Below are 72,089 nucleotides of genomic sequence, written 5' to 3'. Positions count from 1 at the left end.
ACCGTGAACTGAGAGACGAACAGATAGAGGAGCAGGATTTCTTGCGGAAGAGGCTTAGAGAGGAGAGGTGGCTTCCCTAGGTGTTCTTTTATACTCTAGAATGCCTGTTCGCATTCGGGAGTCCATTCGAATTTCTTATTGGCCTTCAGAACATTGAAAAATGGCAAGCAGCGGTCTGTTAGCCTCGATATGAAGCGACTAAGTGCCGCTATTCGCCCATTTAGACTCATGACCTGTTTTTTGCTGGTCGGGCTCTCCATATCGAGCAGGGCTTGAATCTTCTCGAGGTTTATTTCTATCCCTCGCTGATTAACCATGTACCCCAGGAACTTTCCTGACGATACTCCGAATGAACACTTGAGAGGATTCAGCTTCATTCTGTACAGCCAAAGGATGTTAAACATCTCAGCGAGATGTGCGATGTGTTTTGAGGCGACCTGGGATTTGACTAGCATGTCATCCACATAGACCTCCATTGTTTTTCCGATCTGGTCGGAGAACATTCGGTTAACCAACCTCTGGTAGGTCGCGCCAGCATTCTTGAGGCCGAAAGGCATAACTTTGTAACAATAGAGCCCCCGGTCTGTAATGAAGGACGTATGCTCCTCGTCTGGCCCATACATCGGGATTTGATTGTATCATGAGTATGCATCCATGAAACTTAGTAGCTCGTGTCCCGAGATGGCATCCACGAGTTGGTCGATTCTCGGCAGAGGGAAGCTGTCTTTTGGGCAAGCCTTGTTGAGGTCGCTGAAATCAACGCAGGTCCACCACTTGCCATTTGGCTTCTTTACCAAGACTGGGTTGGCAACCCAGGTCGGGTAGAGTGCCTCTCGGATGGACCCATTTCGGAGGAGGTTTTCCACTTCTGATTTTAATGCAGCATACCGCTCTGGATCCATTGCTCTTCTTTTCTAGTGAACCAGTTTGGCCTCACTGTCGACATTTAATGCATGGCAAATAATGTCCAGGCTGATCCCGACCATATATGCATGCGACCAGGCAAACACGTCAATGTTTTCTCTTAAGAAGCTTATCAGTTCGGACGCGAGTTGAGGGTTGGGGCTACTCCCAACCCTTAGTATCCAGCTTGGCTCTTTCGGGTTGACTCACTTCAGACAAGTCCCCAACTGGGCCGCTGGAAGGGATCTCCTGAATTCGAGGATCCAAATTATCCTCTGCTGGGCCAGGCTGCGGCTTGATCCTGTTGATCGCCATAGCCTGTCAGGGCACACTTCGCGGAATGCCTTTTCCTTTACTTGCCATCTGCACCGCTCTTACATAGCAATCGCGAGATGCGCTTTACGATCCGCTCACTTTCCCTATCCCTGTTGGGGTGGGGAACTTCATATTGAGGTGGTATATGGAAGTGACTGCCTTGAAGCTTCTCAACAGAGGTCGCCCCAAGATTCCATTGAAGGCCGATGGGCAATCCACGACTAAGAATTCAGTAAGCCTAGTTACCTCGTCGTAGTCACTGAGCATGACTGGGAGCTGGATCATTCCTTTGGGGATCAGGTGGTCTCCTATAAAGCCATAGAGGGGGATCGAGGCGGGCTTCAGGTCGGCCTCGTTCAGGTTCATTCTTTCGAAAGCGGTTTGGAACAGGATGTTCACAGCGCTTCCGTTGTCCACAAGCATTCTGCAGACGTTATGGCGCCCTATGAGGGGCGTGATCACCAGGGCGTCATTGTGAGGATGGTGCAGGCGAGCTACTTCCTTTTCACAGAAGGTGATCGGCTCCTCCTTTCAAGCCTTTTGTGGTCGCTGCGATGTGTTCATTACCCTGATCGGGTCGTGATATGCTTCGCGAGCGTACCTTTCCTGCGTACCTCACGTGTTTCCCGCAAGGTGCAAGCCTCCAAAGATTATGTTAACACTACTGTATCTACTGCGATCACGACGCTTTTTCTTTCGCTCCTCTTGGTTCTCTTTTGGAGCAGAGTCATCAATATACTCCTTGAAGTGCCCTTTCTTGATGAGCTCTTCGATTGCCTGCTTTAGAGCTCGGCATTCATTGGTGTGATGCCCGTTGTCCCAATGGAAACGACAGTACTTTTTACTGTTTCTGGCCATAGCAGGGGTTTTCATGGGTTCCGGCTCACCAAGCAGGCTGGCCTCCTCGGATTTGTCAAGAATTGCAGATATGGACACATTCAGCGGAGTGTATTGAATTCTATCGCGGTAGCAATGAGGAACAGGAGCATAGGACTTTTTGTGCTCGTAGCCGGGTTTCTTCCCTTTTTGCTGATCATCAATGTCTCCTTTGCGATTAGCTCTCCTACTTTCTCCTCGACCGGACATACTGCTCGAAGTGCCATGATCGCGACGGCGGAGTGCCGCCAATGAATTCTCTATTCGGAGATATTTTTCTGCAAGGTTGTAAAATCTGGTGAGGGAAACATTATCCTTGGCCTGTAATTCTTTCCACATGTCGGTTTGCGGGCGAACTCCAGCTATTATGAGCATTCGGATGGACTCTTCGGGGGCATGAGCCACCTTGTTGAGTTCCCTGTGGAAACGGTTGATGTAGGATTGTAGGGATTCGTCCCTTTCTTGCCTTATGTTGCTGAGATAGCTCAAAGGCATCGAAAACTTCTGATTTGCTTGGAAATGCCGTAGGAACGTCATCCTCATCTAAGGCCATGAACTGATCGATCCCGCTGGGAGCGACCTTAACCACCTCTTGGCATGAGAAGTCAGCGTCACGGCCAAACAATGGCATTTTGCAAGATTCGAAACCTGGTGGAGCTCCATCAGGTCGTTGAACTCATACAAATGATCCTGCGGGTCATGGTTCCCATCAAACGGCCGCATGTCGGGCATTCTGAACCCTGGTGGGAGTGGAGCAGCTAGCACTTCGGGAGAGAAGGGGGATGCAGAGGCGACCTGGGCTTGCTCATTTTGCTGCTCTCTCAGCCTGTCCAGAGCTCGCTGTAGCTCTTTAATTTGTGGTAACGGAGCCAATTGGGGATTGCTTTCACCCATGCGAGTCCGGCCTTCGCGATTACGGTTTAGGAAAGTCCAGAGGTCGGACTCCTCTTCGCCTCGGCCGGCATTTCCGGCCGCTCTCCGCACATGCTGACTAGAGGCGTGTGAAGGCGATGGATGGTGCGGGGTATTTTCACAACCCTCGCGATGGCATGAACCGCCCCGCGGCTATGGGGACCACCCGCATGATAGCAATCGGGATCGCTTTGCTGGCGGTGATAAGAATCATCCCGCTCAGCACTTTTGCTTGGGTTCATCTGCGACGTGGCGTGGGACAGCTCGGGATTCACTTTTTCGCCAAGTCTCAGCTTTGCCGGCACCCTGTTTAGGGCATGGTATGTGTTCGCTGGCCCTTTGGAGCCCGTAGGCTTGCTTTTTGCCACTTGCTTACCCTTACGTCTACGCGCTGCAGTGCTCGCAACACGGGCTATTTCCCTTTGTCGCGCTTTTGCGCGACCTGCAGGCGTTTTTGGCGGTTGCACCTCCCCAACTATTCTGGATGGCACGCCTTGGTCCAAACGGTCCAGCCTTTGGTTGACCGTCTGGAGGGTGTTGTCGAACCTCTCCAGGTAGCTTCTGATGGCGGGGTCAAGCTGCGGAGCTGTTGGGATATCTACTGCAGCATTTTGCAGAACTGGAAGTATTCTGGAAGAGGTATCCCCTTGGGTCAAGGGGACTCCCTCAACGCGCTGGTTGGCTTGCTCAGGTTCAGATTGGCGGGCCATTTGCTGCTGTAGGACCAGTAGGTTAGAGATTCTCCTGATGAAGGATGAACACTAAATTTGGGCCCTCCTTCTAGCGCCAAACTGTTGATGCTTGATTTTAACACCAACTAATCGACACATGCGTAACGTTGATTGGTCAAGAGACACACGTGATTATTGATAGAATGTAGAATAAATGAAATGAGAGCTTTTTAAAATGGTTCGGATGCTAAGGTAGCAAGTCCTACGTCCACTGATTTGTATTAGTATTGTGGGTTAGGTCGCAACAGCGGATTGACTTACAAATGATTAGGGAAAAATAAATACAAAGTTTGCAAGAGAGAGAGAGAGAGAGAGTTAGTTCCCAGTGCAAAAATAGCCGAATCCCCCTAATGAAGGGGTCTTCCTCTTCTTATAGCGAGATGAATGCAAGTAATCATCATTAAATCCATGGGTTGGTGTGAATGTTAGGACTAAATCCGGCTTTATGTCACATTACCCTCCTTCCAAGCTGATTTCACGCGATTTGGAGCAGGGAGTGGACACGTGGGAGCTCCACGGCGTCTTGCAGGTCTAACGTGCGCTTACAGTTCTGACGGGAGCATGTCATACTTCATCACGTGATTTCCCACGTCAGCCCTTGATTTCCCAGGCATAACAATGTTGTTGCTCAACATCATCCAGGGATGGGTAATATTCCCAAAGCTACAGAAGGTGAGCAGGTGGCAGTAGGGTGGCTGGCTTGGTTGCACGACGTGCAGATTCTTTTGAGAAGCTGGACAAAGTAAGCTTCTTCTTCTTTGATCCATTAATAGCTTCTTCATTTTTTTATTTTTTTGTTTTTTTTTTTTTTTTTAGATAACTAATCCAAAACTTACTTCTTCTCGGTTCCTTCTTCACCTTCTTTCGTGTTCCTTCTTCACCTTCTTTCGTAACTCGAGCTTGGAGAAGGAAGAGATAAGAGAGCCTTACGGAGAATGTGGTCAGAAATCCATAATAGAGTCTGACCATGACAACCCAATTGATTAACTCCATGCACAAGGTAGTAGCAGAAATGACCACATCATTTTTTACTGTTGACTGATTCAGAAAGTTATATCGCATAAGTTATTCAACTCAGATTCTAAAACAGTATAAAAATGAGTACGAAACTAGCTAAAAACTAGAATTCTTATGATTGTAATTACAACAAAAAGGCTGGCAATAAAAGTAATAATAGACCAATTATTATCATATGGACAATAGAACATTACTGGCAAAACAAATAAACAGGCAGACGGTTAAAAGATTTGAAAAGCAAAATTACTAATTAAAGCTAATACTAAATTAAGGAAACTCTAAAATCTATATAACCAATAATGATATGACAATGAAAGGCAAAAGTGAAGCATGTCAATCTTGGAAAGGAAGTTGGGGCTGTTGATGTTAGGTGTGGTACTAATATTTAGCATGGTGGCGACTAAGCATGTAAAGGGTGAAGAAGCTGNATTTATTTTAAGTTGTTTTATTGTTTTTAACAATCAATAAGACCTTGATCCCTTGTAGAATTGACACGGTACAAGATTGATCGCCATAATTAAATGATTTATATGAAACCATCAAAATAACCACCTCCATACCCCTTTATTGACCCCAAATTCATTCTACAAGTGTTGCTTAGTCACTATTCCATTGACACAATTAATATTTTAGTTTTGTGGATATGGTAGCATATGCAGTATGCTAACTACCATAAAAGTAATTAATAATCTTTTAAAAAATATATAAAAAAGACTAATGTAACATATTAGTAATATTTTTAAACTTTATAAATTTACTTTTAATAAATGTTTACTAATTCATCCATTTTTTATGCCACATTAATTTGGCGTATCTTAATTTTTAATCAGCTACCTTGTTAACTTAAGTATAAAGTTTCAATTTATGAATTTTAGTTGAATACATTTCTCTTTGATCTCTTTAGAGAATATAGAATATGCATGATGTGGAAAACTGAATTGGAAAATTTTGTCACCTTCTGATAATTAAACAACATTAGCCTCCACCACCTTTCCCTTATTTCTCACTACCATGACCAAACCACATCCACAAATTGACAGAACCACCACCACTACTGCCGCCATCGGCAAGAAACACCAGAGCCGCACCATCTCCCCATTCTCATGCTACTCCCCACAACTCTCCCTTCTCATTTTAGCTACTTGTGTTACACTCTTCATTCTCTGTCAAATCCAAATTCTTCACGTTCCACCAATATCTTCTCCCTCTCCCTCTCCTTCACGGTCTTTCATCAGCCATCAATGGCAGACTGTCACCAACTGCACCCAGGACAACCTCAACTCCATGGCCTAAAGGCTTCGACACTCATTCACGTTTCTCCCGCTGAAAGACTTACGTTACACAGACAAAGCCGTCCAGGGACACACGTGGTTCATGAGCTCCATGTATGATTCTCACGAAGAAGGCGAGGTGCAATACCAACAGTTTCCTTCAAAATCATCAGACGACCGGCTACTGTGTCTAAAAGGACGCGACACCCACGACGGCTCGTGGAATTACTATGCCCTTGCGTGGCCTGAAACACTTCCTGTGAACGCCACTCTCATGAAAGGCTTAACGTTTGTTTCGTATAATCATTACAATTACGATAACATATGGCATGGACTATCCGCGGTCGTCCCATTTGTCGCTTGGCATAGAAAAAATGGCTGTGAATCGCCGACAAGGTGGATTTTGTATCACTGGGGAGAGCTGAGACTGAGAATGGGGTCGTGGCTGACGACTCTGATGGAAGCGACGTTCAATGGGGAGCCGGTGATTGAAGGATTTGATGAGGGAGATGAAGATGGAGTTTACTGCTTTGAAAAGGCTGTGGTGATGAGACACAACGAGGGAGGGATGTCGAGAGAAAAGAGGATGGAGGTTTATGATTTGATGAGATATAAAGCTAGGATGTATTGTCACATGAGCCGGAGAGAAGAGATGCGAATAACATTGGGATGACTTTGTTTATGAGGACTGGGCCGAGGTCATTCAAGAATGAGTCGATTGTTACTGGGATCTTTCGGAAAGAATGTGGTAAAGTTGATGGCTGCAAGTTAATGGTGGCTTACTCGAATAACCTCACCTTCTGTGAACAGGTCAGTGTGTTTCTCACTTTGATAATTTTCAATTCTACAAATTTAGAATATATTTGTTTACTTTTTACTAGCTATATCATCAATGTTATAATCAATTTATGGCATATTTATCTTGGTCTTAAAATCTAAAAAATGGATTTACAGATCTACACAGAGCTTAAAGTTGGATCAGCTGAATCTACATCTAATATATTAATTAGTACAAGTTAATCGATGATTAGTTATCTTAAAAGGGATCAAATATAAATTTCAAACGCATTGAGTTTTTGGGAGTAGGGAATGCATAACTGACAAGCAATATGTAAATCCATCTCAATTTAAGGAAATGTTGCGTAGAATGATAGGCTTTAATGGACCACTAATGCATATTGTACATCTCCTATATTTAGGCATATTAATAAAACTTTGGGGGTTTCACACCAATTGATTTGAAGAGCTGAAGGTGTCTGAGAGGAAGTTCTACAGGCTCACGAATTTGAGCCATTTGCTTCCTAACATCGCCGACATCATCATAGCCTATTTCATTTAACCTCTCCTCATCCTCATGTTTGATGGGTTCCCCTTCACAGAATTTCGATCAGAAGAAGGAGAAAATGGAATATGTTGTTGCTCAACATCATCCAGGGATGGGTAATATTCCCAAAGCTACAGAAGGTGAGCAGGTGGCAGTAGGGTGGCTGGCCTGGTTGGCCACAGTGGCCGGAGAGGTGATCAAGGGATGGGTTCCACGACGTGCAGATTCTTTTGAGAAGCTGGACAAAGTAAGCTTCTTCTTCTTTGATCCATTAATAGCTTCTTCTTCTTTTTTTTTAAAGTATGGACGCCCGTCCAAACATAAGGGACCAAAGTTTTTATTTTTTTTTTTATTTTCATATTTCGGTTAAGGACGGCCGTCCAAAATTTATGAACGGTCGTCCCTAATTTTTTTTAAAAAAAAATTATTCCATTTTATTTATCGACGGGCGTCCTTTAAATGGGGACGTCCGTCTGTAGTAAATGGATCCCGGTCTATATAATATGGACGGGAGTCCATGTGAGTGAACGGCCGTCCATATTTGATGGACGGCCGTTCACTAGAAAAATAATTATAGAAAAATCAAGCGTAGTGTGAGTCAGGGGTATACGTAGGCCGATACATATTTTCGGTGTAAAATTTTCAGTGTCTGTAGCTTTGTTGTTTATATAATAAATAACCTTTTGCCTAAACTTGAAAAGTATATGGACGAGATCCGGAAACAGAGCATAGAAGTTTGAGTAAGCATTAATTAACTTGATTTAGCGCACCTTTACGCAACCACACTTAAATTATTTTCAATTTGTGATAAATCAAAGCAATACTAGTTCCTTATTATTATTGAAAACTTTACGGTGACGCTTTTGACTTTACAGGACATATATCAAGGCTCGAGGTTGAAAGAGTAAGAGGTTTCGTATATTATTATTCACCCCTTCTTAAAAATAAATAGTAAATTCTTTCATTATCAGGATTCATTTGAGATTATAAACGTATAGTTAGCATTTATTTTAAGTTGTTTTATTGTTTTTAACAATCAATAAGACCTTGATCCCTTGTAGAATTGACACGGTACAAGATTGATCGCCATAATTAAATGATTTATATGAAACCATCAAAATAACCACCTCCATACCCCTTTATTGACTCCAAATTCATTCTACAAGTGTTGCTTAGTCACTATTCCATTGACACAATTAATATTTTAGTTTTGTGGATATGGTAGCATATGCAGTATGCTAACTACCATAAAAGTAATTAATAATCTTNTTCAAGGGGATGAGGATATGTTATTTCATTTGTAGAGTCATTTTTACATTGAGTCCATTTTGCCGAACGACCGGCATGAGATGTTAATTTGTTGATTCTGTTGATTTCATTTTTAGGTTATAGGGAAAAAGTTAACGTGTTCATACAATGGTCAGCGTGTTCTGTATCAAGTTGTGTTTAGTAAGTCTTCGGTGAGGTTATTGATTTGGTATGTCTGTGGTTGCAGTTGAATTGTGTGAATTACATGAAATAACATGAATCGATCGGCTTATAGTTTCGGCCGAATAGTGACTATTTGTTGTCGGTATATTCATACTATGGGCAACTAGCTTTTCCCTATATTGTTGACGTTGAGTAATATTAAACGTTGATAGTTTGTATTTTGTTTTAACATTTTTTCTATCATGCTATCTATTTGTTCTAGTCAATATGTGAGTATTTGTTTTGGGACTGAACGTTTTATGTTAACAAGGCTTGTATGAGTATTGTTTTTGCTGGCTCTGTTTTTAGGTGACACAATCGGCCCTCAACTATTATCGATTTGTGTTGCTTGGTGCACCGTTGTCACAAAGTAGCATTATCCGATAGTAGTTGAGGTTCGATTTTGTGATTTATGAATTGAATCTTGTTGTATCGGAGTTGGTCATTGTGGATGTCAACGATTCATTCAAGTCAATGGGAAAGTCCACAACATAAGATTTGGTTATTTGGGTTCAGTATTGCTAGATTGTGATAGTTGCTTTTGTGCAAGTTATTTTATCTGCATGAACATTTGCGGTTTGAAATTTAATGATGTAAAGATTTGTTGGTTGTATTTAATATAAGGTGATTTTGAGATATTCAATTGTGTGTCCCAATCATCTATGTATTTATTAATACTCAGGCAATATATCAAAGGTGTGCTTTTTGGATCATGATATTGTATGGGAATGAATTATAACAAACAAATCGAGTTTTTCAAACAAATTATAAATGCAATTAATTACATCATGGTTATGGTTCGACAATGCAATGTAGACCTCAATGATACCTTCATTTGTTGAAATTTCAAGCATTCTTAAATGATGGATGAATTATATATCGGTGTTTGCCTTATTGCCATTATATAGCCAAGTTGATGGTTTGACAGTGAAGTTATTGACCACAACAAGCTTTGAGGAATCATAATTATGGATGATGGTTGGGCAACAAATTCCATACAATTTGTTAGACAATTTTTTAAAGGTGTCAAACTATAATATTAATAAAAAAAATTGAAATGACTCAAAGTCTCTTTCAGTTGAAAATTTCAATATATGTATATAAATGATAAAGTTTATGATTTGCATTGTAATGAACCATTTGTTGTTGTTAGAATAGATGCCCTAGAGCCAATCAATTATTGTAGAATTGACTTTTTGTAATAATGTTCATTAATCAATAAAAGGAATTTTATACTATATCGTGTAAATCATCATTGTATGTATTGATATATGTCCTTAGAATGGTAGAACCGTGATGAGGGTATCAAGTGTTTCAAATCTTGATAGTGAGAACCCTATGAGCACATAAGGTGGACATTCTAGAAACGTCCATAGCCCTAGTATTATTCTGAAGTAAGGGCACAGATAATACGGTAAGGATATCATAGTGTTGAACGACCCTATCGAAAAGCAGTGACTGATCTCACTTGTCAAGGTTGTTTGGTGACAACCTGGTGCAACACGTGGGTGCTTGCTGTAGGCAAGTTCACTGGACTGACTCACTAGAGGATTCCATATGGATGGTAACCCTAGTGTCTATAGAACAAATCCTCTAACGAATGGTGGTGCATGTGATCCTTAGACTTGAGATCACCGGAGTGCCTTGTGCACCGATTGGTGTAGTTTGACACTAGCCTAACGCAGTTCTATTCAGAATTGTCAATACGGTGGTGATTGGCAGCATCAAGGAGTGTATCAAGACTATGGTGGATAGACAGAGGATTCATTACTCCCGGGTATGGGAGAAGTTATCTCACGGCGCAATTCAGTAAATGGCAATGACACTAAAACTGTGGCCACAGTGGGATTGAGTTGTTGTTCTATCCAGTTTATTATACAGGTCATTGGTCCAATAACTGAATATATAATATCGAAAGTAACCAAAGGTTGACACTATTTCTATTGTAATGCTTTCTTTCTAGCTAGTATACTCGTAAAATAATCACTAAAACTCATTAAAAATATATATAAGAAAATACACATATATATACGAGTAATAAAGTATGGGCCCATGTTTAATTTTTCTTTATATACAAATATTTACAAAATGTTCTCAAAAATAGAAACCTGACAGTGTAGCCCAATCCTTCCACTGCGTGACGTTCCGAGCAATCGCAACTCACCTATTACCTGGCAAACATTAAAAACAACGGAGTGAACACTAATGGCTCAGTAAGTAAACCCGCTATGCTACCCTTCTCTCTCCGTTGCTTAAATCCTGAATTTTCTTTCCTTACAACTCATTTCNTTACTAGCTATATCATCAATGTTATAATCAATTTATGGCATATTTATCTTGGTCTTAAAATCTAAAAAATGGATTTACAGATCTACACAGAGCTTAAAGTTGGATCAGCTGAATCTACATCTAATATATTAATTAGTACAAGTTAATCGATGATTAGTTATCTTAAATAGGGATCAAATATAAATTTCAAACGCATTGAGTTTTTGGGAGTAGGGAATGCATAACTTACAAGCAATATGTAAATCCATCTCAATTTAAGGAAATGTTGCGTAGAATGATAGGCTTTAATGGACCACTAATGCATATTGTACATCTCCTATATTTATGCATATTGATAAGTCATCAAATTAAAAATTATGGTTTCTGATTGTAGACGTCCTCGAAGCCGCTGCAGCTGATATAAATTATTGATTGAATCTATTCTTTAGAAAGCGTTATTCCCCTGTTAGAGCGCTCTTCATTTTTATTTTGAAGAGCATCTTACATATAAATAGAAAATATCTTCATTAATTTTTAAATATAAAGAACATAATTTTTATTCAAATCTTTAAATTTAACGAAGATGCTTTTTATTTTTAAGAAAGTGACTTAATGGGAAAGAGAATTAATAAGTAAAATACACAGGAACTTATAGTTTATTAATTAAAATTAGGATAGAAAATAAAATTTGACTCTCTAACTGTGGAGAGTCAAATTCATTCTCTAATTTATATTTTAAGGATAAAGAGTATTGGTCTGTTGTTTTTATGGATAGACTCTTTATAATAAAGAGTTTGAATCATATAAAAAGTCATTTAGAGATGCTCTTAGTCAAGTAAAATAGCTATTCCTTTATTTCTTTCAATATTCATAGAATGTTTTTAATCTTCTCTAATAACACTATATTTTTTACTCACAAACATCGAAGAGATGAATGGAGAAGAAATAATGACAAAAAAGAATATACAGAGGAAAAGCGAAATAATTAATTTATGGAAAGACAAAAAAAAAACGTAGTCAATCATTAGAATCATTAATTAATTCAGAAGGCATCAGCATTGGAAGATTTTCAAACCTAATACTGGACCTTTGAATTTATATACCGCTTTATAACCATATATATGAATGGTTCTTGTTTTCAAACAAATCCCTTGAAATTTATAAAATATTTATCACAAACTTTCTGTCTAATATTTAATCTCTAATGTGTTATAATTGATTGCTTGATACAGGTAAAGTTGATGAGCATGACGGACATTCTGGTGTCTCCTCATGGAGCTCAGCTAACCAACATGTTCCTTATGGACAGAAATAGCAGTGTAATGGAATTCTTCCCTAAAGGATGGCTAAAGCTCGCCGGCGTTGGCCAGTATGTTTATCATTGGATCGCTAGCTGGTCCGGGATGAGGCACCAAGGTGCCTGGCGAGATCCTGATGGGGAAAAATGTTCTTTCCCTAAGTATGATCGTCGTTGCATGTCAATTTACAAGAGTGGTAGAATTGGATACAATGAAACTTATTTTGCTGAATGGGCCCGAAATGTTCTAAATGAGGTGAAGGCAAGGAAAGAACTAGAAAAAGCATCACAAAGTGCTTCTTCTTATGAATGTGCTTGTGGGTAGCTCAATTTTCTTTCATGAGCATACTTTTCAAGTACACACTGAGTACTTTGTGAAATTATAGCTGTTGAAAGTCAAGCTGTTGATTGTTTTAGTTTGTTGTTTTATTTTCTTGTTAAGACTTAAGAGTCTATGTATTAGCTAATGTATCTTGTTTTTAGGAGTTTTTATTATTTTAGGATTTTTTTTCTTAATTATTATTTTCCTTTTAGAAGAAGATTGAATTTCTAATTGCCAAATCTTCTTGATTTCTTTTTATTTTCTCCTTTAAGAGAGATTATTTCCCGGAATTGTCTCACCATCGTAGCCTATTTATTTTTGTCTTCTTTATTCAATAAAAGAAATCATAGAAGAAATTGAGCTTGTGTTTCTTCATTCTTCAAGTCTTTATTTTCTTCATGGTATCAAAGCAGGTTTAATCCTATTTCATTTTCATCGAGTTTTTCCTACTCGTTATCTCTGGGTCTTCTAAATCTTCATGCCAAATACGGACTAGGCTCTAGTATGGCTACAGAAGGTAATGGACACAATTATGTTCCTTCATCTCCTTTTGTTCACAATATGGAAGCCACCCATGATCCTATTACCTCTTATAAATTGAATGGACACAATTATGTTCCATGGTCTCAATCCATCTTAATGTTCATTCGAGGGAAAAAAATATGACTACCTTACCAGTGCTTCAGCAGCCCTAGAACCAACGGCTCCTACCTACAAGAGTGGTTGGCAGAAAACAACATGGTGATGTCATGGCTCATCAACTCAATGAACATGAACATCAGCGAGAATTTCTAGCGTTCGCAACTGCTAAGGAGATCTGGGATACTGCCAAGGAAACTTACTCCAACATCAAGATTCAGAGGTGGTAGAGATTGAAGGGATTCTCCATGATCTACGACAAGGTGATCTCATGGTAACTCAATATTTTAATATAGTTACGCACAACTGGCATCAACTTGATATTTATAAGGTTCATAACTGGTCATGTGCTACTGATGGATCACTGTACAAAAAGATTGCAGAGAAAAAACGTGTTTACAAGTTTTTGCTAGGTTTGAAAATCTTGATGAGGTTCATGGGAGACTGTTAGGATGTTAGAAAGTTTGCTAAAACAGATAACTAATTCTATTACTCTGTTAATCACGTGTTAGAGTTTGTTAATATGGTTTTAAGTTTGTTAAACAGTTGGTTATTAGCTAGTTAGTATAGCTTGTATAAATACAAAACTGTAGCTATCATTCATAGTCAATAAAAAACGCAAAACCAAATTACACTTTCTCTCTCATACTTTCCCTTTTTCTTCTCTGCACTTTATCAGTTTACTTTTCGTTCCTCTGCATTTTACCAACTGCTTTAACAAAGTTTAGCTGATTTTCACCTCTAATTTGGTATCAGAGCCATCGACTAACGTCACAATGGCCGATTCCTCTTCGTTTTCTTCTCCTGTTAACAAAACTGACAGAAACACGAATTTCAGATCTACATCTAAAACAATCAGTCTCGGTAGCTCATCGTAAATATCCTCTTCAACCTTGCCAATCATTTCTCCAAAATTGACTCGTGATAATCATCGCTTTTGGAAATCCCAGGTGTTATTTTCTGTTGGAGCTCACGATCTTGAAGAACACTTGACTGGTTTGATAACTTGTCCTGCTCCTTTTATAAGAACACAGTCAGAAAATCTGAATTCAGTGGTAACCAAGAAATCTAACCCTGAGTATTTGCTTTGGAAGAAAACTGATAAATTACTGGTTAGTTGGTTGCTATCATCTATCTCAGAGCCAATGTTTACTGTAATCTCCAAATGCTTGTATGCTGCTGATATTTGGCTCACCTTAGAAAAGGAATTTATCACTGAATCAAGAGCCAAAACTCTCCATGTTAAAAGCCTTTTACAGAACACAAAAAAGGAGAATATGAGTATGCACAATTACTTTCTAAAAATGAAAGGTTTTGCCGAAAATTTAACTGCAAGTGGAGTTATTATAACAGATGAAGAACTCCTCAATTACATCCTAGATGGCCTAGACTCGGAGTATGATGTTGCGATTGTAAACATTACCACTAGATTAGAGTCAAAACTTGACCCAATTTCTGTCTAAGAAGCACAAATTGTGCTACAAAAACTGGAGCTTAGGCTAGAAAGAGCAAATACTGCAATGAGTTCAGCTATTCATAATGAGTTTCATGGTGGTCTAGCCAATGTAACAACTCTTTCCATTGATAATGATACAAAAAAATCACAGACCATTCAATCTTCGTTTCTTACGGACATTTCTCAATTCCACATAACATCATCTACTAGACACCAAATCCCCACCTTTAATCCTACCCCTTTATTTAACCCCTCTACTTTCAATCAAATGCCTTACCTTACCACTAATCCAAATCAAGTCTCATACTCCACTCCTCAAAATCAGTTCCAAAATCAACAATTTTCTAGAGGATTTCTTGGTGGCAGGGGAAGAGGTAGAGGAAGTGGCAGAGGGAAACCCATTTGTCAAGTATGTGGTAAAACAGGACACTTGGCCCTAAATTGTTATCATTGGTTTGATGTGAATTTCACAGGAAATAGCTCATTGCTTAGGGGCAACTTTACTTCTCCTGGATATCTGAGATCAACCACTTTTAATCCTGGATAGCAGTACTCTAATTCCGGAAATCAGTACTCCAATTCTGGAAATCAATATTCTGCAACAACAACTCATTCTTATGGACCAGGTTTACAGTTAGGTTCATCAATTTCTACAGATCATGGAACCTCAGCTGGGAACATTGATAATCAGTCCAACTCATCAGCATCTGCTCATGTGCACAATCAAGCATTAGTTGTACAGTCTCAGCAGTTTAAACAATCACCAGCAGCTATCAACTATATTGCTACACCTTACATGGTTCAAGACAGTGCTTGGTACATGGACTCTGGAGCTACAGACCATGTTACCTCAGATTTTTCACAACTAATGGGCAACACCAACTATGCTGGCAGTGAGCAACTCCAGGTTGGAAATGGTGAGCTTCTATCTATTACTCATACTGGCTTTGTTACTTTATTTTGTCTAAATAGAGTCTTAAACCTTAGAAATGTTTTGTGTGTTCCACATATTACCAAGAATCTTCTTAGTCTGTCTAAACTAACTAAAGAAAATGATGTTTCGGTTGAATTTTTTACTGATTCATGTGTGGTAAAGGACAAGATCTCCCAAGCCATTCTTCTTCAAGGAATGCTTAAAGATGGTATATATCTACTACAAGTTCCAGCTCACCCCAACCTCAAGTCTAAAAACAGTTGTCCTATCTCATCTCTCCATAAAACAGTACCTGCATCTGCATCATCTGCTAAACACTCACAGCTTCCTATTTCAATTCCCTTTAATGCTTGTACTCCCATATGTAATATTCCTTTCAATAAAACTACTATACAGCATTCTAACTCTTTTGTTTAGGATGTTATGCACTTTGTAATTGATCCCAATTCTATCAATAAATTGCATAAATTTGAGTCTTTTCTAGCACAGAAAACAAATATTCTACTTTGGCATAAGAGGCTTGGTCATCCACACATGGCAATCCTTACAAAAATTCTCAATGCCCTAAAAATTCCTTATTACACTAAAAATGATATTACATTTTGTCAAGCATGTAAGTATGGGAAGTTACATCAGTCAACTTTTCCTATGTCCTCATTCCATGCATCTAAACCTCTAGAATTAAGATACTCTGATCTTTGGGGGCCTTCTCTAGTCCCATCACCTGAAGGATTCAAGTATTACATCCAATTTTTGGATGATCACAGTAGATTCACTTGGATTTTCCCTTTAAAAGCTAAATCTGAAACTCATACTGTTTTTAAGCAATTTCATGTCTTGGTTGAAAAACAATTTAACACCACAATAAAATGTGTTCAAGCCGATTGGGGTGGAGAATATAGAAGCTTAGTTCCCTATCTTCAAGAACATGGGATTCTTTTTAGGCACCCTTGTCCTCACACTCACCAACAAAACGGTAGAGTGGAGAGAAAACATAGACAAATAGTAGAACAAGGCCTTACCTTGCTTGCCCAAGCCTGCATGCCACTAAAATACTGGTGGTTTGCATTTCAAACTACAGCCTATCTCACCAATAGACATCAGTCCTATCACATTTATCTCCATTTCAGATTATGTTTCACACTTTACCAAACTATTCAGCCTTTAAAGTTTTTTGATGTGCTGTTTACCCATTTCTTAGACCATACAGCAGTCATAAATTCAACTTTCATACTACTAAATGTACTTTTGTTGGTTATAGTTTACAGCACAAGGGTTATAAGTGTTTGGATCCCACTGGTCGTATTTATGTTTGTCAAAGAGTGAGTTTTGATGAAACTGAATTTCCATTTGCATCTGCTCAAACATCTGTTTCTTTGTCTTCTAATGATTCATTTTCATGTGACTCTCATTCACATTCTTTTAATCATTCTGTTTGGCATTTACCTCAGCATTCCCATATACATTTCATACCTCCTAATGGTCCTACCACAATGAATTAGTCTAAAATGTTGGATACATCAGGTTCTCATCCTACCACTTTACATCAGTCTAACACTTCAGACACGTCACATTCTACCCCAGTTCTCCAGCCAACTCCTCCTTTTAATAAGTCTCCCACATTTGATCCTATCACACATGACAATACTCCTTATCCTGTCCCAGAAACGAACCTGTTAGATCAACTTCAAACCTCCACATTATCACCCCAAACTAATACATCTAATCAGTCCCAAACGTCCATACTATCACCTCAAACTTTAGACTCCAATGAATCTTATGATTCTATTCCATTATATGTCTCTTTACCTCTAGCCAAACCCTGCCCTCAACCATTAAACACATATCCTATGCTCACTAGGTCTAAGACTAGAGCTCATAATACTATCTTAGTTTCTTCCCTTGACACCAAAGAGCCAATAACAGTATTAGAAGCTCTCTCTCATCCATCCTAGAAGGTTGCCATGCAAACTGAATTTGATGCCCTGTTGAATAATAACACTTGGGAGCTGGTTCCTCTCACCTCTGAAATGCATCTAGTTGGTAGTAAATGGGTGTTTAGAATCAAGTATAACTCTGATGGATCTATTCAGAGGTTCAAAGCCAGGTTAGTGGCTAAAAGATTTCAGCAAACTCCGGGTGTAGATTACTTGGAAACCTTCAGCCCTATAGTAAAGTCACCAACTGTTCGTGTAATCCTCAGCTTGGTAGTGAATAATGGGTGGGATATACAACAGATTGACATTAACAATGCGTTCCTAAATGGTGAACTTACTGAGACAGTATACATGACTTAGCCTGAAGGGTTTGTTAACCATGCACAACCTCATCATGTGTGTAAATTAATTAAGGCTCTTTATGGCTTAAAACAAGCACCAAGAGCCTGGTTTGAGAAGCTAAAACAAGCCTTTTTGCAGTGGCGTTTTACGCATTCTGTGGCAGATTCAACTCTTTTTATTTACAAAAAGGATGAGAAAATCATGTATGTCCTAGTTTATGTGGATGACGTATTACTCACCGGAAATGATCCTACTTTAGTACAAGCTACTGTTCAAGACTTAAACACTAAATTTGCCTTAAAAGTCTTGGGATATTTAAAGTATTTTCTTGGTTTTGAAGTTTCCAGAACTGCATCAGGTCTTCATATGAATCAAGCAAAGTATGCTAAAGATCTTTTGGAAAGAACTAACATGGGAGAATGCAAGCCTTGTACTACCCCTATGGCTCTCGGCACCAAGTTAACTCTGAATGACAGTGAGCCTTATGAAAATCCAACCCTTTATAGAAGCACAATAGGAGCTTTCCAATATCTGACCTTATCTAGACCTGATATTACTTATTGTGTTAACAAGTTAAGTTAGTTTCTTAAAGCTCCCACACAGCTACATTGTCAGGCTTGCAAAAGGTTACTTCGGTACATTAAAGGCACAACTCACTTTGGCTTACAATTCACTAAAAGTCACAGATTAAACCTGGAGTGTTACACAAATTCTGACTAGGTAAGCAGCCCTGAAGACCGCAGGTCCACTAGTGGCTGTTGTGTCTTTCTTGGCTCAAATCTACTTCAATGGACCTCTAGAAAACTGAAGGTAGTAGCCCTATCATCCAATGAAGCAGAGTATAGAGCTCTAGCTCAAGGTGCTACAGAATTGACTTGGTTTTCCAGCCTTTTTTCTGAGATTGGCCTTCCTCTGTCAGAACTTCCAATCATCTGGTATGACAACCAGAGTGTTGGTTCATTAGTATCTAATCCTGTCTTCCATGGCAGGACTAAACACATTGAGCTTGATGCTCATTATGTGAGAGAACAAGTCACTGCCCACAAGCTCAAAGTTCAATATGTTCCCACTGAATTTCAAAAAGCTGATATTTTTACTAAAGCTCTTCCAGCTTCCAGATTTGAATTTTTAAGGAACAACCTCACAATTCAAGCTCCTTCTAGCTGCTGCATTTCTTGATGAATTCACTATGTTCTATTCTTCTACTGAAGTTAAACTCTTTCCAACTGCTGAAATTCTTGAAGAATTCACTATGTTCCATTCTTTTGCTGAAGTTACTACTACCTGCTAAGCAGTATCTTGATATGTTCTACTCACTGCTGAGGAATTTCCTCTGTTACTAATTGACTTTGCTGGTTAATTTTTTTTTTGCTGATATGGTTGATGCTGATTGATGTTGCTGTTGAATTTTGCTGAAGTACTGCTGGTTGATTTTGTTAAGTTGATAATGGTTGATTTTTTTTTGGTTGATGTGGTTGATGCTGATTGATTCTGCTATTGAATGTTGCTGGAGTAATGCCTTTGTTAAGTTGATGATGGCTGATTTTTTTTGCTGACATGATTGATGCTGATTGATGTTGCTGTTGAATTTTGCTGAAGTAATGTTGATTGATGCTAGTTGATTTTGTTAAGTTGATAATGTTTTTTTTTTTTTTTTTTTTGGTTGATATGGTTAATGCTGATTGATTCTGCTGTTGAATGTTGCTGGAGTAATGCCTTTGTTAAGTTGATGATGGCTGATTTTTTTGCTGACATGATTGATGCTGATTGATGTTGCTGTTGAATTTTGCTGAAGTAATGTTGATTGATGCTAGTTGATTTTGTTAAGTTGATGATGGTTGATTGTTACTGGAGTGCGTTGATGTTAGAATGAGAAAATGTTGAAGCTTAGGATGAGAAAATGCTGAAGCTTGGAGTTTCAACTGGAGTGCTACTGGTTGATGATGTTGTTGATGCTAGAATGAGAAAATGATGAAGCTTGGAGGTTCAACTTATGAATGGATGTTAGAATGTTGAAAATGCTGAAGAAGTTGATGCTAGGATGAGAAAATGCTGCAGCTTGGAGGTTCAACTTACGGATAGATGTTAGGATGTTAGAAAGTTTGTTAAAACAGATAACTAATTATGTTACTCTGTTAATCACATGTTAGAGTTTGTTAATATGGTTTTAAGTTTGTTAAACAGTTGGTTATTAGCTAGTTAGTACAGCTTGTATAAATACAAAACTGTAGCTATCATTCATAGTCAATAAAAAACGCAAAAACAGATTACACTTTCTCTCTCATACTTTCCCTTTTTCTTCTTTGCACTTTATTAGTTTACTTTTCGTTCCTCTGCATTTTACTAGCTGCTTTAACAAAGTTCAACTAATTTTCACCTCTAATTGAGACTCATGGGAGTAAAGACATCACCTAGTCTTAGAAAAGCTTTCTCTGAAGTCCAACGGAAAGAAAGTAGGAAGAAAGTCATGATGGGGTCACCTCAACATCTAAATGTAGTTGAAAACTCTGCTTTTTTCACTTGGGGAACTCAACTTGCCCCTTCAGATAACCACAGTATACATCTATGAAGCTGAGTAGTGTGTTTCCAATTGTCGCATCTACTAACTGGTCAATTCGGGTCAGCGGAAAGCTGTCTTTGGGCCAGACTTTATTTAAATCCGTGAAGTCGATACAAGTCCGCCACTTGCCATTCGTCTTCTTAACCAAGACTGGGTTGGCAAGCCAATGCAGGCACTTCACTTTTCTAATGAATTTGATGTTCAGGAGTTTGTCAACTTCATCATTAAGCGCTTTAGAGCGTTTTGCATCCATATGCCTTCTCTTCTGTCTTATTGGTCTCGCTGTTGGGTCGATATTCAATCTGTGGCACATTATCTTGGGGCTGATCCTTACCATATTCGCATGCACCCATGTGAACACGTTGAGGTTCCCACCAGATTATCAGTAATTTCTTTGCTCATATTGCTACTGACCTTTAATATGCGAGTTGAATCTTCCTCGCTGACGGATATTTCTTACAGCTCTTCCGTTAGCCTTATCGTGGGCTATTCTCTATGGATGTGAGGATCTGTGGTTCTTCAAGAGGTCCGAGGTGCGACTCAGATTCTATAATGACCATTGTCCTTGGAAGCGATCATTTTAGTGCAACATTGATGACCCAGTTGTAACATTGCCGAGATTCATTTCTACATCTTCTGATTGTGCTAATTCCCTAGGGGAACCTCATTGCTTGGCAGCATACTGAAGTGATTACGCTCAAATCATCCAAAGATTGGTCTTCGGAGGATGACATTACATGTCATCGGGCAGTTTACCACTAAGAATTCTGCCATCATCGTCCTGATTTTGGGTTTTGCCCCTAAGGTCATGGGAATGTCGATCGTTCCCTTGGGTACTAAGCTGTCCCCAGTAAACCCATAGAGTGGCGATGGGCACTCCCTCAAGTTTTTCTCCGTAAACCTAATTTCTTGGAAAGCTCCCAAGAAAATGATGTTCGCTACACTTCCATTATCGACCATCACCCTTAGTACCCTAGCATTGCCAATTCTGGTTGCAATTACAATCGCATCATGATTATGGTGAGAAGATTCTTCACATTCTTTGCTGTGAATCCTACAACCTCGCTTTCTTGTTTGGGCCGCTTCGACAGCCTCTTTTCACTGCTCATTACCCGGGAGATTGAGTCTGTTGTGGCCTCTCGAGCATATTACTTGCAAGCACCCCTTGAGCTCCTTGCTATGTCGGGCTCTATGTAGATCATGCCTACCAGGATTTTATTGTTGGTGTTGGCTGGGGTTTGTTGGACCTAGTTATTTTGCTCATTGGCATTTTCGTGAGCTGGTGCCTCTTAACAAACTCCTTTAGGTGGTCCATCACTTGTTGGTATTTTGTCTGATATCCTGTGGTATCGGTAATATGTTTGTTGATCTCTTCTGCTCAGAGGCACCCTTACTCTTTCTAGGGTGGGCAGTCTCTTTGCCTCGCGAGAGACTTCGTATATATGGGCTATGCCTTGCGTGAGGGGGGTGTATTCTGCATATTATGAGAAAGGTTGTATGTCCCCGTGGTTATCTATTCTCTGTCTTTTTTGAGACCTGTTCCAGTCCCTATCATTATAGTCGTGGCCTATCCACTTGTCTGATGGGCGATATTGTCGCTTGTCCGAGGCTCTTTATGGCGAGCTTCTAGCTAGGGTTGCTAGCGAGCTTTCTACCCGTTGGTATTTTGCAGCCATTTGGTAAAACTTTGCTAGGCTTACGTGATCTTCATTTTGGAGCTCTTTCCATAGCTTCGTTTGCGGCCTAATGCTTGCAATCAACAAAGCTTAGATTGACTCTTCCGGTGCATCCGCAACCTTTGCTTGCTCATCTGGAACTTTGTTAAATATGACGTCAGTGTTTCATCTCTTTTCTGATGAATGTTGCTCAAGTAACTGAGAGGCATTGCGAATTGTCTCCACACTTGGAATTGCTACAAGTACAGCGAGGAGAATTGTTGCCAAGAACTAATGGAGTTCGCCTTAAGTCTTTTGTACCACCTCTTAGCATCCCCTACCAATGTGACCGTGAAGCAACGACACTTTGCCAAGTCACAGACCTGGTGCAGCTCCATCAGGTCATTGAAAGTGTCGAGGTGGTGATGAACAATTTTATAACGTCGCAAGTGCACAAATCGCTCTCATAGTCTAGTGTGCAAAAGCAAGGGTCAATCCTACAAAGATTTGTAAGCAATTTACTAATCCTAATAACTATGCTTCAATTAAAACTAAAAACAAGACTTAATAATGAAGAATTAAGGAAGATCAATTTAAAAGCAACAACTGAATAAAACTAAAATTAAACAACTATTAAAATTATCTAAAACCTAATTGACCAGAACCTAGGGCTCCAATTTCACTATAATTATCCAGCTCTATGTCAAACATCTCTCTATTTTTTATCAATTTAGTCTCTAGGGTTCGCATTCACTAAATCAAGGTATTACTGTAAGGTGTTTGGGATTAACCTAGTATTTTTAACACAAGACTAGCTAAGACGTATAGTCTAGCCTGTGAATTAAAAACCCATTAAACACAAGAATACTTGAAATCAAGAACAAAGACGCATTTGTCAGGGCGTATGCACAGATGCTAATTATTCAAGAAATCATGAAACAACTAATATTTTGTTAGGGCGTATGCACAAAATACTAATCATTCATTCAATAATCTCAACACAAACAACGTACTAATTCACACTAAGTGTCATCACACAATAATGAAAATTAAAGGCAGAATAGAATCCAGATTTCCATTGAATTGATAATAATAAATATATGTTTAAACATAGAGCCTCCCAATTAGGCTACATTGGATCCCTAAATAAGAAATTAGTTACACATTGTCATCAAGAAAACAAACCTCAATTCCCCCAAAAGCATGAAAATCAAAAACCCTAGGAAGAATCTCCTTCTCTTTCTTGCTACAAAGTGGCTCTCAATTTAGGTCAAAGAGTATCCCTAAAATAAATTACAAAGTCCTATTTATACTTTTCCTTTACTAGGGGTGTTTTTGGGAAAATACAAGTTCAAGTCGGAGTTGGAAAAGGTGAGGTTTGTATTTTTCTTGCGATCCATGTTGCGGCGTGGTTTTTTGGCGCCGCGGTGCCAAATTCTTCCGCAAACATAAAACTATGTCACGCCGCGACGCCAACTTCTTCATGTTGCAGTATGAACTTTCCGTCCAAATTCAGCTTCTCGTGCCGCGGCGTAGAAAACTTATGCCGTGGCGCAGAAAAATCATGTCGCGGCGCATAAAAACCATGCTATGGCACAATCTAGCAATTTCACATTCTTTCTTTTGCTTGACGATCCAACTTCTCTCTTTAGCACGTTCAAAGCCTCCAACCACTGTGTGAGCATAAATTCATCACTTTTTCTGCCTAAAAACCTGAAACTCATACACATACCTGTGATTTTGGAAAATAGAAATATACAAAGAAACTTGCATAAAAATAATCCATGAAAGTCACGAGTTCCCTACAATCTACTCATAAAATCATGGAATATATATATTATTTCATCACTCATTAGGTAGTCTCTAGGATCTCCTTTCCTATCGAACTTACTTTCTGACGCCTTGAATCCTTCTGGAAGTGGGGCTTGGCGAACTTCCTCTGTGAAGGGAGAGCTCACTACTTTTTTTGCCGCATTGTTCTAGTGGGCTATTAGATCGTCAAGCATTTTCTGCACCCAATCTAAGTCTTCGTTGTGATTGGCTTAGCTGGCTCTGTTTAGCCTTACCTAGAACAAGTGAGTTCTTAAGTCTATTGCTTGTGGGGCCCCTCCGTTATGCGCATTGATGTGCGAAGTTGAGTCATGATGGCTACTCTGGTAGGTGCTATCATGCTTGTCAGTGCGTTGCTCAAACGTTGGGCATAATCGGACGTCGGTTATTGCCAGATTGGAGCACATGACTCGTCTCGCCAGCTTGCCTTGGGCGTGGGTTAAAAACATGGGGATACTGCCGATTAGGTCGAGTGCCTCATGGGTGACCATTACCTTCGCTTTCCCCTATTGGATGTTTCCCTGGTCGTCTTTTGGGGTTTGTTTGCCCACAGGATTCGCGCTCATGAGCGGAGTGTGCTTTGTGATGTTGGGGGTGCCAGTCGCCCCTTGGTGCTGATGAGCCAAACTGGTTGCTGGCTGAATTTTGACTTGTTGGGGTGATATCGGTGAAGCGTTGCTGGTCAAGGTTTTGTGTGATTGGTTGCTAATTTCTCAACTCAGCCACGTTTTGTTGCACTGCCTGTGCAACCATTTTTTGATCATTTCCACCAGTTGGCCGTTCTTGGGGTTTGACGTCCCTACTCCCTAGTTATTCGTGGTTTGTTGAGTTGGCAGCACTAGTGGTTGACGCCCAACGACGTCCTGTTGGACCTCCTAGTGGGTGATCTCCGCATTATCGTGGTTTCTGATGGTGGTTTTCGATCTTGTACGCACCATTGTGTGCCTGGAGTGATTAAATCGCTGTGGCTATTTGCCGGAATTTCTGATATTTTGGTGGAGGCCCTCATTCTAGCACTAAAATGTTGATATAGGTTTTTTGCACCAACTAGAGTGATCCGATTGACCTAGTCGGGATTAGAACTGATGTGTGCTTGATTACGAGTAACTAGTAGTGAGTAAATAATAATTGCAGTAAAGTAAATGACAAAGATATTTTTAAAGTGGGTCGACGAGTTGAACTCTTGAGCCTACGTCCACTGTTATTGTATTTGCTGTGAGAGCTTACAGTGACAATCCTAAAAATGTTTTCTCACCCCTTTCTCATCGTTGGAAGGGGTTTATATACATATTATGTACAAAAGAAAGGGCAAAAATGAAGGGATTACAATTAAAATTGAAAATGCAACTCCAATATTCTCGCAATTGAGTGTTGAGATTGGGCCAAAATTGTTGTCGATCTGATCCCTTTTGAGATATCTAGGATCTAGAGTTATCTATGAGTTGGTTGGACAACTATAAGGATTGGTTGCGACTAGCTTGTGCTAGGTCGAGCTACAACTTGATGAGTTTATGTTGAGTCGGACAGTCAATTGAGTCGGACTGATTTTGGATCGAGCTATTACCTCGCAACTCTTCGAGCTTGATGGAAAAATCACACACAACATCATCCATTTTCATTGATTTAATTATATCAGTCTAAAATCTAAATTTATTTGCTTGTTCTTTAGTTTCCATCTTTATTTATTTATATTATTGTAGTATTGGCATTAATTTCTAATTTGTGAATTTCGTTTTTTTTTAAGAGATAATGTAAAATCAATGAAGCCCAACCCACCAAACGGTCCAAACCAAACCAAAATCCGAACAAAACCTCTATCCGTATCCGTGCCCGTTTCCCTAGAATCGAATCCCGAAAAATACTTCAGGTTTCAGCAACTCCATCTCCGATTCTCCATGGACAAGTCGAAGTACAGACGTGACACATGTTCATGCACACGTATCACATAAATCTAGCCCAAAACCACCAAACCACTATTATCAAATTTTTCAACTTAACCTCCATTTTTGGTAGAAGAGTTTTACAAAAAGGAAACTCCTTAGGGTTACTGTCTGTTTTTTCTGCTTTCCAACTCTGTCTAAACCAAGGTATAAGCAATTTCATTTCCGCTCTCTCATTACTGTAGTGTTTTCTTGAGAAAGTGACAGAAAATGACTTGGATTTATTCCCAAGATTTTTTTGGATATGTTGCATATTGTGGTGTTGGTATGTTGGCTTTGAACGTTTTTAGCTTCTCTGAGTAAATATTTTGTTTATTGATGTGAATTTGTGAAATGGGTTATCTGTACTTTCTAATATAATGAAGTAATCAATCATTGAATGTGGGACGTGCTTTTCTTTTATTTGAAAAGTAATACTTATTGATTGCTGCGGTTAGGAATTTTCCTGGGATGATGGCTTAATATGTTTAAATTTTGGGTGTGTGTGTGAGAAGTGCTATATATATATATATATATGTGTGTGTGTGTGTGTGTGTGTGTGTGTGTGTGTGTGTGTGTTCTTTAGAGTACTGCAAACACAAGTTATGTAAAATAATCATCTGATATGTGGGTTAGTTTTGTGTTTGAAGTTGGGTTGTGGTAATAAATGGACGGTTGTAGATAGATAATTCATTATTGGTGAAGGAGATTGTTATTTTGGGAAGAGTTGGTTTCATGATTGCTTGGACTCAGTTTTCTTATATTTACTAACATAATTGCTGTTTTTGGAAAACAAGTGGGCCCATTTGATGTGGGAAATGGGATTCTTGTTTGGTTAATCAAGGTTGACCAATGGAAAATCTTTAGAAGGATAATGTACAAAAATATATTGATTCACTGAGTGTTTATTATTGCATGTGTAGTTTTGGAGTTTGGAACATTGCGAAGTATTAAATTCTGAAATACGGTAATGTAGGAGTGGGTTCAATTTGTGTGGGCATTTTCTCTGTCTCTGAGTGGGTTTTGTTAAGGGATATCAGAGTAATATATCTATTGGAGAATTAGATTGTATGCTGATTTAGACCAGCACAGATAGTGTTATCCATATCTACCTCGCATGGACAAATTTCTGGAGAATACTCCTTTTAGTATGCTTGCGGAAACTGAAACTGGCTGTTAGATCTTCTAATAGCGAATAAGATTTTTCTTTATTAATCTAATTGCACACTTGTTTAAATAATAGGCTTTGGAAATATTTAATGGATGTGGACTATATACAAACTTTTAAAACTTTTCTGCCCCTTCTGGGCTTGTATGTCATTGAATCTTTGTTAGTCCGGGTAAGGACTCTGCTTGTTGAACTTGATTCTGCAAACTTCTCAAAGCTGTGATGTTTTAGCGGCGCTTTTTATGCGGTGTTCTACTAAGTTTAGTTTACAATTGATCATCATGAAAAAGGAAGATAGAATGGAAAATGAAAAAAAAAAAAAAAAAAAGATAGAAAGTTCCATTTACTGTATAACTCTCCATCTCTCAGTTCTATTTTTTTTTTTTCCCTCTTTCATAACTTATGCTAACTTTTCTTTTTTAACTTTCAGGTCTTCAGTACACCACTGAAAAGGATACTGATATGGACAGGGAAACAAATGTCTCTGTTGTTGTCAATGTTGGTGATCCAGAGGCAGAATCAAATAGAATTGACTTACTTGAAGGGATGTCATCTAATGGTGAGGTGGTCAGTGAACTAGGAAGTGCCGGCGAGGTTTTAAGTAGAGTGGAATTAGATATAGCTTGTTCTTCAGAGAAGTTAGTGAACTTAGAAATACTTATGATGCATGTAGCAAACAGGGAAAATGACTTTGAAGTGTTTGCTTCAGACAGAGAGCATATCCTGGCTGATTCCCCTGAGAAGGCTCTGGAATTTGATCTCTTATCTGGACTACTAGATTCAGAGGTTAGAGAACTTGACAAGTTCATGACTACTCTTGAAGTAGATATTATCAATGCCCGTGAGCTCATATCTTTATACAGACACTTGGGAAGAACTTCCATGGAAATGGAAGAGAAGTTATTAGATTCTGAAAATTCATTGAAGCAATCACGGGAACAGATTTCAGAAATTAAAAAGCAATCTGCCAAGTTTCATAGGACTTTGTCATGTCTAGATGAAGAAGGAAACTGTAAGCCATTGAATTTATTTAACTATATTTTATTGATTTTATTTTTATCTATTGAGGATTGTGTTAAAATGAGCTAATTTAGATATTCAGAAAAATGAGACTGCTATGCATGTCCTGAAACATCAGGCCGCTAAATCGAATGTGAAATTGGATTATGCATGGCTGAGAAAATGCTCTCTTTTCAGCTTTTCCTTAATCCCTAATGACACTACAGGCTTTAGGGCTTGGTTATATAAGAGAAATGAAACACAGGCTGTATGTATTGACATAACACTTGCACAGCATCACCATGTTTGATTGGCCAAATTCTGCCACTTCTTGATAAAGATGTGTGGAACATAAAGAAGTTGTTGTTTCTTACTTATCAGAAAAAAAAGAAGAAATATGATTTTCTGATCATTTGCCTTTTTTATGTGGAAAAAGATGTGCAATACTGAAGTAGAAAGAAATTGAAATCATTGTCTCACCTTTTTAATGCATGGCTATTGACAGGGACTGGTGAACAGGGTACAGAATTTTCTGAAGGTGTTCAACTGCTGAATGTGAATGCAAAAATAAAAATGCAAACTGCCGAACAACAAAGACATTTTTTGAGGATGCTAGAAAAATCTTTGGCAAGAGAGATGGATCTTGAGAAAAAGTTAGCTGAATCAAGACAAACTGACAAGGAGCTGAAATTTAGGTTAATCTCTTTTGAACAAGAAGTATTCTACACGGAAGAAGAAGCTACGAACACTTGTGAAAGGTTGTTTGAGGCAGAGAATGCTGCTGAGGTCCTGAAGGGAGTTTCTAAAGAATTACTTGGTCGACTCCAGCTTGTTCAGTTCAATATGAATGGTTCAATTCAGCGAGAAAATGAGCTAAGGTCAAAGCTTAATAGTTCCATGAAACAGTTGGAAGTAAAAGAAAATGCCTTGCAGAAGCTAGAAAACAGCAATGCAAAACTCAATGACTTGCTTCTTACACAGACTGACTGCACTATGGAAGCTGAAGATAAATTAAGTCTTGCCAATTCTGAGAACTTCACTTTGAGGCAGCAGGTGGATTCACTTGAGAAGCAGCTAAAAGAAGGGCAGCATAAGGTGGATTCTCTTGAGAGGCAGCTGAGGGAAAGTGATATTCAGCTACAGCATGCCGTTGCATCTGCTGAAGCTAGCCTGGAGAAGGAAAATATGTTGTATTCTACAATCGGAGATATGGAGAACTTAATTGAGGATCTGAAGTTGAAAGTTTCAAAAGCTGACAATCGGGCTGATACCGCAGAGGACAAGTTAATCATATTATCTGAAGCTAATGCTAGACTAACCGAGGAATTAACCTTTTTGAGGGATAGACTTGAATGCGTGGAGGCATCTTTGCATCAAGTTGAGGAAACCAAGTTGGCAACTGCAAAGGACATTGGTATACAAACAAAAGTAATAACAAATCTGTTAATGCGACTGGCCATAGAAAGAGAGCGGCTTCATATGCAGGTGTGGAACTTCTCTCACAATAGATTTGTTTTCATGCGCAAACTTGGTCTTAATATTTTTGTTGCATCTATTGTCACCTGACTTGGTGCTCGACTGCTCGTTGGGGGGTGGGTGTGTTGGTTTAGCAGTTGGGTAATAGAAAAAAAGGTCTGAAGTATTCTATAACCAGCAATGATTTATATTGACAATGGAAAATCTGACGAGAAATTGGATTTCACAGCACAGCAAAGCCTAGATAACCTTTCGTATTACAGTGTACCTGTCATCTTTCACCTTCACTCTCTTTTTTAGATTTCACAAATCAGAAATTCTTTATACTTGTGAATCATTTAAGATTTGAATTGCGATTTTACCTGAGTTTGAAGTGTCTGTTTTATTCACTTTGTATGTTTTCATGTTTCATATAGTATAAGATGCAGATATTGCTGTCCTATATTTGCACTGACTTAATTTTTCTTCTAAGATTTTCTACTACAGCTTAAGAGGAACAAAATTTTAGGATCTAGTTGTGGAAAGTTTCAATTGTCATTGGAAATAACAAAGGTTTTACTCCAATCTCAATTATTTAGATCAACTTCTTCTGATTGAAAAGTTTTTTTATATGGTATATGCAGATCTCTTCATTAACATCAGAGAATAAAGCCATGGCAGTGAAATTGCAGCAGACTAACAAAGATCATGGTATGCATGATTTGACTGCTGCTTCTTCTGTGAGAGAAAGTAAGGAAGAAGTAACTGAATTGTCAGCTGCCGTTTCTGAGGTATTTAGTTACTAATTTGTTACTTTTCTTAATTAGTTATCTATCACGTTTAATGATTAGAAGTAGATGATTTACGTTTATTCTTTCATCTTTCGTCTCACTTAAAATAAGTATATGCAAACATCAACTGTGTTTCTGATAATTTGGTAATTTATTTCGGCCTTGCTTGAACATAGATGGTGTGCTGTTAGGCAATCTCAATTATATTCTCGTTTTCTCTCTCTCTCTCTCTCTCTCCTGCTGTTAATAATTGTAGTTAAATGGAAATATGGTTATACTAGTTGGGGGTCTAAACTAATTGGAAGTAAGGAGTTTTAGCTGATGGAAAATTGGTTTCAGCTTTCTGGCAGCAAAACAAAGGATATGTGGTTTGTGTATGCTCATAGGTTGTGTCTTCTATTAAATTAAAGACTATGATTTTGAATCACTCTCCGTATGGCTTTCCTATGTCCTTTTATGATTTAACTTGAGGTAGTATTGGTCTTTACCTCTAATTTTGCATTTTCTTCATTTTGTACAAATTGAGATGGGAAAGAAAATCACCATTACTTTACTAGAAACTCCTATCAACTGAAAAAGATTCTCTTGTCTACAATGTTATGTGTATTAGGTTCCCATTCTATGTAGAAGGCAATAACTTTTTAGCATATTTTCATAAACTCTTAGTTGATGGGAGTAGAAGGCTTCAAATGCTAGTCGTAGACTTTATCTTTTCTATTCCAATCTTTTCATTGTTTCTTTGTGTTCTCAAATTGTTGTATCTGGAAATTGTCTGAATTTTGTGTGTTTTGTCTGTTTCCAGCCTGAAAATACTCCAAAAAATGCATCTATTGGTAAGACTGAAGTGGCACCAGTAGATTTAACATCTGAGTGTGGAACTGTCCGGACGATAGATGCAGGGCTTCTTAACTACAAACACCTTTTTGTGGCATTTCTTATTTTACTAGTTTCTGCAGCAGCTTATTTCTTCATAAAACAGAACTCCCAATTTTGATGGTGCCCAGAGTTTGTCATTCCCTGATTACAATGAAAGGAATTTAAGTGAAACATTATGTAAGCTTCATTTTGAGGTTGATCAGCGACAAGTCGATAAAAACAAAACGGTAGAAAAGAAGAGAAACAGAGTTGATGAGTGATTTTAACCAGTTTCTTTCTACACATATATCTCTAGTCGAAACTTAAATTCAGAGGCATGGAAATCTACATGAGAAATATTCTTGTATTCTCAAATGTCATCTTTTGTGCAGCACTGTAAGTTTTGATCATAAGTGTTTTGAGGAATCAGCCGGTAGGGAGAGGATAGATTCAGGGTAGAGTTATCTGTCCACATGTTCAGGAAGGAAAACTTGACCCAAGTCATTTGGGTTATATTACTGAGATGCTTGCATGGAAAGCCCCTTTTTTAACTAGAGCTGGCCTCATTCACAAAGAGGTCATTACTGGGAAGTTGTTTGCTTGTGTTGTTTTGTCCTTGGTAAAATCAGAGAATTTTGAGTTTTTGTTTCATGTTTTAACTATAACAACGCAATTGCAATGTGATTTTACTAAAAATTGCCAATGCAAAATTGATGTAATCTTATAGAGTAATATTGAATTTCGTAAACCACCACAGGAAGAGCAAAGAGGTTCAACATGGGTTCCTTAGTTTGAGTCTCCACAAGCATTAATAGTGGTGGCCTTTAAGAAGATTTATCCGATTGTCAACTTTAGAGTCTCGGAGGATTAGTTGAGATACGTGTAAACTGGTCCAGACATCTTCAGTTAACAAAAAAAACAAAAAATATTGAATTCCATATCTACTATTGTTTGCAAGCTTAAAACATATCATGACCTACCACTTATTCGTCATAACTATCTTTGTATCTATATGGCTGATTCAGATTTTTTGCCGTTTCTTCTGTCAAATCCTACTTTTAATTCCCATTTCTGAATTTCACAAGGAGCCACTGTGGGTGCAGCTGCTAACCAAACCCAAAGCATCAGCCATCGGGTTTAGAGGTGAAGATGGTGCAGCGGCTTCATCCTCCGTTATTTGTTTCCAGAAACATAGCTCATTGTACACCACAGCATGTGTCAAGTACAATGATCAACAAGAGAGTCGGCTGATCTTGGAACTTGGGATTCAACTATGAAGCCAGAGCGATTGTTGGAGTTACTTGAATAAAGTCCTCAGCCATGGAAGGGCTGACTCGGTCCAATTATTTTCTTAAATACAACTGGGATTTTTGTTGTAAACACTATAGATTGCACATCCCGGTTCTGGTCTCTTCTTGCAGCTCATGTTCGTCTGCCTTCTGATTAAGCAAAAAGGCAGCATCCGGCACATATCCGGCCCACTTCATTTCACCAATTAGTACACTAAGATTCTCATATATCTCTTCACATTTCGGGTGAGCTTTGTCCCCAACAAGGAATGTATGCACCTCATCTTTTACCTCAATCCAGCTACAACCTGGCTCTTTTTTCAGCTTATTCTGCCTCATCATCTTCCTCATGTACGAAACTTTGTCCCACATTCCAGCATTAGCATAAATATTTGATAGTAGAATATGAGCAGAAGAGTCCTGTGGGTGCATTCGCAAAATAGAATTGGCCGCCTCCTCTGCCACATCTACATCCCCGTGGATCTTACAAATGCTAAGCAGAGTTCTCCATATAACATCATCGGCTCCAAAAGGCATCTCTTGAATTAGTTTCAAAGCCTTGCTAACTTGGCCTGACCTTCCTAATATATCAACCATGCATGAATAATGCTCCAACTGAGGATATAAACCATAGTTACTCAGCATTATCTTGAAGTAATGCAGCCCTTTTTCAACGAGTCCCATGTGAGCACAGGCTCGAAGCACTGAGACAAAAGTTGCATGGTTTGGCATCACTTTCACATGTTCCATTTTCTCAAAAACCTTAAGGGCATCAACTCCATAGCCATGCTGAGCATAGCCACAAATCATGGCATTCCATGTCATGAAGTCCTGCTTTGGTGCTTTCTCAAATATCATCTGTGAATCTTGCATGTTTCCACACTTTGAGTACATATCAATTAGAGCTCTGGCTATATAAACATCTGATTGCAGTTCTTGCTTAATTATTTGTGCATGAATTTGCTTGCCAAGTCCAACAGTAACCAAATTAGCACAAGTATCAAGAACTATTGCATAAGTGATGTTATCCGGCTTTACACCCATTTCCAACATCTGAGAAAAATATCTCTGTGCATTTTCACTTTGTTTTTGCCCTGAGAATCCAGAAATTATTGCATTCCATGAAACCATATTTTTTTCTCTCATTCTGTCATGGATCTTTTCTGCTTCCTCCATCATTCCACACTTGCAGTACATATCAACAAGTGTGCTTCCAACAAACCAGTTCAACCCCATTCCTGATTTGAGAACTCTGTTATGGATCTCCATGCCATAATTCAAAGCTTGCTGACTGGCACAAGCTTTTAATATACTGCCATAAGTGAACTCATCAGGTTCAATCCTTGCACGGAGCATTGAAACAAAATAGGATAGCGGTTTCTCTTCATTCCCATTCTGCTCATGAGCGGCAATAATTGCATTCCAAGATACAGCATCCCTTCTCTCCATTTCATCAAAGACATGACAAGCTTCGGTCAGAGCTCTGCATTTACCATACATGTCTATAATCGCATTAGCTACACAAATAATTGATGTAAGAGTACTTTTAATAGCTAGCCCATGTAGTTGAAGCCCCTCCGAATACCCTTTAATCATTGCACACCCACTAAATGCCCCCGATAAACTTATTTCATTGAAACCAAGATCAGACTTTCGCAAGAGCGAAAATAACTGCAAAGCTTCACAGCCTTGACTATTTCGTGCATAACCAACAATAATGGCATTGTAACATTGCAGATCATGATTGGGTAATGAATTAAACAGCTTTCGTGCATCTGGCATATCACAACATTTTGCATACATATCCAAAGTGGCAGTTCCAATGATTACATCCGATCCAAAACTGTTCTTCAAAGCATGGGCGTGCAACTGAGAACCAAACCTGAATGCCGATAATCCTGCACACAACCTGAAGAGACTAGCATAAGTAGACTGACTAACCTCAATTCCTTCCTTCAGCATCTCCTTGAATAATTCCAAACCCTTGACAAACTCATCATTTTGAGCACAGCCTGTGATTACAGAACTCCACGCAACCCTGTTCTTCTCAGACATTTTACGGAATAGCAAAAGTGAATCATCCAATTTCTCACACTTCGCATACATATCTACCAAGGCACTCCCAATATCCACATCCCTATCCAAACCCATTTTTATTGCAATGCTGTGAAACTGAATCCCCACATCACAGTCCCCCAATATTGAGCATGCTCTCAAAACAAAAGCAAGACTTCTCCAATTATACACCACACCTGATCTTCCCATAGTCATAAACAAATAAATCACCTTAAGACAATCCCCCGCATGCAGATACCCTGAAATCAACGAATTCCACGAAACTACATCTCTTTCGGGCATTGCTTCAAACAATGAACTCGCAATCTCCATTTTCCCACACGCAACATACCCAAAAACCAATGCATTCCAAGAAACAATATCCCTCTGCGGCATTTGATCAAACACCTTATATGCAAGCTCCAAATTGGAGCATTTTATATACATCTGGATTAAACAATTGGTGACAAAGATTCTGGGTTTGTACCCAGATACAATTATGCGAGCATGGGCTTGTTTTCCCGGGTTTTGCACTCGTTGATATGTACATTCTTGGAAAATATGAGAGAAGGTTTTTGTTTCCCATTTTGTGGGTGTTTTCGTTTGCTTTTTGGGTGTAGATGTAGAGAACGATGAGATTCGTATTGTTTTGTATAAGGATTCTGATAAGAATGTTGTTACACGAAGATAATTTCCCATGAATTTTGGAAGTCATGCTTTGGCGGGGTTTTAACCGTCACTGATGAGTATAGGATAATCTTAAACGCACCGTATTTCACCTATTCTTCATAATTCTTGTATAAATTGTTTGAGGCCTTTTCACTTGAAGGACACATTTTAAGAAACTCACAGTTAAAGACCAAAAGTTTTAACAATGACAAATAAGAGACAATTCCAAAATAAATAAGTCTAAACGAGTCCAACCAAATAGAAACTCTACCTCATAGATTACTTCTATACATAGCTAAACATAATTTGTAATATGATAAAATTAAAAAAACATCCTCCATTTTTGGAGCTTCAGATTGGCTTGTTATTCCAACAGTTTATGCAGGTCTATTGCTGACTCAAATTTAGGCTGTTTCCTGTGTCAAATATTCTAACAAATCCCTACATTTCTGGGAACTCAGCTGAATACTAGGTCCAGTTGGTAACTAAAGCAAAAGGCGTCGGCTATAGAGCTGAAGGTGGTTGCAGAGGACAGAAAGTTGTGCCTTAAGCAGTTGACTAACAGTCCTACCTCCTCTCTATTTGTTTCCAAAAACATACATAGCCCGCTGTATAAACATTGCTAGCCGTACACATTAGCTGCACGAGCAGAACTTTAGCTTGGAATGAGTTGAAACTTGGGATACAGAGATCAAGCCAGAGACTTCCGGACATTTTCAGAGTGAGAGTGTTCGTGTGCGCTAATCCCTCTGTGATGATGATGTGGCTTGTGTGTGCCATGGTGGAGTCAGCATCAGTCAAAGAAGTCAGCTTCAAATTAAACCAATACGGCAGCGTCTCAACTATCAGACTTAAGTGCCTTATCTGGCACACGAATTTCATTCTGTTGCAACAGAATGCACAGCTCTTTTCAAGCCTTCTCCTCTGTTTTAAAAACCGGACCGGACCGATCGGTCGGACCGGTTGGACCGGGAACCGGAAGCTTCTCCGGTCCGGTTTAGGTCTTAGGGGGGTTTTTGAAATATTTTAAAATTATGAGGGTTACTTTGTAATTTTATAAGGGTATTTTGAAGATATATCAAAAGCTTAGGGATTAATTGGTAATTTTAGTGGGCATTTTTGGAATAAATAAAAATTTTAGGGACCAATTTGAACTTTTTAAGGGGAATTTTTGTAGTATATTGAGATTTAAGGGGTTAATATGTAATTTTTTTAAAAATAAAATATTGCTGACGTCATCGGTCCAACCGACCGGTCCAACCGGTTGGACCGATTGAACCGTGACCCGGACAGCAAAACGGTTTGTCCTCCGGTCCGGGTTTTAAAACAATGGCCTTCTCTGGTTCCTTCTTAGCCCTAACACAGAAGATTCTAGTGCTCCTCTGCTCTAACAAACTGCAGATTTTTCTGGACAGCTGGAAGATGATCAATGGGGTCTTGATGTGTATAAATTTCTGACCATTTTGTGCGAATACAGAGGGTGTAGAGAGAGGGCTGAAACATGTGTGTTCTTTCTTGTTATTCTTTGATTGTTTACTCTTTGTAACATTTGGTTCTCTTGATTAATGAAATATCCTATAGTATGCCTTGAAGAGTGGATGTAGGCTTCCTTAGCCGAACTATTATAAATCCCCTGTGTCAATTGTTTTTCTGATTTGTTTCATGCTTTAATTAATCTCTGATTTTATTGCTTGATAAGATTGTGTTTGCTCACTGATTGATTTGATTAGCATAGTTGAGAGCCCTAATTAGTCACTACACCCTCTTTACTACCCCCGCCAGACTGGAGGGACTGTAAATATAAGATACAAAATTGTTGCCAAGCTTTAATTTTTTCTCGTTTTCCTGAGTGCGATTTAGGAGTACTAAACATTTGTTTTAAAACTATGGATTGCACATCCAGGTTCTGGACTCGTCTTGCTGCTCATGTTCTTCTGCCTCCTCATTGAGTAAAAAATCTGAATCAGGCACATATCCAGCCCACTTCATTTCGCCAATTAGTATACCAAGCTTCTCATAAATTTCTTTACATTTCGGATGAGCTTTGTCCCCAACAAGAAATGTATGTACCTCGTCTTTTACCTCAATCCAGCTGCAACCTGGCTCTTTTTTCAGCTTATTCTGCCTCATCATCTTCCTCATACATGAAACTTTGTCCCACATTCCAGCATTAGCGTAAATATTTGATAGAAGAATACAAGCAGAGGAGTCTTGTGGGTCCATTTGCAAAAGAGAATTGGCTGCCTTTTCTGCCACATCTATATTCGCATGGATGTTGCAAATGCTAAGCAGAGTTCTCCATATAACATCATCGGCTTCAAAGGGCATCTCTTGAATAAGTTTCAAAGCCTCATTAACCTGGCCTGACCTTCCTAGTATATCCACCATGCATGAATAATGCTCCAACTGAGGATCTAAACCATAGTCACTCAGCATTATATTGAAGTAGTGCAGCCCTTTTTCAACAAGTCCCATGTGAGCACAAGCTCGGAGAACTGAGACAAAAGTTGCATGATTTGGCTTCACATTCTCATGTTCCATTTTCTCAAAAACCTTAAGGGCATCATCTCCATAGCCATGCTGAGCATAGCCACAAATCATGGCATTCCATGTTACAAAGTCCCGCTTTGATGCTTTCTCAAATATTATCCGTGACTCTTGCATGTTTCCACACTTTGAGTACATATCAACAAGAGTGCTGGATATATAAACATCTGATTGTAATTCTTGTTTAATAATTTGTGCATGTATTTGCTTACCAAGTCCAACAGTAGCTAAATTTGCACAAGTATCAAGAACTGTTGCATAAGTGAAGTTGTCTGGCTTTACACCCATTTCCATCATCCTAGAAAAATATTTTTGAGCATTCTCACTTTGTTTTTGCCCTGAGAACCCAGAGATTATTGCATTCCATGAAACCATAGCTTGTTCTTGTGTTCTGTCATGGATCTTCTCTGCTTCCTCCATCATTCCACACTTGCAGTACATATCAACAAGTGTGCTTCCAACAAACCAGTTCAACCCCATTCCTGATTTGATAACTCTATTGTGGATCTCCATACCATAATTTAAAGCTTGCTGACCTGCACAAGCTTTTAAGACACTGCCATAAGTGAACTCATCAGGTTCCATCCTTGCATGGAGCATTAAAACAAAATAGGATAGTGTTTCCTCTTCTTTCCCATTCTGTTCATGAGCGGCAATTATTGCATTCCAAGATACAGCATCCCTTCTTTGCATTTCATCAAAGACAAGACAAGCTTCAGCCAGAGCTCCACATTTGCCATACATGTCTAGAATGGCATTTGCTACACAAATATTTGATGTAAGAGTACTCTTAATTGCTAGCCCATGTACTTGAAGCCCTTCCACATGGCCTTTAATAACTGCACATGCACTAAATGCTCCTGATAAACTTATTTCGTTGAAACCAAGACCAGATCTCTGCAAAAGTGAAAATAACTGCAAAGCTTCACAGCCTTGTCTTTTTCGTGTGTAACCAACAATAATGGCATTGTAAGATTGCAAATTATAATTGGGCAATGAGTTAAACAACTTTCGAGCATCTTGTATATTGTTACATTTTGCATACATATCCAAAGTGGCAGTTCCAACGATTGCATCCAAAGACAAATCGTTTTTTAAAGCATGGGCATGCAACTGAGTACCTAATCTAAATGCAGATAATCCTGCACACAACCTGAAGAGACTAGCATAAATGGACTGACTAACCCCAATTCCTTCCTTTAGCATTGCCTTGAACAATTCCAAACCCTTAACAAAGGCTTCATTTTGAACACAACCTGCAATCACAGCACTCCAAGAAACCCAATTCTTCTGAGAAATTTCTCTAAATAGCAAAAGCGCCTCATCCAAATTCCTACACTTTGCATACATGTCTACCAAAGCACTGCCCGTAACCACATCCTTATGAAAACCAATTTTCATTGCAATGCTATGAACCTGAACCCCTACATTACCGTCCTCCAAAATCGAACACGCTTTCAAAACAACAGCAAAACTCCTCCTATCATATACTACATCCAACCTTCCCATCTTCATAAACACCTGAATCACCTTCAGACATTCCCCCGTCTGCAGATACCCTGAAATCAATGAATTCCATGAAACTACATCTCTTTCAGGCATTGCCTCAAACAATGACTTCGCAACCCCCATTTCACCACACGCAGCATACCCAAAAATCAACGCATTCCACGAAACAACATCTCTTTCCGGCATCTTATCAAACACCTGATAAGCGAAGCCCAAATCAGAACATCTTATGTACGTTTGGATCAAACAGTTGGTGACAAAGATTGTGGGCTGGAACCCAGATACAATCATGCGGGCATGAGCTTGTTTTCCAGGGTTTTGCGCTCGGTGAACGGCGCATTCTTGGAAAATGTGAGAGAAGGTTTTTGTTTTCTGGTTGGTGGGTGTTTTTGTTTGCTTTTGTAGGGTAGATGTAGAGAAGGAACAGATGGGTATTGGTTTGTATAGATTTTGCAATAAGAGTGTTGCTAGACGAAGATGATTTCCCATGAAATTTGGAATTCATGCCTTGGCGGGGTTTTTGACCGTTACTTCTGAGTTTAAGATCATTTAAGAGAAATCGTATTGCGCCAGTTTAATGTAAATGTTTAATCTGGATTCTAAATCCAAACTGAAATTCCAAAATGATGTAGAACTAGCTTTTATGAAAGCTTTCATATTTCAGAGTCAATCACAAAACACCTTCTTTCTTACACGTTGAGAGATAAGAGAATCAAAGAAATAAAATGTTTGTATTTTCCATTTTGAACACGTATCTCTAAAGTGTAATTCCCTCTCATTTATTTTTTACCCATATATCATCTGTGACTCTTTTTCAACTTGTGCGCACTCAACTGATTATTGAAACTTGTAGACTTAGCATTATTGTATTGTATTTGTACAATTACCCTGATGTATTGGTATCCTTGTACAGTGTTTTGAGACCTTAAGGATTAAGTAGTCTCCAATTGAGAGGTTTGTAGAGTGTTCTTGTGGCCCTGATGGTTACACGGACTCAAATGTGGGCTTGAATGCTTTAGTTACTTTTGAAAAAAAAAAATTTGAATGGAAGCCATTTGTTGGTCACATGAACGCTCTGGTACTTGAAATGTGTTGGTCATATGAACGCACTGTTACACAAAATTTCCACGATCGAACATTGTTGCATTTGGGCTTTAATTATAGGTTTATAGTGGATTGGGTTGGCCCAAATTAAGGCGTATTATCGGTATCTCCCCTGAGGTTTAAGGTTTTCTTTAAAACTCCCCGACCTTCCAGAATCTCTCAACCACCTCCCCTGAGTTGAACGAAATAGAGACAAATACAAAGCCAATATAACAGACAAACAAATCACAGACATTAAAGAGAGAAAATAATATGCACAATTTACCCTGGTTCACCCAATATAGGCTAAGTCTAACTGAATAAATATTATTGCAATACTGTCTTACCTCTCTCGTTTACAATGAATGAATTGCCCTATGATTGTTATCACACTCATAACAAGAGAAAAATATATTTATATATAAGGTTTAAATCACTAAATCTAGTTTTACAAATATTTCTATTCCTAAGCTCAAACCCAATAAAGAATTAATAATTTAAAAAAATTCTATAGCGGTTATACATGAAAAAGGCCCAAACCACCTACGGGCTCGAGGCCCAACTACATCTGCGTAACCTATTAATACTAAAGTAGTTGACAACTCCAATATGAGTGGTTGAGGTGAGACTTGCTTGTAGCCACCATTCAAAAATAACTTAGTAAATGTTGTTACTAAACTGTTAGAATTTGAGCCAAATATATGTCTTTTTTTATATGACCAATAAAGATATCAATTGTATCCTTNAATATTGTTGCATTTGGGCTTTAACTATAGGTTTATAGTGGGTTGGGTTGGCCCAAATTAAGGCATATTATCGGTATCTCCCCTGAGGTTTAAGGCTTTCTCTAAAAACTCCTCAACCTTCCAGAATCTCTCAACCACCTCCCTTGAGCTGAACGAAACAGAGGCAAATACGAAACCAATATAACAGACAAACAAATCACAGATAGTAAAGAAAGAAAATAATATGCACGATTTATCTTGGTTCACACAATATAGGATACGTCCAACTGAGTCAATATTATTGCAATACTGTCTCATCTCTCTCGTTTACAATGAATGAATTGCCTTATGATTACTATCACACTCATAACAAAAAAAAAAAAAAAATGTTTATATACTAGGTTTAAAAGACTAAACCTAGTTTTATAAACATTTCTATTCCTAAGCTCAAACCCAATAAGAAATTAATAATTTAAAAAAATTCTATAGCGGTTATACATGGAAAAAACTCAAACCACCTACGGGCTGAAGGCGCAATTACATATATGTAACCTATTTATACTGAAGTAGTCGACAACTCTAACATGAGCAGTTGAGTTGAGACTTGCTCGTAGCCACCACTCAAAAATAACTTACTAAATTTGTTAGAATTTGAGCTAAAATTAGCCAAATATATGTGTTTTTCTGTATGACAAAAATAAAGATATCAATTGTATCATTTTTTTTTAAAGTAGCAACTTTTAAAATTAAGAGGTAGTAAGCTAGAAAAGTATAGAACGAGCGAACCTCATCCTCGTGTGTCACCACACCAGAATAACCAAAGCTTTATTCTAGGTTTCCTGGTAGGAACATCTCTAAAATTGTTTGATAGAACAAGACAGTTATCGATCAAACGAGGAGAAGATATAGGGAAATTAAGAGGAAAAAACAAAAGTGATATATATATATATATATAGCTGGTTTCAGTCTAGAAGCTCAGTCAAAGCTCTAAAACATGACAAATATTCATGCAATCCACAAAAGATAATGAGTAAAATAAACCACTGGAAGTATAAGATTAGAAAATACGTAAAACGACACAAACTAAAGAAGAATCAACTGATAACAATACACTGAGAAAATTTCCTTACAGCAGGCACGAGCAGGTGACCCGAGCTGTGAGCTCTTATTCCTCATGATAACACCTCCCCCTCCATAGCCAGCACACGAGCTTGCTTAGATTGACACACAGATAGTACAAACAAGTCTCACATAACGAGAGAATAATAACCAATATCACTTCCCATGTCTTCTTTCTAGTGAATAATATCTTCAATGAACACACAAATAAAACACAGACAGTACAAACAATTCTCAATTAACCGGACAATAAAACCCAATATCGCATCCCTGGTTGTCCTTGTACAGAATAATATCAGGAATGAACAAAATATAAGTACCGAGATCGAATGTGATACTCCAGCCACCACGGCCCATTTAGCAAATTCTTCATTGGTTGTCAAGGCTAACACATTTTTGTAAAGCATTGTCGCAGAGACGATAACCAGTGTTGTCATAAAGTATATTGCTCCCTGGAAAATACTACTCCAAGAATTTGTTAACATTACTAACAGAACTGTTATCAATGATGCTATAAAGCAAACAGCATCGGCAAAGAGAAAGTCAAGGAAATGATATATATCTAATGTTGCACTCATAGACTTATTTGGCCCTAATAGATCTGGGCTTGTAACGTTAAGATGTGTAAACCAAGTATACGCAGCTGGTATAATGTTTATCCATCTCACATCAGAGGACATCTTGAATTTGTTTACTTCAATGGCTGCCTGTGTACTATTAGTAATGTTGCTGGACGGCCAACTCTGCCAGATGCCACCTGGAGGATTGAGTATAGCATCAAAGCAAAATGCTGCAAACAACGAACACAAAACAATTATCCCATTTTTTATGGAGTCCAACTCTCTCCTCTCAGATTCGGCGTCTGGTGGTGGTTCTTGTGTTGATGTGGGTGAATTCTCATTCGTGTTCGCGGGTGTCTCCTGATGATTAGAATCAATATCTACAACTTGTTCTTCATTACTTCTCTGGGCTGGATTCTTTTGATGGATTTGAGAGGCTCTTTGTCCTTGGGCATACCGAATCATCTCTCCGATGTTTATGTTATCAGATTCTGAAGAACACATCTCCGAAATGTCTAATGCAGTGCGTCCACTAGCATTCGCAGCATTGACGTTCACCTTTGTCTCATTTAACAACATCTTTATCATCTATATAAAGTTAAAACAAAAGACATTTAATTACGGTAAATGTGTAACCGTATATTTACACAAACCATGAAACAATTTTTTTATTCATGAATCAAGACATCTTGTATGGTTATGCAATTCGCATAATTGATGCAGTTTGGTAATGACACAACTTAGTTACAATATCAATTATTCATCCATTACTTACCCGGTGTTGCTTCCTGATAGTGGCCAGGTGCAATACAGTATTTCCATCTTCATCAACGCGATTGACAAGCTCATCCACCAGATTCTCACCAAGAAGTGATAGCAGTGAGACCAAAAGCTCGGTCTGGCTATTCTTCACAGCAAGGTGAAGCATGGTCTCATTTCTAGACGTAACATCTCTAGCTGACTCAGGACAGCATGATAACAATTGTCGAATGACTTCCAGTCTTCCTTTGATTGTTGCACAATGGAGTGGAGTCCTACCTTCAGAATCCTTTAAGATACAAAGTCCCTTGTCTAGCTTCAGTAAATCGGTCACTATCTGCAAGTACCCTTTTGATGAGGCCAAGTGAAGTGGAGTATGTCCATCATGATTCACTTCCCTTGATAATTCTGGATTTCGATCCATTACCACTTTCGCAAATTGAGAGTGTCCAAGCAGTGCTGCTACATGTAGAGGAGTATCCGAAGTTTCAAGAGCAACTTTAAAGAGGATGAGAGGATCACTTCTATGTAATTCCTGCAAAGCTCCAATATCTCCGTTGCAAGCAGCAATGTATAATCTCTGATCCATTTACTTTTCCCTATCTAATCAATAAGTCACCCGAGAATGTTTATATATATATATATAGGATCAACATAGAAATTGATGTTTACATTCTTTTAATTTAAACAATGAATCCAAAAACAATCACATCAAAATATGAAACTGAGAACAAACGCATACCCGAGTAAGGAGAATAATAAAGTTAAATTTGTTTGTCTCTACATATTAAAAGATGCATCAGGGAAACAAACATGAAGCTTCTTCATTTAGCTAGATTAAAGCTTAAATGTATAATATTCCTTAAAACAATTATTCTCAAATTACCTAGTAAACATACATGGAGAAACTTTTGAGGTAAAAATTTGTTTAATATGAGGCATGTCTTGCTGCTGACATAGAGATTATACCAATATGATTTGACTCCATTCTCCATAACAATAAAAAATTAGAAAGTACAAATTCTAAGTTAGCTTCGGTGAACTAGCTTAACGTACAAACTACGTTAATTTTTTTTCTCTTTTTTTGGGATCGAGGGTGTTCGAGTTAATTTGATCGCATCTTAATTAATTTCACAAGACCTTGTAGTGAACAGCTAAGTAAATCCTCTTAGTGGCACTCCTATTAGTGATTGGGGGGATTTGAACTCAGGAACCTATGTTGGATCCCTTTGCTCTTTTATCATCAAACTATCCAGTAATGATTAAACTACGTGAATTAGTTGTAAAGGCTAACACATTTTTGTAAAGCAATATCGCAGAGACGATAACCACTGTTGTCATCAAGTATATTGCTCCCTGGAAAATACTTCTCCAAGAATTTGTTAACATTACTAACAGAAATGTTATCAATGATGCTATAAAGCAAACAACATCGGCAAAGAGAAAATCAAGGAAATGATATGTGTATCCAATGTTGCACTCATAGACTCATTTGGTCTTAAAGATTTGGAGTTGTAACGTTAAGATCTGGAAAACAATTTACCGCAGGTATAAGGTTTAAAAGTAGCATATGGAATGAGATCATCATGAATTCTTTTATGTTATCTTATTATCTTTTTATAATTAAGACAAAATATCTTATTAGATTTGAATTAGACAATTAGAGTCATTTTGGGAGTCATTGGAGTCAAGTGTAAGGCTATATAATAGCCTAAATCTAGATTGTGGTTATCAATGAAGAATTTTGTTAATTAATTTTTCTTTCTCTTGTTCTTGGAGGTCTTTGTTCCTCATATAAACAGATCATATCCCAAACCCTATCATTGATAGAATCTGTTTATATGAGGAACATAGACCTTCAAGAACAAGAGATAGATATATTAATTTACAAAATTCTTCATTGATAACCACAATCTAGATTTAGGCTATTATATAGCCTTACACTTGACTCCAATGACTCCCAAAATGACTCTAATTGTCTAATTCAAATCAAATAAGATATTCTATCATAATTATAAAAAGATAATAAGATAATCATAATTCTATCCTAATACGATAATAGCATAATTATAAATGATAATTATAAAAAGACTTAATATAATTATAAAAGACTTAACATAATTGTTCTAATTATAAAATAATTCTAACATTGTCTTCCCTTTCGGTTCAACCTTCTCCTCAAGGTTGCGAGGTACTACACCACGAGAAATCATTTGGCACAAATGAGGTCCAAAGTAGTAAAGAGACGGCAAAAGTTCCACTGGGGTAAAAAATCAGCACGGTAAAGAAGTCATTTGTTCCCTTGTCGTGAGCCAACACGATGCCTGGCAACGGCACCAGAGTGAGATCGGAACCTGTGGGAGGCTTGGTGAGGGTCGTCGGCAGTGGCGGAGGATTGTTGTTATTATGACCGAGAAGGACCAAGGGAAGGTCAACCGTAGACTGGTGGTCGGCGACAATCGTGACATAATTAGCAGAATGGTCGATGGGGCCCAGTTAAGAAATGATTTTCAGTTCTGAGGAGAAAGTCGTGAGTTGTGGATTTGTGCCATCAAAGCGTGACACCTCCAATCGAAAATGCTTAAAAGGTGGCATAGACCCAGAAGTTTGCAAACTCCAGTCGGGCGGGGGAGTGCCATCGCCACTTGCATCACTGTCCCCCATGAGCTCTTTTTGTTGCCGTCCTTATTCTAGCTTGGCGTCAATGACAGTCAGTTTTAGTGTAATAGCTATCAAAAGACCCTCAAGGGAGTCAAGTTTTGCCTCTTGAGCATCTAGTCTAGCCCAATGTTGAGAGACAAGTTCTTCCAGAGCCTTTAGGTGAGAAGGATCAGCTATGGAAAAGGAACGAGAGCACCAATGATAGGGTTTGGGATAAAATCTGTTTATATGAGGAACAGAGACCTCTAAGAATAAGAGACAGAGAGATTAATTGACAAAATTCTTCATTGATAACCACGATCTAGATTTAGGCTATTATATAGCCTTACACTTGACTCCAATGACTCCCAAAATGACTCTAATTGCCTAATTCAAATCTAATAAAATATTATATCCTAATTATAAAAAGATAATTAGATAATCTTAATTCTATTATAATAAGATAATAACATAATCATAAAAAACTTAATATAATTATAAAAGACTTAACATAATTATCCTAATTCTAAAATAATCCTAACATTTTACTTCCGAAGCTGCTTGTTTGTGGAATATGGATGCCGGCATATTGATGCTGCATATGCCCGAGGGTTTATGCTGGATAATTAACATATAGAATATTGTAATGTGAAAAGAAAAGAGATCCCATTAATTTAAGGGTAGACTGTATTTGTCAAGCAAAGGTGTCTCATAACCTTGAAGTTGCAGAATATTATCCATTAATAGAGAGATAAAACGTAGTACTCACATCTATAGAATATAGATACAATACAACGCGGGAATGTATTTATTAATTTATGTTAAGTTGTAGATAAATATTAAATACTATCTTGTAGTTGTAGGTTCATAACCTTTACAGATAAATAGAAATCACCTTTTGGTTTATCTGAACTTTCTGCAGTGGGAAATGAAGAAAATTTTGTTTTCTTGGCGTATTCAGCTACCTAATTTTGTTCCCACTTTGAGAGAATTTTTAACAATTATCCATAGAAATAGTAGATAAATCTATCAAATATAAAATTTACAGAAAACAAAGAAGAAGAGAAGATCAAATTTATGTAGTATTTAATGGGTTTTATTACCGCACTGAGGGAACAAGGAAATTAAAAACAATACTAGGAGAAGAAAGTGTTTTTTGACAAGGCCATTTTTGTTTGAGTAATGCTATACTCACAACATTTTCTTACCAACTTCCTCTCACAATCTCGATGTGATAACTCGTAATTGGTCAATAGTAATTTATTAGGTAGGATCTCGGTAAGACCCATTGCGAGTTGACCAATTGCGAGCTGCTACGCGGGGTTGTGAGAGGAAGTTTACGAGAAGAAGTTGTGGGTATAGCATTTTCTTTTTTGTTTTCTAATTGCTAATTTGAGTGTGTTAGAACTCAAGCCCAAAAGAGAGCCTCTAGGCTTAAGTACTACACTTGGTGGGTGTGAGATCCCGATATGAGATCTTAATATTGCACCCCCCTTCAAGAGCCGATATCCATAACGACTTTCACTCTATTGACACTAACCCGATGGTAGCTCTTTCCCCCTTTGTGTGACTTCACTCACCCATCAGTTATTCGATGTAGCATCCCCTCTTAAGGAGATCACACTACACCTTAATCTAGCCTATAGGTAGCTCTTTCCGCAGCCAAACTTTCAACGAAAACACCAATGTTAGAACTTAAGCCCAAGGGAGAGCCCAATCCAAAAGACCGACCTGATAGACAAGAGAGCTTCTAGGCTTAAGTACCACACCTGGTGGGTGTAAGATTTTGGTGTGAAATCTTAATTGAGTGTCTTTTGTTTTATTAAAGCATGTTAGCAATAAAGGAATTTAAGGTGTATATATATATATATATATATATATAAGATTTGTGTATAAATTGATGTGACACAAAATAAATGAAAGATTGAATATGATGAGTTTGACTTTTTATATTCACTCGTCCATTCATTTTATGTCACGTCAGTATCCATCTCTTATTGTTGATCAAATTTGGTACATGCTGTAGTTGCCTGTGGCGAGCTTGAGGGTATATGTGATAGTTTTGAAACTAATAGGGGGCCACAAACTTTCTAGTTTTTAAAATTGACAAACCCACCCGTATTCGAAATATGTCAAAATCGAATTGGGTATTTAGAATTGGATAAAAAAACCCTAGAAGCTAAAGCCTCTCTACGACCCTGCCGATCTGCCCCTGTCGTCGACGTCGCCTGTGCCTCTTGCTGATGTCGCCGTCCCGTTCGCTATTGACAATCTCAGTCGTCGCAGGATCTTGAAATGAAAAACACGGCCTCCCTTTGTTTGACCCGATAGCCCCTTTTACCTTCTCTTTCTATACTTAATTAATCGCCCTTTTCTTCCTTTAACTTATCTTCTTCACTTGTTTTTCTTTAAAACTTCTTTATGTTTGGCTTTTAATACTTAAAATTATGTTATGCTCTTGATGATGATGATGGCGGTGGTCATCTGGCAAGATCGATGCTTGCTCGTTGTTTTGAATACCCTTTGTGCGTTCTTTGATGCCGTTCAGCTGTGCTTCTTCTAATCTCAGGTAGACCTTTCAAATTTTAAGTTGATCAAACCGACTAGGTTTCAAATTTTAAGTTGATCAAACCGACTAGGTTTCAAATTTTAAGTTGATCAAACCGACTAGGTTTCAAATTTTTGTTCTTTATGTTAAATTTCTGCTTTGAAATTCTATTTAAACAGCTAAATTTGATGTTGTTTTGTTATCGGGAATTTTGTTTCAAGGTTTGATGTTGTAAGGACAGCTGCTCGAGCCAACTCAGCCAAGGGAGGTAGTTGAGAGATTCTTAAACATTAGGGATTTGTTAGGAGATCCTTAAACCTCAGGGGAGGTACCGATAATAAATACTCCCCACTATAATGGGTTATGACTTATGACCAAACCGCGTTTCTCCCCCCTTTATTCTTCGCGCAACTTCCAGGAAATTTCCACATGGAACTTTCATTGAAACCTCTGAACTAAATGCTAAAGTGAAGTCTTCTGAATGAGAAAAAGAGCATTAACAATACTTCAATGGAAACTTTCCAGTAACCCTCCATGAAATTTCTTAGCTTCCGTCGAAAGCACTAACACGTCACCACCCAAGAACCTGCCAAGATCTTACAAATATTTCTAATCTCTCCCACCTGGCTCTATATATATATAGACATAATCCCAACATTGTTTTCACTGCTCTACTACCTCTATTATATCAACTGATTTCAAGAATGAGACTTGGTAGATTCAGCTTCGCGTTTGTATCAGAGTCCGATTTAGAGGCATGCACTAGCACTACACAGAAAGAGTACCTACGAATCTACATCGATGAATTGGTATTTACTTTATCTTGTATAATCACAGTACTAATCCTGCAACTCCCTATGACTAATATCAATGGTAAGCCCGTACCCACTTTTATTTTTGCTACTCAACCCTCTTCTTTCCATGCCTTTCTTATATTCATTATGGCGGCTTGTTATACTTCCATTTGCTCAATTTATCTCCGAGAACGAAAGCCAAAAGTAGCAAGGTTGTACAATGGTCTTGCTGTGGTTACATTTGCGGCAAGTCTTCTAGTTCTGTTGGCGGCAGCTGTTTGTGCCGGGTTGAAGTCGTATCTTTCGCTTAACTCTGCTATGAGCGCTGCATAGATTTCACAGAATCGCTTAATTTTGTTATTTCTTATTGTCTTCTACTTAAGTGTGTTGTATCTCTGTACTAAGAAATCAATATGGTGTCTTTCAGTTAGCCAAATTGAGGTTTAAACATAGTTATTGTCTGATTGAAAATTAGGTTCCTATAATGCATTTAACAATAACAAGTATGAAACGGGAGACCATAAAAACAGAACGATATATATACTGAAATTTTTCTGGGCACATTACCGCATTAACAGAGTAGAAAAACATAAAGCTCACTTTGGCAAGCTAAATGGACAGCACGATATATCATAAGAGGATTCTATTATTTTACAAATGCAAGCTAAATAAAATGTCTAAGCAGAATTCTCCAAAAATGGATAGTCTGTATAAACAATAATAGGATCAGTAATATACATTGTGCCTCCGTCATGCTTATTCAACTCTGCGTTTGGCTCAAGTCGCTTCGGCAAATCAGGATTAGCCAGGAACAAGCGACCAAATATAACTAAATCTGTGTAATTTTCTGCAACAGCCTTGTTACAATTCTCTCTATTGTAGCCTCCAGCAACTATGAAATTACCCTTAAAAGCCTTCCTGATAGGAAGTAAACACTGCAGAATTTCATACTCATCTACAGTTTTAATCCTCCGCGGCTCGATTATGTGCAGATAAGCAATCCCAAATTTGTTGAGTGCATTGGCCATGTACAAGCCTAATGCTTCAGGATTTGAGTCAACAGCCTTCATGTAATGTTCATAAGGTGATAGTCTTATGCCAACTTTATCAGCTCCAATTTCATTTACCACAGCTTCAACTATTTCTAGAGCAAAACAACACCGATTCTCTAAGTTTCCACCATACTTTTCAGTTCTGTCATTTACTTTATCTTTCATGAACTGATCGATCAAGTATCCGTTTGCTCCATGGATTTCAACCCCATCAAAACCTAGGAAATTCTAAAAGTAAGGGAAAAGGGGTGGTTTGAGTTACGGAAGATGTGAAATGGAGTCACCTGCTTCAATGGCATTACATGCAGCAAGCCTGAAATCATTCACAATTTGGGGGATTTCATCGGTTCTCAATGAACGAGGAGGTGACCAATCTCCTCCTTCCAGGCCAGGCGTCACTCCCTTATTGGTACATGAGATTGGAGCTTCACCATTTGGCTGATATGCTATAATGAAATTGATGTAAATATCAAACAAGTAAAATAAATTGTTTGTTACGACTGTTTTCACTCCTTTAGATGTTGGGTTTAAAGTGTGTACTCTTGCATATCCGAATTAATGATACTATCTATTTCACCTGTGGATGCAAACAGGTTAAGCTGAATCATGTTAACTATTGTGTATCGTTGTGATGTGATTTTATATCCATGTTCTTAATCTCGATATTTCACTACGAAACTCCTAACAAAAGTTTGATCATACCATAATTTGAGACTCGGCCGACAGGACAAATTTGGCAAAAGAAGATGCCTCTCTTCTCATGTACAGCTTTCACAATCGGTTTCCAAGCTTCAACTTGCTCTTTTGTCCAAATTCCAGGTCTGTTTGGGTACCTTCAAATAAATTTCTCGATAAAATTAACATCATTTTTTTGTTGAATTAATGAGATTTAAGGGAAAAATAAAAAATCAAAAACACCCTCGTGCGGTAACAGAGACTCCGGTTGCTTCGGCAATGAGAAACCCAGCATTAGATGTGCGCTGAGAGTAATATAAGATAGCATGAGGTTTAGGGATATTGTAATATGATCTAACCAATATAAATGAATCTGTAATTAACTCCCAATGGTTTTAAAGATTTTCTATTAGCTTCACAACATTAATGGAACAATTCATTTTGCAGAATCACTAACCTGTGAGAAAGATTGAAGTTTCCCATTTTTTGGGGAGTCGGAAGAGGAAGGTGGTGCTGGTGTTGGCTTCCATTTTTATCAGTCTTTGTCTTCTTCTCTTTCTGGTTATTGCTTCTTCCTTTCATTATACTACAAAATTTTCAACTAGTTTATTGAAGTATGAACAAATAAACTAAGATTTTTTTAATTAATTATTTTAGACGCGGACCTACCCTATGCGGGTACGGTTGAACCCGCGGGTATCCATACGGTTCACTCAAGTTTTGTATTTTATAATTACACCCCCATAATTTATGCCGTTTTCATTTTTAGTGAAGATGAGTTGTTTACACTCACACACCATTTAGTGAAAATGGTGGACCATAATTTTTTATTTTAAATTATAAAGGAGAAAGTGGAAGAGAAATGGGTGCACGCCCTGGGCCCAAAATATTAAACTCGTACCCTATCCTATATGGGTATGGGTTGACCTGTGGGAACTTTATGAAAATTAAATAGAATAATATTCTCCTAATAACATAAAAAAAGCCAGACATTAATTCATAAACAAATGAGAATTATATTTGATTTAAAAAAAGGGGAAAAAAAAAAGAAAGAAAGAGAATAAAATTCGCAATTTACAATTCTATCCTTGTTTTATAATTTTACCCTAATATAAATAAAAAGTGAGGGCTATTGATAAAATTAAATGGGGTTTAAACTATATTTTCCTTTTGTTTATATTTTCAAATCTCAACACTTTATGATTAATAAAGAATTGTCTTTAACTAATTAATTAAATAAAGGGAAGAACAAACCATATTCTGAAATTTAAAAAATAACATAAATTCCCCTATCATTTGGGTATGTAGTTACGGAATCACTCCTATACTGTTTATTTTAATTAAAAAAAACTTAATGATAGAGGAATTTTTGTGATTAGTTATTTAGTTTAACCACAGGGGGGTTTCGTTAGTTTATTATACTTAAGGGGTTGTTATGACCCAAATAAATGAAATTTACATGGGTTAAATAACACACGAAACCGTTTTACCAGTTACTCTTTTTGTTTTAAGACAGATTAAATGACATTGCCATCCTGTATGTCCAACATCAGATATTTCTTATCAAACGCGTCAATTACTTAACCAAACACGTAGCTATAAATTTCAAATGCTTATAAGCTCAAATTAGCTTATAAGCACTAGTTGCTTATAAGCTAATTTTCATAAGCCCAGACAAACATCTGTTTAGAAAGCTGTTATAAGAATGAAATTTAATTACCACCCCTCATTCACGCCGTCCCCATAGCGGGCATATGTCCACCACAAGTGCTCTACTTCGACGAATTGATATTCCATGCCACCCTCTATCTTACCCCAATGCTAACCCTACTATTTCCGAGGACAAATATCGATGGAAGTAGTGTTCTTACTATTATTTTTGATGATCAAAGTATTTTACAATAATTTTTTGTTAAGAGTTTATTTTAATTAGTATTGAATATGTTGTTGCTTTGACCTATTTTTATGGAAGTTGTTAATTATACTGAGTCTGTTTTAGTTGTGGATTTCGTTTTTTTGTATTGGTGACTGGTGAGTGACTTCGTATGTATGAATTAATTACTCTAGTATATATATATATATATAATTAACCTCCTTTTTGGTACACTTTTTCAACCATTTTTTATTTTACTATCTTATTCTAAAAAATGAAAAACGTGTTCGTTTAATAATGTTCAAAATCCAATTATATTATATTCAACTCAAAACATTTAACAATTTTATTTCTCAATAAAGTTTACACCCCCACCCACCCAAGTAACAATTGCCCGTCAACAACCACTGCCGGCTGCTGGTATCGAAATGACACACGATTGGTCGAATTTGGCTGATCGTGAGCCGATCTGTCCATTTTCGACCAAATCTACCATGAATTTGCTCGGAAATGGCCAAATCCACGGCCAAAGATCTGGCCGTTGACGATGGTCATATCTTAGCTGTAATTGACGACCAAACTACTGCCAGAAATTTGCTCGTCAATGATGACCAAGATATGACCATCGTCAGTGGCTAGATTAGTGGACAGTCGACTAGATCTAGTCGGTCGTACACCATTCAGGTGACTTACGGCCACTGTTCGATGGTGGTGGTCGATTGTCGACAATCAGTTGGGTGGGTTGGGGTGTTTGCTTAATTTATAAACTTTTTTTTTTTTTTCCTTTGATTCTCCTCTCCTCTCATTGGTTGAGATTTTTTCTTTATCCTTTGTTTGGAGTGTGGACTACTTTAGCTTTTGATTATTCCATATCTACACAACTCCCATCATCACAATTCTTAAATACGCAATTTGTTCCATTTGTTGTTATAGGGATGAAATTCAGATTACCACCCCTCATTCATGCCGTCCCCGTCGCGGGCATATGTCCACCGCCAGTTCTCTACTCCGAAGAATTAATATTCCATGCCACCGTCATTTTTACCCCAATTCTAATCTTGCTACTTCAGATGACATACATCGATGGAAACTGGGTTCCTAGTATTATTTTTGACGATCAACAAGCTACTTTCCATGCCTTCCTTTTTTGCATTCTGGGTGTCTGTTTTGGTTCCGGTTACTCCATGGTTTTCCGGAAATCAGAGCCAAAGATTGCAAGCATTTCGTATACTTTTTCTGTGGCTTCCATCGCCACAAGTATTGCAATTTTCTTGTGGGCGGCTGCTTTCTCAGGATTCAGGTCCTGCCTTCCATTATTCCTCAGTATTGTTGCATAAATTGTATTTCACAATAACTTTTTGTTAAGAGTTTATTTTAATTAGTACTGAATATGTCGTTGCTTTGTCCTGTTCTTATGGAAATTGTTAGTTATACTGAGTCTTAGGAGGAGTCTGTTTTAGTTAGAAATAAGAAATTATTCAAAGAAATTAAATCTAATTAATTAATACAAAACTTTGTCCTCCGCTAAGTACTCAGCCACACTGTTCATAAAGAGCCAGACCAAAAACTATGAATAGCATAAACACAAGACAAATCCAGGGGGCGTCATTGAGATGACTAGGGAGAATAGCAAAAAAGAAAATGGTTACAGCTGTCAGGACACAGAAGAAGACGAAAAGGTAAAATCCTCTGGCCAGTTTGGGGAAAACAGGCAACAAGATGATTCCTGTTAGTGATGCATAGAAAGCAAGCATCAATATGAAGGAAAACAGTTGATAAGGGAAGGAGATGGTAGCCAAAAATGTGTTGTCCTTTTGATTTTGTGTGCATGATGCAGCCAGGAGAGCAATGTCAATGTCGAATAGCAACATTACTATCTTGTTAGCCCATATTTCAAATATACTCTTGAACATGATTCCTTTCTATTCTGTTTCAGTACTTCCACATGAACCAATATTGTCTGAAGATTCTGATTGAGTCGACTGGTTCACCTTTCTCTGAATTTATCAAGACAAGGAGGGTATGTTCCCCTTAATGCTTTTTTTCTTTGGATTTAACTTAATTTCAGACTGATATCTATTTACTTCAACCCCGCACCCTTATGCTCGTTTCATTTGATTTTGTTGATGCTTGATTTTGACACCAACTATTCGCACGTGAGAAATACTAAGCGGGCTCAGAAATCACACGTGATTATGAAAGTATTAAGTTGAATGAAGGGCGAAGAACAATGTTTAAAGTGGTTCGGATGCTCACAAGGCAAATCCTACGTCTACTAATATTGTATTAATGAGTGTAGTTATGTCGCATTTAGCGAGCTGAGTTACAGTTTAGAGAATACAAGAGAGAGAGAGAGAGAGAGAGAGAGAGAGAGAGAGAGAGAGAGAGAGTAAGCTATTTCATAGTGAAATTAGCCAATCCTACAAATGGGAGAGACGCCCTCGATTTATAGTGGGATGAATCAAGGTAATGATTACTAAATCTGCGAGTGGGATAAATGTTGTGCAAATACTTCTCTGTGTCCCATTGCTCACCTACCCGAGTGATTTCCTGGATTTGTGCAGAGATTGGACACGTGGGCCATTTCCAACCTTCCGCCAACCTGGCATACACCCACTACACTGGCAGGAGCATGCTACTTACGTCAACATGCGACATGGCTGCATCTGAGCGGTTGTAGAACCTTCTTAAGCTCTAACCACCCATGCTGCAAGGCTCTGCATTAGCCCTACTTTTTCAAGCATAACAGAAATCCTCTAGTTTTTAAGGTTTGAGAATCGAACCTTGAGAACTACATAATTATGCCTTGATTTGATATGTGTCGAATGGCGGATGATCGATCCGTCCTGGCTGTAAGGTGGTCGTAATACATTTCCATATAGGCGACCTAAAATGGTCTTCTTCTGCAAGGTCTGCAACCTGGATCAGACCTTATTCAGTGTCGTATTGATGAGACTGTTATTTTGACTGAGGTTCACAATTTGGTTATACTTAGTGTATTTTTTGCTGAAGGCAAGGAATCACATCGCTTCGCAACTGACATGCGATGAAAAGTGTTTTATCTAACGACCTCTTCAGATGTTATCTGTTGTGCTTTGACAGCTAATACATTAATGAAACACCTTTTGCTCTGATAGATGTGTTCTATGCGTAATAAGTGCCAGCCAAGCGCATTAAATGTAAGTCATGCTGAAACGACATTCCTTATCAGAACATTAAATACGGATGAGAGCACATTTAATGTAGAGGAGGGAACGAGTCATCGCTCGATTATTTCAATAGAGAGAAGCAAAGATTTGATTTCTTGAAGCATGACAATTACTTTTTCCCGTTGATTGATGACACGTGGTTGCAATCAACGGGGAGAGATGACTTCCGTCTAGACATCACTTGACTTCAGGAAAACCAAGCGCCACTTCCTTCACTATAAAATCCCAGGCTCACCTCAAGCAATGTCACAATACTCACTTTTCAGAAAGAGCAAGAAGCTTTCGTGAGACTAGATTTTTCATCTTTCAGATTGGTGCGCACTTGACATTCAGAGTAGGAGTTTCAATCTTCATATTCAAGAGGTAAGGATGATTCTTTTATTACTTTTCCTTTTTCTGTTTTGGATGATAATCATGCAATAATGGTAAGTGTTTACTGGTGGTTAATCGGAGAATAAGCTTTCTCCTAGGGTTTGAGTCTTTGGGGGTGGCTCCCAAGGATTCTTAGGGTTTTTCTAGGATTTAAGGAAGATAGTGTTTACCTTTTCTTCCAAGTCATTGTACGAAACTTTGTACGACGACAAGTAATTCCTGCATGTCGCTTTTTTTCAGACTGTAGAAGAAATGGACCCTTTAGCGAACAGGACAGATGAGGGAACAAGCTCACCGGTGCAGGACGCCCCAGTGGGTTCCTCACAGGAGATTCTGTCAATAGCCACAATAGAGGAGATTCAAAAAGTGGTAGACCAATATGCACTTAGTGTAGACGTCTACTAGCATAGGACATATAGCAGTTTGGAATCTGCCAAAAGGAATGGCTGCGATCTACGAGAACATTTTTAAATGTGGGGCGCTAATTCCCTTCCACCTTTTCATAAGGTTGGTCCTCGATCACTTTGAGGTTGCATCGTTACAGCTAACGCCAAATGCGTATATGATAGCCGTGGCTATGTATATCGCATGCGGCGAGAACGGCTTAGGCAAGCTGACTGCGCTAGAGCTCGGTTGCTCGTATTATTTGAAGAAGAGTAAAGACAACGACTCTTTTTACCTCTCGAAGCGATCTACAATCGGGGGAGGAATATATAGTTATCCCAGCAACGTCGGGTTGTATGAGATGAAATTTTTCTTTTTTCACTATGATGGCATTTGCCAGTTTAGGGAGCCGAGTAGGTCTTCCTTCCTTTGACTTGGCGAATTTTCCTTCTTTTAATCTTTGCTAATGAACTTTTTCGTTTCTTCGTAGTAAACAAGACGACCAGGTTATCGGCTCTTGTTGACTTCAATAGGATCATTGCTTTCAGTCTTTTGCTCGAACAGATTCGCGATGTGAGGCTACTTGTGACAACCGCAAACCTGCGGAAATATTACTTTTTCAACCTAGAAGCGACCTTAGAAACCTTACCGAGTAAGTACCCGTAACCTTAGCCAATTTTGTTATTTGCATGCAGTGAACTGTTTTGCTAACGATGTTCGCATACAATGACCATGCCTCTTAAAGTGCCTAAGTCGCTGCGATCTAGGGAGTTCACCTTCCCTCTGGTTGGTGCCACAGGACCAGCGGGGCAACCCTCAGTGGTCCCCCCATCAAAGGGACACTAGTGGGGGGCGCCGGCTTGACCAACGGGTGCCCTTCAACCTACGGATGCTTGTCCAAAGCAGAAGATGTGGCCCAAAAGTCCAAGAAGAGGAAACGGCTTTAGGCCGAGGAGTCAGAGTCTGAGCCGGAGGGTTTGGGCATTCAACTTGAGAGGTCGTAATCTTACCAGGCATTCTGCTTGGGAGGGCCTCTTAGGGGCATGACTGGTGTTACCCTTGCCCATGAGGGTCTGCGAACAAGGCAAAGGAAGGTCGCAGATCCTGGGAGGAAAGCAAGTAAGGAACTAGCGAGTGAGATGCTACCTGTCGTAGGCATGGGCGCACCCGTGTTAGACTCTATGGGGCAACTCCTAGATCATCTACAGTCGGTGGTGTTTACCCTACTGGAGTGCTAGCTCGTAGAAGCATTCGAGCAGTTTGTGGCCTCTAACCCCGTGGGCTTGATGACCATGACCTTTCAGCATTAAAGCCAAGTAAAACAGTTTGTCCTTGGCGATGACTTTCTTACATTTCCTTGCTTTTTAATAAAAAGGAATCTAACCCTTTTGTTCTCTTCGCTGCGCAGTCCCTACTCGCCATGCATTTGGCCCAGCAGAAGACTCAGCTGGGGTTCGCTGAGGGGCTGGTCGAGTTGAGAGAAGAGAACGCGCAGCTGAAACGGGACTTAGAAGCCGCACAGACAAAGAAGAACCTATCCACCATTCAGACGAACCAATATCTGTCTGAGAGGAACGTTGGACTTCACACACTATATTTTTAGAAGTCTGAGCTGGAGAAAAGAGGAGAGAAGGTTAAAGAGCTCCAAAGGACAGTGGTCAGATTCACCAAGAAGGCTGATGAGAAAGAGCTGGAGCTGCGAGCGAACTCCAAGTGGGCCTTACAAGTAGAGTAGGATAGAGCACAACTGTGGGAAGCCACCAAGAAGCAAAGGAGGCACTTGAGGCTGAACTCCAATTCTCTCAAGGTCGTGTCGCTTCCCTAACCGAAGAAATGAAGCGACAAGAGTTGGAGATTAAGAGGAGGGCTTCCGACTGGTCGATCTAGTCCATCTATGCCCTTCGACCAAAGAATCCCAACATAAACGTCACCCACCTCCTGGACGATTACCAGAGGATCCATGCTTCCATGGCGAAGGCCGATGACAAGGAGGAAGGTCAAGGGCTTGATCCGGAGGATGAGCATCCAAAAGAATACGTCCTGGAGGAACCAGCGGCAGACCAGGTGATTGGCGACCAACCTGAAGATACTGAGGTTGCACCTCCGGGTCCTGAGGATGAAGGCCAGTGACGACTTTTGCTTTTTACTGCTTTTCTTATGCTCGCAAATATGTACTTTTTTTATTTTATTTTACAATGAATAAAGAGATTGTTTCCTTAATCATCTATGAGTACTTATAATTTTTCGTATCCTACAAACGTTACACATATGGACATGAGGTCACTTTCTAACTATTTATAGTAGTATTTGTACAAATGATATTTGTGCGAACAGAAAGGCACACATGCAGGAAACAATATTCAAAAGAGCTTATGTTATTTACAAGGCTTAAAAAAGTAAAGTCTTTACAAGAGAATTAAAAATGAGTTCAAAATTACTGATAATAGGGGTGAAGATATTCAGCATTCCAAGCTCGCGGTACTTTGGAACCGTTTAGCCTTTTGAAGTGATAAGTCCCTGATCTTATCACTTTAACGGTGCAGTATGGGTCTTCCCACTTCGATCCCAATACTCCGGCACTTGGTTCTCTTGTACCGAGAAGGACTTCTTTTAGAGCAAGGTCGCTGACCTGGAAGTCTCTTCTTTTAACCTTAGAGTCGAAGAACCTTTTTGCGCGCTGCTGGTAGGCTGCTATCCTCAATTGAGCCTTGCTGCGGTGTTCATCAACTAGATCTAGACTTGCGCGCATAAGCACTTCATTGTCTATTTCATTAAATAGGTCTCTCCAAAGTGAACCAGTTCCTACCTCCATAGGGATCATCGCCTCGCAGCTATATGCTAGTGAGAAAGGTTTTCTGAAGTAGAGGTTCTCGGAGTTATCATGTATGCCCATAGGACTTCAGGGAGGTTGTCGGCCCAATTACCCTTGGCAGCACCAAGTTTGGCTTTCAAAGTATGCTTGATGGTCTTGTTAACAGCTTCAACCTGACCATTGGCTTGTGGTCTCGCGACTGAGGTGAACTTTTTGTGGATCCCTAGCTCATCGCAAAACTGCTTGAATTCCTCGTTATCGAATTACTTCCCATTATCAGAGATGAGGGTATGCGGAATTCCATAGCGGCACACAATGTTTTTCAAGGCAAAGTCCTTGAGCTTTTTGGTGGTGATCGTGGCCAAAGGTTCTGCTTCGACCCACTTGGTGAAGTAATCCACCTCGACCACCGCATACTTGACCCCTCCCTTACCAAATAGCATGGGTCCAATAAGATCGATTCCCTATATTGAGAATGACTAGGGGCTAGTCATGGTTATCAATTGGAAGGAAGGAGTTTGCGGTATGTTCACGAACCGCTGGCACTTGTCACACTTTTTCACAAAGTTGAAGGTATCCTCTTGGAGTAAGGGCTAGTAATACCCTTGACGAACAACTTTTTCGGCAAGAGATCTTGCAACTGTGTGATTACCACAAATCCTTTCATGTATCTCCCTCTTGATATAGTCTACTTCCTCATCAGTTACATATCGGAGGAGAGAGGCACTAAACCCTTGCTTGTATAATTGATCTCCTATAAGTGTGTAACGAGCAACTCTGGCTCGCATGGTTCTTGCCTCGATCTTGTCATTAGGCAATGTCTCATCTCGGAGATACTTAATAATTAGGGTCAACTAGGAAATTGACTCAGTCACATTCACGGCTTGTTCGGGCAAGCTGATACTAGGGATCTCTATGAACCGAACATGAATACTCTCTGGCGCATTTGAGTCTAACAACAAGGCTATCTTTGTTAAGGCATTCGCGACAGAATTACTATCTCTAGGGATTTGTGTGATCGTGAAGTGCTTAAATGGCTCGAGTGCGGCCTTAGCTTTCTTCAAATAACTGACCATGTTTTCTTCCTTAGCTTGATATTCCCCCAAAGATCAGGTTAACAACCAACATGGAGTCGTTGTGGATGCTGATCGCGGTTGATCCCATTTCTCTTGCCAACCGCAGACCAGTGAGCAAAGCTTCATACTCAGCCTTGTTGTTCGTCACTTTGAACCCAAACCAAAGAATGCCATGAATACGAGTGCCTTTGGGACTAAGGAGGAGAAGGCTTGCCCAGGCCCATTTCTTGTTTGAGGATCCATTAACGTAGAGGCTCTAAGTCGATAGATTTTGAACAGTTTCTTAGGTGACTTCACTAGCCTGTTGCTCGGATTCCTTAATCGGTTGATATGAGAATTTTGAGATGAAATCAGCAACAACTTGCCCTTTGATGGTTGATTTCAGTCTGTACTGCAGATCGAACATACTTAATTTCATAGCCCACTTAAGACACTTACCCGAAGCCTCTGGTTTTTGGAGGACTTGCTTGAGCAGATAGTTGGTCAATACATAGATTGTGTGGGCGTGGAAATAAGGTCGCAACTTCCTGGAGGCGATTAGCAGGGCATAAGCTAATCGTTCCATCTCCAAATACCGCATTTCGGCATCCAACAGATGCTTGCTTGCGTAATTTACTAACCATTGGACCCTGTCCTCCTCCTAGATTAGAACTACACTGATCGCATACAGAGAGATGGACAGATACAGAAGGAGAATTTCTTGAGGGAGAGGCTTAGACAGAAGAGGTGGCTTTCCAAGTTGCTCTTTAATGTTTTGGAATACATGTTCGCACTCGGGAGTCCATTCAAATTTCTTGTTGGCCCTAAGTATATTAAAGAATGGCAAGCAGCAATCTATTGCCTTCGATATAAAGCGACTGAGTGCCACTATTCACCCATTGAGACTCTGAACCTATTTTCGGTTGGTCGGGCTTTTTATATTGAGGAGAGCTTGGATCTTTCTGGGGTTGATCTCTATTCCCCTCTAGTTAACCATGTACCCTAGGAATTTTCCCGAGGATACTCTGAATGAACACTTGAGAGGATTGAGCTTCATTCTGTACCTTCGGAGTATACCGAACATCTCAGCGAGATGTGCTATGTGATCTTAAGCAACATACGATTTGACTAGCATGTCATCAACATAGACTTCCATCGATTTTTTGATCTGCTCAGAATACATTTGGTTAACCTGTTGCTGGTAAGTTGTCCCAACATTCTTTAGGTCGAAAGGCATAACCTTGTAGTAATACAGCCCCCGATCTGTAACAACGGAGGTATGCTCTTTGTCCGATACTTACATCGAAATCTGATTGTATCCCGAGTAAGCATCCATAAAACTTAGTAGCTTGTGCCCGGAGGTGGCATCAACGAGCTGGTCGATTCTCGACAAGGGAAAGTTGTCTTTTGGACAGGCTTTGTTGAGGTCGGTGAAGTCAACGTAAGTCCGCCATTTGCCGTTAGGCTTTTTTACCAAAATTGGGTTGGCAACCCAGCTCAGGTAAAATGCCTCCCAAATGGATTCGTTTAGGAGAAGATTATCTACCTCAACTTTCAAGGCAGCATATCGCTCCGGATCCATTGCTTTTCTCTTCTGGCAGACCAGCTTGACCTCACTATCGATATTCAGGGCATGGCAAATGATATTCGAGCTGATCCCGACCATGTTGGTGTGTGTCCATGCGAACACGTCAATATTTTCCCTGGGAAAGCTGGTTAGGTCATTGGCGAGCTGGGGGTTGAGATTACTTCCAATCCTCAACACTCGGCTTGGCTCGCTTTGATTGATTGATACTTCAAATAGGTCTTGAACCAGCCCATTAGAAGGGCATTCCTGGATATGAGGATCCATGTTATCCTCAGTTCGGTTAGGCTGTGGTTCGATCTGGCTGATCACCATCGCCTGTTTAGGGATGCCAAGTGGAGTGCATTTTCCTTTGCACGCCATCTGTACTGCCCTTACATAGCAATCACGAGATGCGCGTTGAGATCCGCTTACTTCTGTTATCCCTATCGGGGTGGGGAACTTCATTTTTAGATGGTAGATCGAGGTGACTGCTTTGAAGTTTCTCAGTAGAGGTCGTCCCAGGATGCCATTGAAAGCGGATAGATAGTCCACTACCAGGAACTCAGTAATCTTGGTCACCTCATTGGTGTCACCCAACGTGATCAAGAGCGAGATCGTCCCTTTGGGGATCAGGTGATCCCTGGTGAAACCATATAGAGGGATAAAGGTAGGCTTCAGATTGGCCTCATCTAATTTCATCCTTTCGAAAGCCCACTAGAACAAGATGTTCACGACGCTTCCATTGTCTACCAGCATTCTGTGAACTTCGCACCGCCCTATCTCGGGCGTGATGACAAGAGCATCATAATGAGGATGATGCAATCGTACTACGTCTTTCTCAAAGAAGGTGATTTCCTTCTCTCTACAAACCTTTGCTAGTTTCGGAGTCGTGGTCATCACACTGATAGGGTCATGATGGGCCGCGCGAGCATAGCTTTCATGGGCACCTCGTGAATTCCCTATGAGATGCGGTCCACCAAAGATGATCCTACACTATAGAGACCTTTGCGACCATGACACTTCTTGCCTGGTTCCTCTTGATTTTTCTCCCGAATGGGAGCAGAGTCATCAACATACTCTTTGAAGTGTCCCTGCTTAATCAGTGTGATGCCCATTATCCCGATGATAGTGACAATATTTTTTATTGTTTCTGGATAAAAATGGATTTTTCATGGGCTCGAGCTCTTCGAGTAGACCGACCTCCTTTAACTTATCAATAATAGTCGAGACTGAGGTATTCAAAGCGGTGTACTTACTCTTGTCGTGATCGCGACGAGGAACTAGGGCGTAGGATTTCTTGGGCTCATATCGCTGTTTCTTTCCTTTTCGCTGATCGTCACTAGCCCATCTGCGATCAGCCCTCATATTCTCCCCCCGATCAGGAGCACTACCCGAAGGACCGAGGTCATGGCGGTTGAGTGCCGCCACAGAGTTTTCAATGCGTAGGTACTTTTCCGTAAGGTTGTAGAAGCGGGTGAGGGAAACATCGTCCTCAGATTGCAGCTCCTTCCACAAATCTATCTATGGGCGAACTCCCGTGAAAATGAGAGTTCGAACGGACTCTTCGGGAATGTGAGCTACTTTATGGAACTCCTTGTGGAACCTGTCAATATAAGATTGGAAGGGCTCATCCCTCTCTTGCCTTATATTGCTCAGGTAGCTTAGAGGCATCGAGAACTTCCTATTCGCCTGGAAGTGTCTCAGAAATGTTGAGCTTATCTGAGGCCACGAGTTGACTGATCCTACTAGGAGTGACCTGAACCATTGCTTGGCATAGGAAGTAAGAGTCACTGCCAAGCAACGACATTTTGTCAAGTTAGAGACTTGGTGGAGTTCCATGAAGTCGTTGAACTCGTACAGATGATCCTGCGAATCAGAATTCCCATCGAATGCTTGCATGTCGAGCATTCTGAATCTTAACGGGAGAGGAGCGGCTAATACTGTCGCAGAAAAGGGAGACGCCTCTGCGACCTGCCCTCGCTCATTTCGTTGAGCCTTTAACTGATCTAGAGCTCACTGTAGCTCCTCAATCTAGGGCAACGAAGCCACCTTGGGATTGTTTTCTACAACGTAGTTTTGACCCTTACAGTTGTGGTTGAGGAAAGATCGTAGGTTAGATTCCTCCTCGCCTCGAGTTGACTGATCCTGTTTGGGCATGATCGGTGTTCGCTAGTCCCTTAGAGCCTCTGGGTCTGCTGTGCGCCACTTGCTTTTCTTTTGTTTGACGCATTGTAGTGCGCAGGTCATGGGCTTTTGCCCTTTTTCGTGCTTTCACGCGACTTGTAGGTGTTTTTGGTGGTGGCATCGCCTCATTTGATTTGGGTGGCATGACCTGCTCCAACCGGTCTAGCTTCTAGCTGACCGTTTGGAGAGTATTGTTGAACCTCTCCAGGTAACTCATGACGGTTGGGTCAATCCGCGAGCTTGAAGGGATATCCCCCATGATATTTTGCAGGGCTGAGGGCACCTCGGGAAAAAGTGTCCTCTTGTACTTGGGGGATCTACTTATTGCCATAGTTGGTTCATTCAAATTCAAAACTGCAAGCCATTTGCTGTAGCGGGACCGATTAGTCAGAGATTCTCTTGATGAAGAATAGGTACTAAATCATGCCTTCCTTCTAGCGTCAAACTGTTGATGCTTGGTTTTGACACCAACTATTCGTACATGAGAAATGCTAAGCGGGCTCAAAAGTCACATGTGATTATGAAAGTATTAAGTTGAATGAAGGGTGAAGAACAATGTTTAAAGTGGTTCGGATGCTCACAAGGCGAATCCTACATCCACTGATATTGTGTTAATGAGTGAAGTCAGGTTAAGTTCAGCGAGCCGAGTTATAGTTTAGAGAATACAAAAGAGAGAGAGAGTACGCTATTTCAAAGTGAAATTAGGCAATCCCACAAATGGGAGAGAAACCCTCTATTTATAGTGGAATGAATCAAGGTAATGATTACTAAATCTGCGAGTGGGGTAGATGTCGTGCAAATCCTTCTCTGCGTCCCATTGCTCACCTGCCCGAGTGATTTCCTAGACTTGTGTAGGGATTGGACACGTGGGCCGTTTCCAACCTTTCACCAACTTGGCGTACACCCACTACATTGGCAGAAGCATACTACTCACGTCATCACGCGATGTGACTGTATCTGAGCGGTTGTAGAACTTTCTTAAGCTCTAACCACCCATGTTGATAAGACTCTGTGTTAGCCCTACTTTTCCAGGCATAACAGATTTAAATCATACTTTACGAAAAAATTAATACCTTAATTAAAATAACTTGTATTTCAAATAATATCCATACAAGAAAAAAGTCAACTGAGTAAAGACTGGAGAAGTTTCCAGGGTCTATCGATTGCAGGCACAGATTAAATGACATTGTCATCCTATATGTCCAACTTCCTAGATGTTTCCTGCCAAACGCATCAACTATTTTAAAATTTCCTTTGATTCTCCTCTCGGCTCATTGGTTGAGATTTTTCTTTATACTTGTGGACTACTTTAGCTTTTGATTCTTCCATATCTGCACAACTCCCATCATCACCATTCTTAAATACGCAATTTGTTCCATTTGTTGTTACAGGGATGAAATTCAGATTACCACCCCTCATTCACGCCGTCCCCGTCGCGGGCATATGTCCACCGCCAGTTCTCTACTCCGACGAATTGATATTCCATGCCACCGTCATTTTTACCCCAATTCTAATCCTGCTACTTGGGATGACATACATCGATGGAAACTGGGTTCCTACTGTTATTTTTGACGATCAACAAGCTACTTTCCATGCCTTCCTTTTTTGCATTCTGGGCGCCTGTTTTGGTTCCGGTTACTCCATGGTTTTCCGGAAATCAGAGCCGAAGATTGCAGGCGTTTCGTATACTTTTGCTGTGGCTTCCATCGCCACAACTATTGCAATTTTCTTGTGGGCGGCTGCTTTCTCAGGATTCAGGTCCTGCCTTCCATTATTCCTCAGTATTGTTGCATAAATTGTATTTCACAATAACTCTTTGTTAAGAGTTTATTTTAATTAGTATTGAATATGTCGTTGCTTTGTCCTGTTCTTATGGAAATTGTTAGTTATACTGAGTCTTAGGAGGAGTCTGTCCTAGTTGGAAATAAGAAATTATTCAAAGAAATTAAATCTATTGCACAATATTCTTAATTTTGGAAGCAATTAATTAATACAAAACTTTGTCCGTGGCTAAGAACTCAGCCACACTGTTCATAAAGAGCCAGACCAAAAACTATGAATAGCACAAACACAAGACAAATCCAGGGGGCGTCATTGAGATGACTGGGGAGAAGAGCAGAAAAGAAAATGGTTACGGCTGCCAGCACACAGAAGAAGCCAAGAAGGTAAAATCCTCTGGCCAGTTTGGGGAAAACAGGCAACAAGATGATTCCTGTTAGTGACGCATAGAAAGCAAGCATCAATATGAAGGAAAACAGTTGATAAGGGAAGGAGATGGTAGCCAAAAATGGGTTGTCCTTTTGATTTTGAGTGCATGATGCAGCCAGGAGAGCAATGGCAATGTCGAATGGCAACATTACTATCTTGTTAGCCCATATTTCAAATATACTCCTGAACATGATTCCTTTTTGTTCTGTTTCAGTACTTCCACACTCCAATTGATCATCAATCTCCTCACATGAACCAATATTGTCTGAAGATTCTGATTGAGTCGACTGGTTCACCTTTCTCTGAATCATATAACTGCACCGCATTGCTTATAAAATATCCATCTGCTGATCAAAAAGAAAATAAAAACCAAGTTACTTATGGCCTTCTAGTTTTCTATTTGCATGTCATTTGTCTCCATTAATTATATCTTTTGCCGCTGGTTATGATAAAGTACAATCATATAAAAACGAAAACAACAGACAGCTATATAAAAACGAGAACAAGCTCTCCAGCACTAGAGAGAGGCGAGACTCCAGAATCTAACATATATATTAAATGAAAGGTAGCAGGGAAAAAATTAAGGTTTGAAACCTTATTATATATTCATATTGGAGTAGAGAGGGAGAAGAGAGAAAAATATTTCTTCTCCAATGCCAACTTATATATTATCAGCTTAATAAGAACTCTTGAAATTATCGATGGATCGTCTTGTAAAATGCTTTCAAACATGTCTTGAATATCCCGTAGCAGGCCATCAAAGTGATCCTGGATTTATCAAGACAAGGAGGGTATGTTCTCCCCAATGCTTTTTTTCTTTGGATTTAACTTAATTTCAGACTGATATCTATGTACTTCAACGCCGCACCCTTATGCTCGTTTCATTTGATTTAAATCATACTTCATGAATGAATTAATACCTTAATTAAAATAACTTGTATTTCAAAAAATATCCATACAAGAAAAAAGTTAACTGAGTAAAGACTGGAGAAGTTTCCAGGGTCTATCGATTGCAGACTCATGAATTAATATTCTATTAGCTTCATAGCCGCAACGAAACTTAATCACCCTCTTGATTTCTCAATCAATCCTAATCTTACAACATTGAAATTTTCATCTCACATACCAAGAAGTGAATTGGTAGATATATGATAGACTTGTTTTATATCGATCATTTTCATTTTTATCCAAGTGGGTAATCTCTTCTGTCTATCTTGGAAATTTCTTAGACCCTTTCAACTTTGACGTATATCATCAAAAATACAACTATTACCGTGGGAATATGATGATCATCAATCACTGCAGTCAATTTTCAGATACATTCAAGAAAACTTAGTGAGAAAATAGCCATAGACGCGTCAGGCAAGACTCGAATATGCTTCCTGTTACTCTAGTTCTATCCATCGCTCTTGATTTTTCAGTTAATCCTAATGCTAACCTTCTCTGAAATTGTCACTGAAACTGGCCTATTGTTAGTAATTAATCAAGTCATTATCGTTTACTGAAACAATTTACAAATCTTCCCAAGTCAATTAATCTAGTAATTAAGTTTATATATGCACGTACGTGGGATGTGGATCTATGCACATAATCATTCTATTATATATATATGTGTGTGTGTGTGTGTGTGTGTTTTGGTCGGGGGGTGGCGTGGATTGTGGTGGGGGTTGAATTTTGAAAGTATTAGTATGCTAATTTTGTTAGAGATCACAATGATGGGTCCAAAATTAATTTATATAGTGATTTAATCGTTAAAGATTATGTATTATATAGAGTAAACAACTTTTTCCCACCCAAGGTTTGCCTTAATGACACTTTCCACCCAAAGTTAATATTCCGTTACTATAAAAAGTCGATTCTGGCGGCAAAAATTTTCTCAGTCACCACCATTTGAACCTCCTGTCTCATTTATACAAAACCTCTCTCACTCTGGCACCTGATTTTTTGCCGATTGTCGACCACCGCAAAGCTAGGGTTTCTAGTTCTTAGCTGATTCTAGTGGCAAATATTCAATCGGTCACCACTGTTTGATCTATCAGCCTCCAGTCTACAAAACCCCTCTTACCCTGACTCCTGATAACTCGTCGAACGTCAGATGAAAAAGTGAATGACTAATGGCAAATATTCAATCAATCACCAACGTGTGTGTGTGTGTGTGTCTATATCTATACGACACTATATAGATATACTCGATATATCCTATACTATATCACCCTATATACTACTACCGCACCGTATATCTCCACAATATATGAATAAATAATATGGTATGAATATTATTGAAGAAATCTCTGCCATTAGTCATATACTGTATAAACGCATATAAGTAGAGGAATATCTGTCTATTAATTTATCTCAATCATTTGGTTTCTTTGGATAGAGGGGTAATAATCTAAATCATGTAACATATGTTTAAGAATAAATGGTAGCTCCAGCTCGAGCCTGATTAATTAGAAACAACAAGTAAATTCATGAACAGTTCCAGTTTTTATTTTCTTTCAATATTAATTATATATAACGAGTACTGTATTATTTGCTTACGAAGTAGTATGATCATTAAGCAAATGAGGGTAAACATCACCGGCTATAAATGTTCCGGGAGTTGCCCCATAGAGTCCAGCACAGACGTGCCCATACCCGCAGCAGGTAGCGTCTCACCCGCTGGTTCCTTGCCCTCTCTCCTCCCAGGATCTGCCACCTCCCCTTGCCCCATGCGCGGACCTTCGGAGGCAATGGTAGTGCCGGTCGCGCCCTTGCAAGGCCCGCCCGAGTGGAAGGTCTGGTAAGGCTGCGACCTCCCGGACTGAATGCCCAAGCCCTCCGTGTTAGAGTAGATGCCCTATAGCCAATCAATTATTGTAGAATTGACTGTTTGTAATAATGTTCATTAATCAATAATAAAATGCATTTTATTCTATATCGCGTAAATCATTATTATTGCAATATGTATTGATATATGTCTTTAGAATGGTAGAACTGTGACGAGGGTATCAAGTGTTTCAAATCTTGATAGTGAGAACCCTATGAGCACATATGGTGGCCATTCTAGAAACGTCTGTGGCCCCAGTATTATTCTGAAGTAAGGGCACAGATAATACGGTAAGGCTATCATAGTGTTGAACGACCCTGTCGAAAGGCAGTGACTGATCTCACTTGTCAAGGTTGTTTGGTGACAACCTAGTGCAACACATGGGTGCTTGTTGTAGGCGGATATACCGCAGCAAGTTCACTGGACTGACCCACCAGAGGATTCCATATGGATGGTAACCCGAGTGTCTATGGAATAAATCTTCTAACAAATGGTGGTGCATGTGATCCTTAGACTTGAGATCACCGGAGCGCTTTGTGCACCGATTGGTATAGTTTAATACTAGCCTAACGCAGTTCTATTCAGAGTTGTCAGTACGGTGGTGATTGGCTATATCAAGGAGTGTATCAAGACTATAGTGGATTGACAAAGGATTCATCACTCCGGGGTACAGGAGAAGTTATCTCACGGTGCAATTCAGTATATGGTAATGATACTAAAACTGTGGCCACAGTGGGATTGAGTTGTTGCTCTGTCCGGATTATAATATAGGTCATTGGTCCAGAAACTGAATACATAATATCGAGAGTAACCGAAGGTTGACACTATTTCTATGCCTTCGTCTCGTCGAGATAACATATGATGAAAGGATCGAATTATACGGTAACCATATCGTTGACAGGTAGCTACTTTGCTGAATCCGAATCTATCGGGTGGCCATGATGCATTGCTAGAGGCCAATCTTGGTCTGTGTATTAGTGAGAATATTAATTGGTGTTAATCGCGATACTATACATTACCGGTATGATAAGGAGCCTATGGGTCACACACTTAGAAGATAATTTAAGAGCCAAGAAGAAAGAATGGCATTTTTCGTCTTTTTGGGTGAAAGGGTATTTTGGTAATTTCATAGTGCAATTAAATTTGTTGAGGTCGTAGCCTTTTATTTAATTTGTTAGAAAATTTAAATAAGTGAAATTACGGTTAAATGTGTGTTCGCACATATTTAATTAAATCATCATTATTGTTAAATTTTAATTAAATATTAATTGATTTTAATTGAGATAATGATGAATTAAATTAAAATATCTAATTGGGAGTGTTTGGCAAATTTAAGGGTGTTTGGGTTAGAGCTCATGCCCATTCCATATGGGAATAGGGCAACTAAAATAAAACTATAGAAGGAAAGTTTTAGTTGAAAAATATAAAGGGTTTTTTATTATTCCATTTTTTCATTGAAAGAAAAAAAAAACCTCCTGCCCCAACACACTCTCCCACGCCACTTTCACTGTTTGATTGAAAAATCAAACTTTTCCCTTTTGTTTTTTTTTTTTTTTTTTTTTTTTTTTTTTTGATCTCTTAAGGCCAAGGAGGATCTAGCAAATCCCTCCTTGGTTCTTGTTGATTGTCTTCGTGTGGACCTCTACGGTTCAATCCTATACTTGGATCAGTAGCAAACACATTCAGAGACAATATTGGTAGAGCCTCCAAACGTGGGTATGGTTTCTTAAACCTTGAACTGATTTTTCTGCAGATTTGATTATTTTATATAAACTGTGATTTTTGTACCCGGATCTTGGTTCTAAGGAACGATCCATAGAGTTTATGTTTTTGTTTTCCGCTGCGCAACTAGGTCGTTTACTAACACTCCGGCTCGGATTCCAACTCCTCAACCTGAAGCTGCTTCTTCTTCTTGGATTTACGGGCCACGATTTTCTGCTTAGGTCGGGCAACCACAGGTGGGGAGCATTCACTGCTTGAACTAGCGCCCCCACCGACGTCCTTCTAATGGGGGGACCGTTGGGGGCCGCCCCGGTTGGACCTGTGGTTCCGACCCGAGGGAAGGTGAACTCCCTTGCTCTCAGCGACCTGGACACTTTGGTTGGCATGGTCGCTGCATGCAAACATCGTTAGTAAACAAGTTTGTTGCATGCAAATAACAAAGTTAGCTAAGGATATGGATACTTACTCGGTAAGGATTCCAAGGTCGCTTCGGGGTTGAAAAAGCCGTATTTTCGCAAGTTCGCGGTTGTCACGAGCAGCCTCACGTTGCGACTCTGTTTGAGCAAAAGACCGAAGGCAGTTATTCTATTGAAGTCAACGAGAGCCAACAACTTGGTCGTCTTG

The 72,089-nt window shown here is 39.2% G+C and overlaps 5 protein-coding genes, 1 long non-coding RNA gene and 1 pseudogene across 6 annotated transcripts; 3 read left to right on the top strand and 4 right to left on the bottom strand.

Moving 5' to 3' along the window:
• The first annotated feature begins 5,712 nt into the window (after positions 1-5,712).
• On the top strand, positions 5,713-12,767 carry LOC116137713 (annotated as a pseudogene).
• Positions 12,768-25,814: 13,047 nt separating this feature from the next.
• On the top strand, positions 25,815-31,908 carry LOC116137727 (WPP domain-interacting tail-anchored protein 1). Its single transcript, XM_031423421.1, has 5 exons — positions 25,815-26,146; positions 27,577-28,158; positions 28,651-29,630; positions 30,245-30,391; positions 31,194-31,908. Exons 1-5 carry the CDS (start codon positions 25,984-25,986, stop codon positions 31,383-31,385), a joined length of 2,064 nt encoding a protein of 687 aa, XP_031279281.1. The 5' UTR covers positions 25,815-25,983; the 3' UTR covers positions 31,386-31,908.
• Positions 31,909-31,967: 59 nt separating this feature from the next.
• LOC116137726 (pentatricopeptide repeat-containing protein At3g02330, mitochondrial-like) lies at positions 31,968-35,309 on the bottom strand. The gene has a single exon (XM_031423420.1). The coding sequence runs from the start codon at positions 35,287-35,289 to the stop codon at positions 32,629-32,631; it is 2,661 nt and encodes an 886-aa protein (XP_031279280.1). The 5' UTR covers positions 35,290-35,309; the 3' UTR covers positions 31,968-32,628.
• Positions 35,310-36,943: 1,634 nt separating this feature from the next.
• Positions 36,944-39,972, bottom strand: LOC116137778 (pentatricopeptide repeat-containing protein At3g02330, mitochondrial-like). Its single transcript, XM_031423474.1, has one exon. It carries the CDS (start codon positions 39,802-39,804, stop codon positions 37,144-37,146), a length of 2,661 nt encoding a protein of 886 aa, XP_031279334.1. The 5' UTR covers positions 39,805-39,972; the 3' UTR covers positions 36,944-37,143.
• A 2,126-nt stretch (positions 39,973-42,098) lies between these two features.
• LOC116137760 (ankyrin repeat-containing protein BDA1-like) lies at positions 42,099-44,150 on the bottom strand. The gene is made up of 3 exons (XM_031423455.1): positions 43,578-44,150; positions 42,563-43,390; positions 42,099-42,110 (listed from the first exon to the last, which is right to left on the bottom strand). The coding sequence occupies exons 1-3, from the start codon at positions 44,148-44,150 to the stop codon at positions 42,099-42,101; spliced, it is 1,413 nt and encodes a 470-aa protein (XP_031279315.1).
• A 4,184-nt stretch (positions 44,151-48,334) lies between these two features.
• On the top strand, positions 48,335-49,979 carry LOC116137733. Its single transcript, XR_004129222.1, has 2 exons — positions 48,335-48,770; positions 48,971-49,979. It is a non-coding gene; the product is annotated as an uncharacterized LOC116137733 (long non-coding RNA).
• An 89-nt stretch (positions 49,980-50,068) lies between these two features.
• Positions 50,069-51,852, bottom strand: LOC116137759 (putative 12-oxophytodienoate reductase 11). The gene is made up of 5 exons (XM_031423454.1): positions 51,728-51,852; positions 51,514-51,624; positions 51,298-51,428; positions 50,880-51,041; positions 50,069-50,813 (listed from the first exon to the last, which is right to left on the bottom strand). Exons 1-5 carry the CDS (start codon positions 51,850-51,852, stop codon positions 50,221-50,223), a joined length of 1,122 nt encoding a protein of 373 aa, XP_031279314.1. The 3' UTR covers positions 50,069-50,220.
• Positions 51,853-72,089: the final 20,237 nt, after the last annotated feature.

This window comes from Pistacia vera, unplaced genomic scaffold (genome assembly GCF_008641045.1).
Source record: "Pistacia vera cultivar Batoury unplaced genomic scaffold, PisVer_v2 Contig333, whole genome shotgun sequence".
NCBI lineage: Eukaryota > Viridiplantae > Streptophyta > Magnoliopsida > Sapindales > Anacardiaceae > Pistacia > Pistacia vera.
This window is presented reverse-complemented; position numbering and strand designations above follow the sequence as displayed.

Excerpts from the sequence above, each read along its gene's own strand:
- LOC116137727 (XM_031423421.1), top strand. The coding sequence starts at position 25,984 with ATGTTCATGCACACGTATCACATAAATCTAGCCCAAAACCACCAAACC. Across the intron at positions 29,631-30,244 it reads GAGAGCGGCTTCATATGCAG|ATCTCTTCATTAACATCAGA; the intron begins GTGTGGAACTTC and ends TGGTATATGCAG. Across the intron at positions 30,392-31,193 it reads TGTCAGCTGCCGTTTCTGAG|CCTGAAAATACTCCAAAAAA; the intron begins GTATTTAGTTAC and ends GTCTGTTTCCAG.
- LOC116137726 (XM_031423420.1), bottom strand. The coding sequence starts at position 35,289 with ATGGGAAATTATCTTCGTGTAACAACATTCTTATCAGAATCCTTATAC.
- LOC116137778 (XM_031423474.1), bottom strand. The coding sequence starts at position 39,804 with ATGGGAAATCATCTTCGTCTAGCAACACTCTTATTGCAAAATCTATAC.
- LOC116137760 (XM_031423455.1), bottom strand. The coding sequence starts at position 44,150 with ATGGATCAGAGATTATACATTGCTGCTTGCAACGGAGATATTGGAGCT. Across the intron at positions 43,391-43,577 it reads CTATCAGGAAGCAACACCGG|ATGATAAAGATGTTGTTAAA; the intron begins GTAAGTAATGGA and ends AACTTTATATAG.
- LOC116137759 (XM_031423454.1), bottom strand. The coding sequence starts at position 51,852 with ATGAAAGGAAGAAGCAATAACCAGAAAGAGAAGAAGACAAAGACTGAT. Across the intron at positions 51,429-51,513 it reads GTCTCTGTTACCGCACGAGG|GTACCCAAACAGACCTGGAA; the intron begins GTGTTTTTGATT and ends ATTTATTTGAAG. Across the intron at positions 50,814-50,879 it reads ATGTAATGCCATTGAAGCAG|GTTTTGATGGGGTTGAAATC; the intron begins GTGACTCCATTT and ends AGAATTTCCTAG.